This window comes from Vombatus ursinus, unplaced genomic scaffold, assembly GCF_900497805.2.
Source record: "Vombatus ursinus unplaced genomic scaffold, bare-nosed wombat genome assembly UNPS02009573.1, whole genome shotgun sequence".
NCBI lineage: Eukaryota > Metazoa > Chordata > Mammalia > Diprotodontia > Vombatidae > Vombatus > Vombatus ursinus.
In genome coordinates, this window is record NW_020949351.1 from 27,510,932 (window position 1) to 27,583,020 (window position 72,089).

At 37.2% G+C, this 72,089-nt stretch overlaps 1 protein-coding gene across 3 annotated transcripts; it reads left to right on the forward strand.

Annotated features, from left to right (window-relative positions):
- The first annotated feature begins 10,266 nt into the window (after positions 1-10,266).
- LOC114036045 (nuclear transport factor 2-like) lies at positions 10,267-45,312 on the forward strand. 3 transcript variants are annotated; one of them, XM_027852425.1, is made up of 5 exons: positions 10,267-10,348; positions 15,468-15,580; positions 25,007-25,078; positions 42,211-42,309; positions 44,485-45,312. In XM_027852425.1, the coding sequence occupies exons 2-5, from the start codon at positions 15,482-15,484 to the stop codon at positions 44,596-44,598; spliced, it is 384 nt and encodes a 127-aa protein (XP_027708226.1). In that variant the 5' UTR covers positions 10,267-10,348; positions 15,468-15,481; the 3' UTR covers positions 44,599-45,312. The 3 variants fall into 3 exon arrangements, with proteins under 3 accessions (XP_027708226.1, XP_027708225.1, XP_027708227.1); XM_027852424.1 differs by lacking the exon at positions 10,267-10,348 and adding an exon at positions 10,912-10,964; XM_027852426.1 differs by lacking the exon at positions 10,267-10,348 and adding an exon at positions 11,282-11,505.
- The last annotated feature ends 26,777 nt before the right edge of the window (positions 45,313-72,089 follow it).

Here is a 72,089-nt window from a genome sequence, read left to right on the forward strand (position 1 = left end):
AGTGACAAAGAAGGAAGAGTGAGAGATTGTATCACAAATATGGGGCACTTACTGAAAGAATGAAAGAATTGACTGTAATTAACAGTGCTATAAAGCACAGAATAAACCTCATTTTGGAGGTGTTAAAAAGAATGAATTCAGTCTCTTGGAGAGACTTTATAGATGTGTCTGTTTTAGTAGTCACTGGAAATAACTGTTGCCATTCCTCCATCTTTGAGGTCTCAGCATAACTCATAGAGGTAGCAGGAGATTCAAATATGGTAGTAGAATTTTTTGTCAACTAATGATACCTAATGAGTTTGGGGAAAATATAACAGACTTTTTTTCTCCTGACCAAACCATATATTTAAAAAATGTGCTGGGAAAAAATACAAACTGTTTGGAAAGATATAGAATTACCTTGAGTTAGTCACTACTGAGGGGCTTTGATGAATGTAGGGAACAATGACTAAGAATCAAAGAACATCTCTATGAAAAGAAAAACCAAACTCTGATGGAATAAGAAACTAAACTAGCATTGCCAGGGTCACCGGTGATTCAAATTTTTTGTTAACAGGACTATGGTATTTGTAGACCTTTTTTTTTTTTAAACCAAGTCAAAGCCCCACACATTTCAACATCTTTTGTTGCTTTAAGCATTAGCCCTAGTGCAGCCCTCATCACCTGTTGCCTGAACTTTTGTTCAACATCTTCTGCCTCCCTTAATCTACTCACCCTCTTAACACTCCCTCCTTTTTTTAATTCCTTTCTTCTCCTACTTCCCTATTACATAGGATAAATATCTGTACACAACTGTGTGTACACACACATATATATACATATACAACATATTTTTGTATGTGCATATATGTATACATATGTATGTGTATATGTTTGTGTGTGTGTATTCTTTCCTTAAACCAGTTCAGATGAGAATGAGAGCCAACCATTACCCACTCCCTTCCATTTTCCCCTCCATTATATAAACTCTTCCTTGAACGTCACTTTTGATAATTTTCCTATTCTTCATCTCCTTTCCTCCATCTCTCAGTATAGCCTTCTTTTTTCACTCTTTCATTCTTCTTTTGAGATCATCCCAACACAATAGACTTAAACCCATACCTTCTCTCTAAGTAGACTCCTTCTAACTGCCCTAAAGATGTTAAAGTTCTTTTGGGTTACATATATCATCTTCCAATATAGGAATCTAATTAGTCTAACCTTGTTAAGTCTTTTATGATTTCTCACTGATGTTTACCTATTTATGCTTCTCTTGAGTTTTATGTTTTAAAGTCAGATTTTTTATTTATCTCTGATCTTTTTATCAGGCATGCTTGAAAGTTCTCCATTTAATTAAATATCCATTTTTTTTCTTCTGTAGGATTATTCTCCCTTTGCTAGGTAGATTATTCTGGGTTGTAATACTAGTCAGGGGTGGGGATCCTGCAGCCTCGAGGCCACATGTGCTCTTCTAGGTCCTCAGGTGTGGCCTTTTGACTGAGTCCCAAGTTTTACAGAACAAATCCTTTTATTAAGGGGATTTGTTCTGTGAAGTTTGGATTCAGTCAAAGGGCTGCACTTGAAGACCTAGAGGGCCACATGTGGCCTCAAGGTCACAGGTTCCCCACCCCTGGCCTAGCTCCTTCACCTTCTGGAATATTATATTCCAAGCTCTTTGCTTCTTTATAGTGGGAAATGCTAAATCTTGTGTGATACTGACTATGGCTCCACAGTATTTCAATTATTTCTTTCTGGCTACTTGAAGTATTTTCTCCTTGACTTGGAAGCTCTGAATTTGGGCTATAATATTCTTAGGAGTTTTTGTTTGGAAATTTCTTTCAGGAGGTGACTGGGAGATTCTTTCAATTTCTACTTTGCCCTCTAGTTCTAAGATATCTGGAGAATTTTCCTCAATAATTTCTTAAAATATGATATCTAAACTCTTTTTTTATCATGGTTTTCAGTTAGTCCAATAATTCTTGAATTATCTCTCTTCAATCTATTTTCCAGGTCAGTTGTTTTTCCTATGAGGTAGTTTACATTTTCTCCTCCTCCTCCTCCTCCTCCTTCTTCCTTCTGTCCTTTCAACTTTGTTTTACTGTTCTTGATGTCTCATGGAGTCATTGGGTTGTTCTTGTCCAATTCTAATTTTTAAGGAACTCTTTCCTTCAGTGAGGTTTTGTATTGCTTTACTATTTGGCCAATTCAGATTTTTAAAGCATTTTTTTCTTCAGTGTTTTTTATGCCCCTTTTGCCAAGCTGTTAATTCTCTTTTCATAGTTTTCTTGCATAGCTCTCATTTCTTTTCCCAATTTTTCTTCTACCACTCTTATTTTATCTTTAAAATCAGTTTTTGCTCTTTAAAAAAAAAAACTCTTTAACTTTTCTAGGAACTCTTGTTGGGCTTGTGTCCATTCTGCATTTTTTCTTTGAGGCTTTTCTTGTAGATATTTTCAAGTCATTGTCTTATTTTGGATTTGTCTCTTGAGTTTCCCTGCCATCATAAAAGCTTTTTATGGTCAGTTTCTTTTTTTGTCGTTAGATCATTTTTCCAGTCTACTTCTTTACTTTGGACTTTATGTTAGAGTTGGGTTATGCTCACCTCTGGGGTAGGAAGGATGTCTGGCCTAAGCTTGTCTTTTATGTCCTTTTGCTGATTTCACAGCTCGGTGGGGTACTCTAAGTTTTCAGCACTTCCAATGTGATGTGTTCTAGGAAGAGGTCTCCTCCCTACCCACTTGATCTGCGCTCTGGTTCTTACCTAGGTAGGGTCTTTGCTCTCTCAGGATCACTCCTCTCTCTGACCTGGAACTGGTATTGGGCAACAGAGCTGCCAGATGGCTCCCAATCCCGTGCTCAGTGCTAGTAGAAGGGTTCCCTGGAATCTCTTTCTAATCAGGTATTCTGTCCCCTTACCATGCCTGGGTGTTGAGTTGCTCCCTGCTACTGCTACCATTGCCATAGCCAGGTGTTGCTACCACCACTAGTGCTGCTTCTGCTGTGCCATGCTTCTGATCAGTCCCCACTCCAGTACTGTTCTTCTGACCAGTGCACACTCCAATAGCGTCCTCAGACCCCTCTTTCTGATTTCCTAAGCTGCCCTGAGCTGGAAAAATGACTCACTGTGACTTTTAATTGCCATCCCTGCCCACAATCTCATTTTTAGGTTGTTTGGGGAGGGTGGGCTTGGAAAAATGCTGCTTTTATTCTGCCATCCTGACTCTTCTCTCTGTTACTATTCTATATCTTAAAGAACTTCTTGGACCTAATAGCTAATAGGCTAGGCATAAGACAAGGGGTTAAACAAGAATGGCAGCAGTGAGAAAAGAAAGGGAGAGGATTTAAGAAATGTTTTGAAGAACTGACAGGACCTAGCGACCAATTGAATATGAGAGGTGAGAAGCATGACAATAGGAGCCCATGAGCTATAGGAGTACAGAAATAGCCCCAACTCTTCAAGGCTAACCCTAGAGACCTGAAGAGATACAGTATCTGAGCCTCTGCCTTACAGAGATGTTGTGGGGAAAGGGTTTTGTAAGCCTTTTTTTGTAAACCTATAGTTTACAACTCTATATATGTGAGTTATTATTATTTGGAACTGTCTGCAAAGAGGCACTAATTGAAGTTCTGAGGAAAGATGGGATCACAGAGAAAGAAGAGAACAGATTTGAGGTCATCCACCTATCAAAAAGAAGTTTTTAGAGCTGGCAGGGTTGTGCAGTGGATAGAGCACCAGCCCTGGAGGTAGGAGGACCTGAGTTCAAATCCAGCCTCAGACACTTCACATTTACTAGCTGTGTGACCCTGGACAAATCACATAACCTCAACTGCCTTGCAAAAAAAAATTTTTATTGATGTCTTCTGCTTCTTATATCATCATTACAGTATCCTTTCGCCTCCACCTCTCAGACAGCCATCCCATATAACCCAAAATAGTTTTGCTAGGAAATAAATTAACCAAACTCTCAAGGCTCTTCCATGTTCAAGTTGAAAAAATGTCTAATCTAATTCATTCCTGATCTATAATAGTAAAAAATTTATCTAGTCTCAATATATTGTATGGAGCCATTCTCAACGTCCCAGTGAAAAGTCTGGTGCCCCTCTCATCGCAGAGCACAAAGAAAGATTACCAGATAGAACATAAAATTGGATATATAGATTCAGATACCATATCAGACTTTTTTTCCTTTTTTGTCACAAGATAGGATTTGGTCTGAAGGGGGCACAAAGTGATTGTGATATAAATATAAAACATGTCAATAAAATGTATTTAAAAAAAACAAAATATGGAACATAAGGAATTCAGAAAAATGTGGGAAAATTTATATGAATCGATGTAGAGGAAATAATCAGAACCAGAACAATATCGCTACTACAATATAAATTTAAAAAAAAACACTAAAAGGAAGCCAAAATCTGATCAATTGAAAAGCTATATTAATAGCCCCAGAAAAGTTATAATGAAACCTACTTCCCTTCTGTTCACAGACTAGAAGATGACTATAAGGGAAGTATTTTGTAAACATCATCAAAAATGGTCACTATAATGACAGTTTTTGCTTAACCACTTTTCTTTTTTATACGAGAGTTTAATTTTGGGGAAGGCAGATATAGTTACAAAGGATTATGAAATTTAAAAAAACAAAAGTCATCAATAAAACTAAAAAAAAAAACAAAAACCAGCCCTTAACAGAACAAAGAGTCTGGTGTGGGATAAGACAATAGGTCAGAACCATAGGTTTGGAAAGGATCTTGCAGGTATAGATACATATACACACATGTATACACATATACACATATAGACACATGTATTTATATATGCATACATATGTGTATAAGTGTATGTTTACTCATACATATATAACTACTAACAACCACCAACATGCAGATGAGCACAAGAGCCCTTAGTGTGGCAGCATTTCTGTTCTGCTTCCAGCCCAGCCTTCAGAGCCATCATCCCAGGAGGCCAATCATATGGAGACAGGGCCATCCATCCCCAACTGCTAACCAACTGGCACTCATTGGGCCTTTAAGGCAGTCTAACTAAAGCAGTGGAGCACCTTGAGGAAAAGACAGGAGGCAGCATGTGCCAGGTGGGTCAAACTACCAATACTACCTTGACCACCATTTCCCCTCAGATCCTGATGGAGACAATCTAGGACCCTGAATCTGAGCCTTTGGAACAACAGAGCTTCCTTCCCCATGTAGCTATCATTCCATGAAGCATCCTCTTTGGAAATGCAGCCTGCAATTGCTCCTGCAGGTACACAGTTACTGAAGATCCAGAAGAGAAAATTCTTCCCACCAAAGTCCTTGGCATCATCAAATGGTTCAACACCAGAAACTGATAGGATTTTGTTGGTGGAAATGACATTTAAAATAGACATGAGAACTGATCCAACCATTCTGGAGAGCTTGGACCTATGCCCAAAGGACTATAAAAATGTGCATACTCTTTGACCCAGCAATATCACTTTCAGAGCTGTATCCCAAAGAGATCATACAAATGGGAAAAGGACCCACATGTACAAAAATATTTATAGCAGCTCTTTTTGTGGTGGCAAAGAATTGGAAATTGAGGGGATGTCTATCAGTTGGGGAATGGCTGAACAAGTTGTGGTATATGAATATAATGGAATACCATTGTGCTATAAGAAATGATGAGCAGGCAGACTTCAGAAAAATATGGAAAGACTTATATGAACTGATGCTGAGTGAAGTGAGCAGAACCAGGAAAACACTGTACACGGTAACAGCCACATTGTCCAATGACTAACTTTGTTAGACTTATCTCTTCTTAGCAATACAAGGATTTAAGACAACTCTAAAAGATTCATGATGGAAAATGCTGTCCATATCCAGAAAAAGAACTGCAGAGTTGGAATGCCTATTGAAGCATATTATTTGCTCTTTTTTTCTTTTTTTTTTGTTTGTTTCTTCTTTTCTTGTGGTTTCTCTCATTGGTTCTAATTCTTCTTTACAACATGACTAATGTGAAAATAGGTTTAATATGAATGTATATGTAGAGCCTATATCAAATTGCATGCCATCTTGGGGTGGGGGGAGGAGAGAGATGAGGAGAAAATTTGGAACCCAAAATCCTATGGAAGTGAATGTTGAAAACTAAAAATAAACAAATATTTTTTAAAAAGAGGCATTATCATCTTTTTTGCCACTGCACCCTAAGAACCATGAGACCTTTCCAGGTGACTTGCAGCTGAAAACCTTGTATATACATTGCCTCTTCCACTAGAATGTGAGCTCCTTGAGAGTAGGGACTGTCTTACTCTTCTACAGTTATCCCTTCCACATCTTGGGGAGTAGAGGCAAGGCACCCCTTCCATCTGGAAAATCCACATAAATTTTTTTGGCCCCTCCCTTCATGCCAGAGAAGAAATCTGAATTTTTTTCTTTTCCTTTTATGGCGTATTTACAGCATTAAAAGATAAAATATGTTGATATTATACAACACTATACATATATTTTATGCATTTCTGAGTTTCTAAACTTTTTCTGTGTCATCTTTTGGCCTTCGTGAGTCATGTGCAGCTTCCACAGAACTCCCCCAAAATTCCCATTTAACTTCTTATGCTGACCTGTGATATATCAAAACCATGATGGGGAAAGGCATGATGTGGAAGGGATAACTGTACTTATATCCCCAGCACTTAACACAATGCTTTGCTCATAGCAAGCAGTTAAGATATGCTTCATCCATTCATTCATTTATACTGCTATGAGTTGCAGGATATGGAAGCACCATTATACCTACAATTAGATGATATAATTAGTGACACCTAGGAATCATACTAAATATTCAGTGGAAAAGCAACATGATCAACAAGAAAGATACCAGAAGAAAGAGAAATACTAGAGTCAAAAGATGCTTGCTTGGGCAAAACATTCTTGAAAACAGTTTTCTTAATCAGTGAGATAAAGTTGGGGTGGGGGGGAGTAAGAGGATAGGCTAAATATATGAAATGCAACATTTAGTTATTCTTCATATCAGCTTCAAAGGTTGCAAGCAGGCTATCCTTTGTTACCCAAATCAGTGTCCCAACCAGGTATCCCTGGGATTCAGCCATAAGAGGCGGAGTCACTCACATCCGATTACCTTGAAATAGAGTCATACAGACTTTGCCAATATAGACGTCTAGATCCCTCCTATAAATGCAACAAAAAACCTGGTGTAGTGGGCAGGGGACGTAATTTGTCTCTGAAAAACTGGGTTTGCATACCACTTCTACTACTTATTAAATAATATATTAATACATATATTTATATAACAAGTAGTACTATAAATGATCTAAATGATCTTGAACAAGTCACTTACAAGCTCCCTGTCCCTCAGTTTCTTTGTCTGTAAATTGAGAGGGTTGTATCACATGATCTCTAAAGTCACTTTCAGCTCTAAATCCTATGACTACTTAGCTTTACACTTAAGCATACTTACAACAGCAATAGAAACATATTAAACAATAAAGAATAATTTATTTGCCTAGGTGTGAGGTAAGTACCAGTTTAATTCAACAAACCTCTATTAAGCACCTATTATATACTAGGGATTCAAGGAAAAATAAAATAGTACCTGCCCTCGAGGAGCTTACATTCTATGGGGAATGCAACATGTTCATGGATAGTAAGAGTTGGAAAACCATGAAAACAAAGGAGATATTCAAAACTAGAACATTATGAGAAATGTTTGAGAAAGAATATTTTTGGCTGAGGCACACCTGAGCTGGATCTTGAAGGATCATGAAAAACAAAAATAAAGAGGGAGTGCAGACCAATCTCGGAGGATCACCGTGTTCATATGTACAGAAGGTGATGGTATGTCAATTCTGAGGAACATCTAGGCTCAACCTTAACTAGGGTTTACCTATTGGACTAGAATAGCTAGCCAGCATTTACATAGCTCCTTAAGGTTTGCAAGGTGCTTTACAAATATTAACTCAGTTTACCTTTACAAACAACCCTGGATGGTAGGCGCTATGATTATCCTTATTTTACAGATGAGGATATGCAACTGTGTGCTCTGGTCCTATCATGGATGCTTAGATCATCCTGAGTTGTTAAAGCACCTTAGTATCACAGGAATAACTTCGTCCAATTCTTTCATTTTGCAGAGGAGGAAACTGAGGCACTGGGGGGGGGGCTAAGTAATTTGCCCAAGGTCACACAAGTAGTAACTATCAGAGGCAGGATTTGAACTCACGTCTTTCACTTCAGAGTCGAAGCTTTTTCCAGGCTACCTTGCTAATCAGAATGTTTATAGGTCTTACGGGACTTTTTAAAGCTGAGGAGCCTGAAAAACCATAACCCCATTTAAAAATCTCTTGGGTAATCTTGGGGCTGCCAGTCTCAAAGCAGGTTTCGTTGCATAGATGCCGTAGTCTCCATATTTCTTGGGGATGAATATACACCACTTATCATCAAAGGATTTTTAGAGTGGGATGAGACCAAGTTCAAAGCACAGTTTGCTGGCAAGGAAACTGAAACTAACAAGGTGAAATGAGTCTCCTCCCCCCGTCCCCCTTGCGAAGGTCACACAGCTAGATAGAGTTCAGATTCGAAACCAGATGCTCGAAGCCCAAATGCGTGGTCTTTCCACTTATTTTGGCAAGAGTTGTCCACAGTTGCTTATTCTCTCTCTCTCTGTCTCTCTCTCTCTCTTTCTGTCTCTGTCTCTCTATGTCCCTCTGTCTGTCTGTCTCTCCCCCCGCCCCGGGAGATTTTTATTTCTTTCCGCACCCATCTATACCTAAGAAGAAACACTTTTCCCTTCAGATCAAAGTAACTGGCAGATATTGGCAAACAAATTAATTGGGGACGCTCATCCTCCACCACCCACTCTCTACCCTAAGCGGGCACCTCCAGTTCGCCGCTGCCCCCTCCCATCTCTCTCCTCCGCACGCCCCTGCAAATCTACTTCAAACGCTGCTCGGATTCCATTAATCATGCTCCTTAACCTCCAGTTCACGCGTGGGGGAGCACGGCCTAGTGAAGGAGTTTTTATGAGGATTCCTACGGGGGCAGGGAGAAAGCTCAGGGAATTTGCACCCCACCCCAGGCTCTTGTACACCTCACTGCATTCTGGAAATTTTTCGCGCCCCCGTCCAGAAACAAGGCACACGGTTCAGACAGCAACTGTCGAGGCTGCTTTCTCTGCTACCGCTCTTCGTCCGGCAGTCCCAAGACCACCAGGGCAGCGCCACCTACCGGCCACCCGGCGCCCAGGAGGGGGATACTTCCCAATAAGGTCTTGCCGCTACTCCTGCACAATTTTCTTTTTTAGCTTCCCCCGCTCCTCCGCTCCAGTGCGGCAGGTAAGAAGATGGGGTGCTGGGGGAAGCATCTTAGGGTGGGGGCTATGGGAGAGGATGTGGGTCTGGAAGTTTGCCCCGGAACGGCACAAGATGCAGCATCCACGAAAATCCCGGCGACGCAAGGGTGTGGGTTTGGGTTTTGTTTTGCTTTTCCTTTCCAGTCGTCCCAAAGTTGGACGAGAAGCTGCAAAGGAATCAACTTTGCGTTGAGAGTCGAATAGGTCATTGCGCGAGGAGGGAGTTCATTTCTTTATCTCTCATAAAAAAGTGGAATGCTAAGGGCTTGGAGGGGTTGGTCAGGCGACCTGGACTCTACAGAGTCAGCTCCCAGCCTCGGGTACCCCGCCTCGCTCGCGGGAAAGTAAAGCCTTTTGCGGCTGGGAAAGGCAGCCAGACCCGAGGCATTCATTTTCCTTCGAGCTGGAGGAGGCGGCGGCGGTGGAGCGGTATCTCTGCAGCGGCTGGAGAGGAGTTGCACCGCGTGCTGCAGAGAGCGGGGTGCGGAGGGCGTGGTTCGAGCGCTCTGCAGCCCCACCGCACATGTGTGCCTTGGGGGAAGGGGCTGAGAAGAAGGGGTCGGGGGTGGCCGGGGTGCAGAGAAGAAGGATGGAGCTCCGCTCTCGGGGCTCTGAAAGGCTGGGAAAGAGAAGAAAGAGTGAGGCACTTGAGTTAGTATGAGCATCTGGGGAGGGGGCCATTTCCAGATGTCAGAGAAAGGGGAATGTGTGTGCGTGTGTGTGTGTGTGTGTGTGTGTGTGTGTGTGTGCGCGCGCGCACGCGCGTCAGAGGAGGTGTGTTTGGGTGTGTGTTGTGTGTACAGAGAATTAGGATTTGGGCGTGGGGGCTTGTCACCAAAGCTAGAGAGATATGGGGAGCGGCTGAAGCTCTCCTTGATCCTAGCTGCTCTAGAAGTATTGCACATATGCTCCTGGGGGTAGGGGGAGGTTGGAGCAGAACTGTTCACCTCTTAGCAGGTCCCCCACCATGCTACAGTCTCTTCTACCTGAGAGCAGCACCGCGGGGACCAGGAAAATGCATATCGTGTATGTGCCCCTCTTGGTAGGAAGGAGACTTGTACCCAGGAGAGCCACTGCCTAGATCTCCCTCTGGAGGCAGGAGGGAAGAGAGGGGAGGAGGCGGAGGCGGTGAGGGGGGTGTTGGTGGCACCGCCACGGCTGCTCTAGGTGACATGCACGTGTGCGCGCGGCCAGAGGAGGTTTTGTTTCCGAACCCAGCTTCTGAGGGTATCCCAATTCTGGGAGCTGGAAAGTGTGTTCGGATTGGGAGGGCGCGGGGTTTTGGGAGGCGGCAGGCGGATGCTGATATTAGATTGCCTTTTGGAGTAGGGGATAAGAGAAAAGAAACAAAAACCCACCTTGTAATTTAAGGTACTTCGGGGGAGAAGGGGGAGTGGAGGAGATGGCGAAGAAGGACCGAATCTTTTTTAAATGCCCCGAAGTGATGGCTGCGGGGGCGGTTGTGCAAGCTTTTCCTGCGGCTATTTCTGACTGGGGCGTGGGGGCGGGTGCGGGGGGGTGGGGGAGGGCAGTAGGGAGGGGGGGAAACCCGCTGAGAATCGGTGCTGTAAAAAGTTTTAAGCTAGAAGCCGAGATCGGCCTCTCATCTTCATCTCTCATGGCAGCGGAAGACGATGTACAGGTACTCTCTGGCTCCACTTTTTTTTTTTTTTAATTCCGCGATCCGGGGCTGTGGCAGCTGCTGCTTAGGTAGAGGGGAGAAGAGGCGGTTTAGTTTTTCCTCTTGGGAAGGGAAGTGGCTTGAAGAGCTGGAGGTTAAGCTGGTTCATGGAGCTGCTATAAGAAGCTTGCCTTGCCCCAGTTCTCCCGAGTTTGATGGAGCCTTTTTGGCCTCTTGGAGGTATTTTGGGCATAACCTCAGAGGGCAGCGATTCAACCCTCCAAGTTGGGTTACTGGTACTAGGGTAAGCTTCTAACCCTACAGTGGACCTTATTTTGGTACGGCTGACGTGGTCTGGAGACTGAAGGCAGCTTTCTAAGGTGTAATTTGTAGACTACAGAGGAAGCAAGAAGCATTTAGAATGGGAGGATTCCTTGTCCTCACCTAACTGGCACCTCCAGCTTCAGAGGCCTTCCTTTTCTGGGGTTCAAAAGACCCCAAGATTAGGGTCAGAGACACTTATACAGCATCATGTGGCCCGAGTTTCTTCCTTTTTTTTAGAGTAAGTGTTCTTTACATTGTTGAGACCAAATCCTGTAAAAAACCCAAAAGAAAACTTGTACTCTAACCCAAAATTCAATAGGCTAAACTAGTTCTTTGATGAAGATGGATAAAGTTGTTTGTTAACCCACAGAGGTTCATTTTGCATGTGTGTGTTTTCAGAAGATGTTAAAATTGTGATTTTATCATTTCCTACTTCTGGACTTTATCATGGAAACAGATCACAAAGCTTGCAGTTGGCTTGGTTTTGGTCTTTCCTTCCAGATTGGATGATCCACCCTTTTCCCACCTTTATAGAAGAGAAATATTCATCATGAGAAATTGTTTAAAAGCTCCACATCAAGAACTCTGTAGTTTGGGATTTATAGTCTCTTTCTGTGTGGATGCTCAATGATGCAAAATGAGGAGAATAGTCTTTAGAGCCATGGAAATATAAAATGGTCATACTCTTGTTTGTGATGCCTGGTATCTAGAGAAGTTTTCTATCTTCCTGTATGTCTGCATTTAAGTGATCCATGGGTCAAAGTAGTTACTTCTACCAATGAAGAGCACAGACCTTCTACAGAGCATTGCATTCAGAATCTGCTGTGGCTAAAAAAAGCTATCATCCTGCTACCAACTTGGTGATGAGCCCCTCTGAATAGCTCTACTGGTCTTTGACCAATAGATGTACAAGTCATAACCAGAACTGTGCTCAGATCCCATACTACTTTGATAGGACCTGCTAGAATTTGTACTCTGCAGACATAGCCTTTGAGAATAATAATAATAATAATGATAATAAAACACTTTAATTTGTAACTTGGTCTGGACTTGTGATTTCATCAGTGTAAGAAATTCTTAAGGAAACTACTTCCACTAATGTAGATCAGCAACTGCTATCTTTCCTCTGGCTAATATGTAGGCTCTTTGAGAGCAAATTTGTTTTGTTTTATTTTTTATTTTTGCCATTCTTTTTCTCTCAGGTCCTTAGCACAATGCCTGACACATGATAAGCATTTAGTAAATGCTTGTTGATTGATTGAATTGTTCTTTCTATTCCCAGAATCAAATCCCAGGTATGATGAGACCTCATAATATGACTGCAGTGAAGGGGCCATGTGTTTAGCCATCTTTAAATAGGTCTTTATATGGGAGGAGGAGGAAGAAATAAAATTAAAAGAAACAGTATTTGCTTCCATTTCTGCTAATTGAACTAATTTGTGACAACTTAGAGATGTCTGGTAATACTGAAAGTACTATATTTAACATTGTAACAACTATAATTGAAACCTCCAAACCTCAAAGTTTAACTTCCTTACTGAAAACTAGTTACTTCTCATCTGATGAGTTATTAATAATAATTCTTATGTGTATATTGCTTCGACATGCAAAGTGTTTTCTTCACAACTAGTGAGGTAAATCAGTACAGGTGGCATTATTCCCATTTTAAATATTATAAAAAAAACTGAGGCTAGGATTAAGTGTCAGGTCTGGAATAAAAATTATGGTCTTCTGCGTTTAGAGCCCCCCCCCCAACAATGCCACTTTAATCATGTGACTCTAGTTTGAATGGAAAATGTTCTAAAGTCAATGGGGGGAAAAAACTAGTCAGGTCAAGAAACCCAGTGTCCCTACTGGATACTTCCCCTTTCTTTCTGTAGGCGAATATGAGTCAAGGGAAGATGACACATGAAGGAAGGTGCTGTTAGAGGGTGAATGGCAAGACATGGAATCCTTTGGATGACCCACAGGAGTGTCCCATTCCCACTGGAAAGGGAGGGAGAGGGGATAGACTCATGGGGTCTGAGTGGAGAGGGTATTCCGGGTTTCCTTTGGCAGGGGTGGAGACGTGGGAGGTGGTTAGTCTGGCCAGAAGGGGAAAATGAGAAGAGGCAACTGATAGGAAGATTGGTGAGGAAAGTGTGACTATGGAAGAGGAAAGATATTCCCACTGGAGAGCTCTGTCTGGGGCCCTCCAGGTACCCTTAAGGGGGTCTGGGGCCACTTGCCTCAGAGAGGGAGAAATTGGCTTATAACACTTATACAGGATTTGCATGGTATTTGGTAAATCACTTTCTAATCCTCACTAGACCCTGCACGTGGCCCTTGACACCAGGTGGTTTAAAAATGCCCAAAATTGCCAAAAGGATGAAAATCACTACTTTCGTCCTTTATTTTAAAAGCTTGTCTTTACCGGTTTACCATTTCATTTATATAATTTGTTCAGAAACCCCAAGGCAAAAAGGATTAATCGATCAACAAAAACATATATTTATTTAGGGCTACTATGTGCTAATCACTGTGTTAGATGCTGGGATATAAGGACAAAACAATGAAATAGTCCCAACTCTTAAGGAGCCTACATTCTAACTGAGGAGACAGTAAGTGCATATATACATGCTGTGTACACAGTAGATATATAAAGTGAATAAAAAAAAACATATATACAAAATCGTTAAATGCAAAGTAGTTTGGGAGGGAGGTCACTAGCAATTGTGGTTGGGGGGTAATTGGAAAAGACTTCGTGCAGAAAATGGTGCTTACATTATATCCTAAAGGAAGAAGGGAAGTCCATGGGGTAGGAGCTAGTGCATTCCAGGTGTGGGGGATGGCAAGTGTAAAGGCAAAGAGATCAGAAATGGATTGTGCTACTTGAGGAGCAGAGAGGAGGTTGATTTAGTTGGATCAGAGAGTGCAGGAGGGGAGGGTGAAAAGAAGTAATGTCCGATGAGATAAGAAAGGTAGTTTGGGGCTTGGTTGTACACAGCTTTAACAGATAAACAGAGGAACTTATATTTGTTCCTAGAGACTACAGGAAGCCACTGGAATTGACTGAGTAGGGGAGTAACACATGGTCAGATCTGCACATAAGACTTCTTCACTACTTTGGCAGCAGTGTGTAAGATGAACTAGAGTGGAAGGGAGACTGTTAAAATAATCTGAATGAAAGATGATGAGAGCCTGAACTGCTTGTTGCCTTCTTCCCAAACTACCTTATATTTAACTATTTTGGATGTACTTCTATTTATTCACTTTATATTTTTGCTATGTATGTGTATATGTTGTGTGTATTGTAGGTCTCCCCTATTAAAATGTAAACTTGAGAGTAGAGATTATTTCATTCTTTGGACTTGTATTGCTCAGTACCTGGCACCTAGTAGGTGCTTAATAAATGACAGTTGAGAAAATGCAGTCACATTATATCATTTGGGCCTTACAACAATCCTGGGAAGTAGGCAGTGCTGGTATTGTGTAGTCTTATTTTACAGAGGAGGGAAAAGGGTCTGAGAGGTTAAAAGGGACTTCCTCAAAGAGATGTAACTAGCAAATAGGACCTAGGATTTAAACTCAGGTCTTCCCATTCCTAGTCCAGTATGCTTTCCAATCATAACCTACTATCTTGGTTGCATTTAACAGGTTAAAATTGGCAGATATTCTCGTTCTACTTTGACTTTCTGATTTCCAGATTTCCTTTTTTAAAAGGTAGTCCCTGAAGATTAGTTGCTATCCCTGTGATTACCTCTAATTCTTTTAAAAGATTGTGGGTGTGCTGTGTTTCAGAACTTTTATTTTTATTCTCATGTTCAACTTGGTATCTGCTGTAAGTTTGGTGGTGGAAAAATTTCATTGAAATTTCTGTGCTCTGCTCTTTCCCTTTTTCTCCTCTACCTTTTTTTTAAAAAGCTCTTTTGTGAGTTTATATATAGGCTCTGCATGTGGCCTGTCACTTTATTTTTAATGAATTCCTGTGGTGGGTCCTGAATAGCATGGTAAGTAGGAAATGAATTGATATGTAACTGTTTTCATGGGAAATCATTCTCTCAGCATGCAGTGCCCTCACTGCGTACTGTGGAAGAAAGAACATTTCCCCTCTTCTTTTGTCTTAAAAATTTGTCTGCATTTTCCAGCAATCTTAACAATATGGTAGCATTTTGTGTTTTTGGCACAAGGTCTTTAAAGCACTCTTTGCTTCTTTGACAGGCATTGAATGAAAAATGGCTGAAAGTCCTATGTGGGAGCAAGTTGGAGCAAGTTTTGTGCATCTGTATTACCGCCACTTTGATGCTGACAGGGTACAACTAAGTGCTCTATATGTAGGTACCAATTTGAATGTGATTAAACTATTTTTTTTTCCCCTTCTTCATTGTTGATCTGCGTGAGTGACAAAATTTATTTTGGGGACTGGTGGGCTTGGTGCACTTTATAAACTAGTGGAAAATTCTTTATGAAAGGTGACATTTTTAAGATAAATGTATACATGAACAGAGAACTCTTCCTCCCAAACTATATGACCCTTAATTTTTTGGTCCAATGCTTGTGTTTGATGTCCTACAGCAGAGCTATTTACATGTATTTTACTTTTTCCATTTTCTAATTGAGATTGGGATGGGGGGGGAGTTTATAAAAAGTGGAAAGGAATCAGTTATTATAGATGTTCTCAGTGAATAAGTAATAAAGTCTGATATTATGCATTTGGTCTGGGGAACTGCAAAGCAAAGAAATGATTAGTTGGTTGTAAGTAGAGTAGGAGTTAACTTGATTTTTAATTTTCAAGTTTTTAGTGTCTCATATGAGCTTGCAGCTATTGGAAGCTATTTCTGGCAAATATCTGTACACAGGTACTGAAGTAAATGTAAAGAGGAAATACATGGGGTTTACTTTCCTCCACTCCCAGCAATCATAGGATTCTGATACTCTTGACTAGGGTTTTATATGACCAGATGCCATTTCTGTAAGGAAATATTTAATAATGACCTGCCAACCAACCCCTCTCCCCTGACTGTGTTCACCCCTAGCCAAACACTGATAATGAGGGACTTATCCACTAGCTAAATGAAAAGCTAAGAAGGGAAATAAAGTTCTTAGAACTTAAAATAATTAATGTCTTCTTAAATAATTAAGCCTTTTTCTTCTTTTTTTACCATTTAGATTAAATTTTATTTTCAGGTCCACATTCTCTCCTCCCCACCTCCCTTGTCCGTCTTACCCTATCAATTGAGAAAGCAAGAAAAAAATAAAACCCTTGTTACAAATATATATAATCAGACAAAACAAATTCTCTTGTTGGCCATGTCCAAATAGATAGACAGATATTGATAGACAGATATCTATCAATAGGTATAAATATATCTATCAATATCTGTTCATGTATTTGAACATGATAGATGCTGATGAATAGATATATAAATGTGCCTTAATCTTCTCTGAATCTATCATTTCTCTCTATCAGGAAGTGAGTAATGTTTCATCTTGAGTGCTCTAGAATTATGGTTGATAATTGTGTTGATTAGAGTTTCTAAGTCTTTCAAAATTGTTGTCTTTACAATATAGTAGTGTACATTGTTCTGCCAGCTTTGCTTACTTCACTCTGCATCAGTTCATGCAAGTTTTCTCTGATTTCATCTAATACAGATGGTTTTTCTGAAACCATCCCCTCCATTATTTCTTATAGCATAATGGCATTCCATCACATACATGTATTATAACGTGTTGATTCATTCCCCAATTAACAAGAGACACCTCAATATCCAATTCTTTACCACCACAAAAAAGAGCTAGTATAAATATTTTTATACATACGGGTCCTTTCCCTTTTTCTTTCATCTCTTTGAGATATAGACATATGAGGGATACTGCCATGTCAAAGGGTATAGACAGTTTAATCATTTGGCGGGCAGTTCCAAATTACTTTCCGGAATGGCAGGATCTGTTCATAGCTCAATCAATCATACACTAATGTACCTATTTTCCTACAGCTCCTCCAGCATGTGTCAATTTTCCTTTTTTGGTCAACTTTACCAATCTAATGAATGAGCTTCTCCTTTTGAATGTTTGGTTATAGCCTACTGATGAGAAGCAGGGTGGTTTTCCCCATTTCGTTATCTTTATGATTAAAAAAAACAAAATACTTGTTATGGTTTTGAAATCCAGTTTTTTCTTTCGGTCTTTCATGTTTTCTATTATTCTTGTCATCTCTCTTCCTGTCATTTAATAATTAACCTTAAGTTAATAAGGTTTTTTGAATAGCATTTTGAATAGACAACTTCTACATATCCACATATCCAGGACTGAGTAACAACTTCTTTGTAGTCTTTACCAATTATGAAAACTTTCACGTCTTATCTCAATTGCTACAACAGCCATGTGAAGTGGACAAGTCTACAATAGGGAAACAAAGACTCAAAAAGGTAAAGTGATTTGTCCAAATTCGTATAGCTTGAGAGTGGAAGAGCTGGGATCTGAACCCAGCCCTTTTGACCCAACCCAGGGTTCATTTCAATAATTCTGCAGATCTTCTAGAATTACAATATTCATAATTATTTTACACCTCAGAGAGGAGTAAGTGTGCACGATCATTAGCCTTATAAGAAGAAAGTTGCATCTTCTCTTCTCAACTAACATTTATTAAGCACTCACTATGTGCTAAGTGCTGGGGATATAAAGAAAAGCAAAAAAACCAGTCCTTTCTATTAATGTGTAGGGGCCAGGTTCTGAAGGACTTTAAAAGCCAAACAGAGGATTTTATATTTGATCTTAAAGATAAGAGCAAGTCACTGGAGTTTATTGAATAAGAGGGCAATATGGATTGTCCTCCATTTTAGGAAGATCACTTTGGCAGCTGTTGATTGGAGTGGAGAGATTCATGAAGCAAGAAGACCAACCAGCAAACTATTGTAATAGTCCAGGCATGAAGTGATAAGGACTTAGGCCAGGGAGGTTGCCTTGTCAGAGGATAGAATGAGGAATATTTGAGAAATATTATGAAGGTAATTGCAATTGATTATATATGGGGGATGAGAGAATGAGGAGTCAGTTATGAATGATATGTAGGTTGCTAGGCTAGGGCATTGAGTGAAAAAAGTTTAAAAAGCCCTGGCCTAGAGAACTGGGAGGATAGTGGTGCCCTCTCCAGTAATAAGGAAGTAATAAAGAGGAAAGGAAATAGGTTCAGTTTTGGACATGTTGTGGTTAATGTTGCATTATATCCAATCTGAGATGTCCGATAGGCAGTTGAAGATTCAAGTCTAGAGGTCGGCAGAGAGGATAGGACTGAACAAATAGATCTGAAAGTCATTTGCATAGAGATGATAATTGAAACTATGGAATCTAATAAGATCACTGAATGAAATAATACAGAGGGAGAAGAAAAGAGGGCCCTGGATAGAGCCTTGGAAGCCATCACTGATCAGCAGGCAAGACCTGGATGAAAATACAACAAAAGAGACTGAGAAAGAGAAGTCAGGCACATAGGAGAAGAAATGGAGGACAACAGTGTCACAAAAACCTGGAGAGAAGAGAGTATCAAGGAGAGGAGGGTGAACAACAGTGTCAGAGGCTACAGGAGGGGTCAAAAGGATGAGGACTGAGAAAAGGCGCTTGGATTTGGCAATTAAGAAACCAGTAGCAAATTTGGAAACAGTAGTTTTGGTTGAACGATGAGGTCAGAAGCCAAATTGCAAAGAGTCAAGAAGAGAATGAGATGAAAGAAGTGGAGTCGCCTATTATATACAGCCTTCCCAAGGAATTTAGCAAGGGAAGGAGGAGAGATCCAGGACAATAGCTAGTGGGGATGGAAAGATCAAGTAAGGATTTTTTGAAGATAGAAGCAACAGGGACATGTTTGTATGCCACAAGGAAGCAGCTAGTAATTGGAAAGGGAATGAGTGAAGATTTATGAGACTAGGGATGATAAAGTAGGCAATATGCTAGAGATTTGCCCAATGTCATACAGCTAAGGAAGTGTGTGGTGCCTGATTTGAACTGAGGGACAAAGAAGTTTTTGAAAATCTGCTCTGCAGGGTGCAATAGTGAATTGATTAGGCAGATTGGCAAAGATTGGTTTGCCAATGTGAGGGCCCAGTTGAGATTATATAACATAAATTCATAGAGGATCCAGTCAGTTACATTCAGTAGCTTTTGGATAAGGGCAAAGCTGTGAGTATTTGGGAGCCATTCAAGACTGGGGTTGGGAAGGGCAAGATCTTTGAAAAGATAAAGTACCAAGGGACTGAAGAGAAACGGGTAGTGTATAGTTTAAAGTGGTTCACCAAAAGGTCGAGAGAGGGAAGGGAAGAGAGTGTGACCAGTGTAAGGGTAAAGGCCTGGGAAAGAACTGAGGCATGCAGGGGTTGGAGATGGTGGTGAGAAAGATGAAGGAGGTTGGGACTTACAAAGCACAGTGAGAAGGAGAATGACAATAGATTATGATCAGATGAAGAGATTTTAGATATAGAGCAGTTAGGGGTGATGCCAAAATAAAGGATCTGACCATCTTTGTGTGTAGCTGTGGCAAAGTTGAGGAGTAAGTCATGAGAAATAAGGAAGTTGAGGAAGCTAAAGCATTTGAGCATTCTTGGTAAGTATATTGAAATCCCAGAGTGTGAGGGCAGGAGTAGAAAAGAAGACAAGACTGTGAGCCAGGCACTAAACTCATGGAGGAAGGAAAGAGAATTTCCTGGAGGTCTGTAGATGACAGCTTCAAGAATCTTTTTGTTTTGTTTTTGTTTTTGTTTTTTTTGCTTTATGGTGAGGCGATTGGGGTTAAGTGACTTGCCCAGGGTCACACAGCTAGTAAGCATTAAGTGTCTGAGGCTGGATTTGAACTCAGGTCCTCCTGACTCCAAGGCCAGAGCTCTATTCACTGTGCCACCTAGCTGCCACCAAGAATCTTGATTAGATGATAAATATGGATTGAATGAACCTCAAAGAAGGAGAGATTAACGAGTGACAGTGGTAGAGGGAGAGCACAGAAGTAAAAATGGGGAAGAGGGAGTAATCAAAAACTGAGAATGATGCTAAAGGAGACCCAAAAAAATACTGAAGAAAATAACACCTTAAAAAATAGCCTAACCCAAGTGGCAAAAAAGGTCCAAAAAGCAATGAGGAGAAGAATGCCCTAAAAAGCAAAACTGGCCAAATGGAAAAGGAAGTCCAAAAGCTTACTGAAGAAAATACTTCCTTAAAAAATTACAATAGAACAATTGGAAGCTAGTGACTTTATGAGAAATCAAGATGCTGTAAAACAAATCCAAAAGAATGAAAAATTAGAAAACAATGTGAAATATCTCGTTGGAAAAACACCTGACCTGGAAAAAAGGTCCAGGAGAGAGAATTTAAAAATTATCGATCAAATAATTTTTGAAATGCAAATTAAAAAAAAACAGTTAAAGGGTTAAAGAAAGTAGATTTTCAGGGGGGCACTGAGTAATTTTTTTTTTTGAAAAAGGGTTGGTAGGCCAAAAAAGTTTGGAAACCTCCATTATAGAAAGTAGAGGAGATAACTCCATTCCCACAGGCAAAGGGAATCCAGAAGCAGTGAAAATTATGACAACAGCTGCAATCTTTTGATGTCATAGACTCTCAACTATGAAACTTTATAGACACTTTACCACTTGGCTCTTCCTGTCAACACCATCTACATCAAAAAAAGAGCCTAGACATCATCTTTCAAGAAATTATCAAGGAAAACTGCCCAGATATTTTAGAACCAGAGGGCAAAATAGAAATTGAAAGAATCCATCAATCTCCTCCTGAAGGAGATCCCCAAAGGAAAACTCCTAGGAATATTGTAGTCAAATTCCAGAGTTCCCAGGTCAAGGAGAAAATATTGCAAGCAACCAGAAAGAAACAATTCAAGTAATATGGAAACACAATCAGGATAACACAAGATTTAGCTGCTTCTACATCAAGGGAATGAGTAATCCAACATTCTCACCATGACTAGTGAGTCAGGAGGTATAAGCACAAGCAGTGCTGGGAAAGGTAGCCAGGAAATCCTTGTCATCAGGAGGGAGTCAGGTCTCAGTAGGAAGATGGAGAGAGCAAAAAAGGAAAAAGATTTAAGATGAAATCCAGTTGTGCCTCTGTATAGGCATTCCAGAATGCAATGCAAGGGTTGGGTAGTCTTAGAGTGGAATATTAGGAGATTTAGGCAGAAGAGAATGAGAATAAAGGAGTGGTTATTTGGGAGCAAGGAGGAGAATAGGATTTGAACAATGGCCGCTGGGGTTCATAATCACTGGTATGGGATGAATAGAGCCAAACGGAAGTATAATAATTATTGAGGGACAAGTTCAGGTAGGTTATCATTGTCAACTGGAGTTCAATCTCTGATGGATCTGTCCGTAGACATTAGGCAGCTGATGCAGACATCAGGGCCTGGAAATTAGGGGATTGATAGGGCTGCAAAGAAAGGCAGAGGCAAGGCAGACTCTTTGGAGCTGCAGGTGGCTATCGAAGGTGTTGGCCTGAAGGGCATCTTGCCAGCTATCTTCTGTGGATATAAAATGAATCAAGATGTAGATGGTGTTGACAGGAAGAGCCAAGTGGTAAAGTATCTATAAAGTTTCATAGTTGCAAGTCTATGACATCAAAAGATTGCAGCTGTTGTCATATTTTCACTGCTTCTGGATTCCCTTTGCCTGTGGGAATGGAGTTATCTCCTCTACTTTCTATATTGGAGGTTTCCAAACTTTTTTGGCCTACCAACCCCTTTTCAAAAAAAAAAATTACTCAGTGCCCCCCGAAAATCTACTTTCTTTAACCTTTTAACTGTTTTTTTTAAAATTTGCATTTCAAAAAATATTTTAAAAAATTTTAAATGATGCATCTTAAATTTAATAATTTATTGTTAATTTGTGGGGGGGGTTTCCTGCATTGAAATTTTGATAATGCAATATTGCATTATGTAACTGTATATTATAGTACTGTAAACAAGTCATTACATGCACATATTCCTGCTGATGTGTGCTGGACTTCCTGACAAGCTCACCTGCCAACACTTGCTTGTTAAGACCTGTTGGTGGACGTGACCAGTGATTCAAGTTATAACTTGAATTTTTTTTGTTTATTTGGAAATTAATGTAATCACTACAATTCTAACTCTGTTACACAACAGATGAAACGTACAAATGGTTTTTAAAATTTTTATCTTCTCTTCTTTCCTTATGCTTCCACTGCTCCCTTATTTTTATTCAATGCCCCCCAATTGCACCTGAGACTACTACCGCCCCCGCCCATTGTTCCAGTACCCCCCCCAAGGGGTGATACCCACTTTGGGAACCTCTGAATCTAAATTGAGTGAAAAAAATTGCTCTTTTTTTTTTTTAAAGAACAAACCATGTCTTGTGCCGTTATTTGACATTCTGTAGCAAAGGGAAGTATCAAAGGTAACAGAATGTAGCTGGTGCAGAATGTGCCCGCTCACCGTCTGATTAGAGTATGCAATGGTGATTATATTGATCTGATCATCTGTTGCCAATATGCCTTTGGAGTATATGTTCTAAACCTTGCTTTTTTAAGGATCTATGAGGAATAGATTGGGGCTATACCTTAGAATACATGGGGGGGGGGGGAATTGGCATACAGGTACGTTAATAAACCTCCTACAGATAAAGTCATTAAGCAAATGAGCATTTGAATTTTGTACCACCTGGGTTTTCCAAATGTTTCCCTTCTTCCAACCCTGCCCCTCTCCCCCAACCTCCCATAGATCTAAATAGGCTGTAATGTAACAATTCAATACAAGAATCATAGTATCCATACTAATTTGAGATGAGAAAGGACCTATTGCTGCCACTTTAGATTCAGAAATATTCACAAATTACACAAGTCTTCACAGTTAAAAAATAAAGTTAACCCCACAACCTCAAAATACACTGCCATGTAATACATAACATCAGTTTTTTAAAAATGCATATAATTGTGGTGTTAAACAGAATCAAAATACCCAGAAATTCTCCCAGTCCTTGTTTCTTCTCCTCTGAATATCTTGTACTTTTATTTAGAAGAGTAAAAGTCCTTTCTTCCATGATTAGTCTTGTTAGGGTAGGTTAGGTTAGCATACACTAAAAATCCTACTGATTGATATGACTGAAGAATTCCTTCTCATTGTATTTCCTGTGGCCAAACAAATCATATTTGTTTCCTGTTGACTTGGATTGAGGTTATTATAATTATCTATTGTTAGTCCTTGTACAGAGCATATAGAATAAGGTTCAGCTCTGATGTTAGTGTACTGCATCGAATATTACCATTTATAAACTTTCAGGAAATATTGAGAGATACTGATTGTATTTCCAGTTCATTTCATTTAAATGTGGGTCTGGTAAATAACTGAAGACAAATAACTCCCTCCTGCTTATCCCAATCCAAAACAAAACCTTCCTGGCTTGCCTTTTTTTTTTTTTTTTAAAATAAATTATAGTTAAGGGCAGCTAGGTGGCACGGTGGATAGAGCACTGGCCCTGAAGTCAGGAGGACCTGAGTTCAAATCCAGTCTCAGACCAAACACTTGTCACTAACTAGCTGTGTGACCCTGGGGAAATCACTTAACCCCAATTGCCTAATTAATAAATAAATAAATCATAGTTAATTGTCATAAGAAATAAATACAATATTTTAGATATATGTATATCAATTGCTTCTTAGAATTATAGTTAGCCTTCATTTATATTTTTACAAGTAAATAGTCTCAAGATAATCTCGTTTTACAACTGGAAAACTTGAAGGTTTTGTTTTGTGTGTGTGTGTGTGGTTTGTTTTTTTTGTTTGTTTGTTTGTTTGTTTGTTTGTTTGCTTGTTTGTTTTCTAAAGGAGGGCTTAGGGTAGGCAGAGAGAGTGATTTTTACAAAGACCTAATCATAGAGATAGACTTAGGTCCTGTGTTTCTTAGCCCTAGAAAAGCATTCTCAGGAAATTTACACTGAAACTTGCTGTGGTTAACAAAGCTGGATTTGTTGTTCCATCTCTATGGAGATGTCCACATGACAGGGAGGGAGAGTGCTATAGTAAGACTGTCAGATAGTTAACCAGGACCTTTCTGATTTGTTTCTTCTGAGTTCCAGGATACTGTTCTCAGCCTGGCAGGTCCAGAAACTTGATGTCATCAATTTCCCCAGGGGGTGATCAGGCACCAAAGAATTGATTCCTCATGATCAAATTCATAAGAGACTTATCGCCAGTTTTATTCATTTGCATGAAGAGCTAAAACGTCCCCATATCAGCATAAAATGTACTCGGAAAAGAGAATTAGGACCAGAAAGTTGCTTGGAGAATAAGAAATCAGAACAAAGAGAGTTGGGTGCTCTTAAAGGATATATTCGTCAAGCTGTTAGCTGTCAATCCTCCATGTTTGAGAGCTGCTTATCAGGCTGCGTTTCCCTTGAATAGTGATGAATTTATACACTAATTTGATCTCCTGGCTGGACTATGGGATTACATTGATTTCCCTGAAAGAGCCAGTCTCTACTCTTGGCCTTTGCCCAATTCATTCTAAAAAATGAAATGACAATAAAGACAAAAACACCTCCCCCTTTTTTTAAATGTCTATCCTGCTGAATGCTAAATCATGGATTTCTCAAACCTGGCTAATTCAAGAATCCACATACTTCCTCTTCTTCTTTGATGCCTGTACTTTTGTTCATTTCTGCCTTTTATTTTTGACTGTGGTAGTGAGACCGTGTAAGAAACTAAACATTTTTTTCCCCCTTTCTTCCTTATTACATCCACTACACATGCAGACAGAAGCTTCTTGTTTGTCATGGGAAGGAGAACAGTTCCAAGGAAAATCAGCAATCATGGAGAAGATGCTGGTATGTGCTTTGTGTACAGAATGTAAGGGAAGTTGGGGAGGAAATTTTAATATACAGAGCATTGGACTTCAATGAGACAGGTGTTTTGAATCATGACTCTATTAACACAATACCCATGTGACTTTGAGAAAATATTAAATGTTACTATAAGAATGGTTTCTGAGCATTTGGGAAGGGAAGCCATGATCACTAAAATTCAGCTTAGATTCCCAAGAACAGATGGCCAATGTAATCAGTTTTTGATAGCTTTACTAGACTGGTAGATCAATTAAATGATCTAGCAATAGTATACCTAGATTTTAATAAATCATTATGAGAGAGTCTATATGTGAGTTTAGTTGATACAGCTATATGGATTCAAAACTGGTTAAATGAATGAATGGAGTAGCTATTAATGGGTTAATTAATATCTGCTTGAAATGTGGTACTCTAGGGGCAGCTAGGTGGCATAGTGCATACAGCTCTGGCCTTGGAGTCAGGAGGACCTGAGTTCAAATGTGGCCTCAGACACTTGACACTTACTAGCTGTGTGACCCTGGGCAAGTCACTTAACCCCGATTGCCTCACCAAAAAACAAAAAAAAAATTTGCCCTTGATCCTATCAACATTTTTATTGATGATATGAATAAAGACCTAGGTGGGATGCTTGTCAAATTTTTATATGACATAAAGTTAGAAGGGTAGTGTGACATTTATAAAGTTACAAAAGACATAGTTTCTGGATAATTTAATCACTTTATTAATGTCTAACATGTTTATTAATAAAAAGAGGTCAGCGATATTCTCAAATGCCAAAGACCCTCATAGTGGTGGGCTTACAGTTTATATATCCTTGGAAGGGTGGGTGTTTCTGAGGGGACGATCAACTGGTTAATAATTAATGAGGAAATTAATATTATATTGGGAGGTGGGCTATATTATAATGAGGGTGTAGGGGGTATGTGATTTGGATCATCCAAGTCTTGGTCAAAGAGACTTATCAATTTCAATATCACCTGTCTCACAAAAGGGAGAATCCACATTTTCCTAGACCTGTCTGAGTAAATGCAATGAGCAGGTCCTCCCATGAGCCCAAACTTAGAATTTCTTTTACTGTCTGATTAGATCGTGGTTTAGGTAAGCCTTTGCCTAAGATTTCCCACACCAGTTGATTTCTGGATGATGAAGTAGAAAAGGGAAAAAACCTTGGTTTCAAAACAATAATTAGTTAATATGAGAGAAAAATAATAATTACTCTCAGTAGTTAGCACATTAGATGATAGAATCAAGATTTTTAAAAATCTCAGCAACCTAAAATGATGATCTGCTTCTAATAAGATGAAATTTATGTATGGATAGATGAACTTGTAAGTCTCCTACTTGAATTTTTTAAAAATCAACTTCATCCATAAAGCATAATAGCTAAACAGTAGTGTCTGAAAAAGGTTTGTGAGCTTTAAGTGAACTACAAATTCAATATGATTCAACAGGGTGACATAGCAGCCAAAAAAATTATTATGATTTTACTCTGTATTGAGAATCATAGAGTCCAAGACCATGGAAGTGACCATATTTGGAAGATTTTGTTCAGTTGTGTGTTCCATGTTTTTGGAAAAACATTGGTCAACTGGAATATATACAGAAGAATGAAGCCAGAGACCATGTCATATAAGAATTGGCTGAAGGAACTGGGAATGTTTAGCTTGAAGAGAAGACTTAAAGTTGGGGGAATCAATAGGTCTTTAAATACTTAAAGATTTGTTGTCGTTCAGTACTTTTAGTCATGCCCAACTCTTTGTGATCCCATTTGGGATTTTCTTGGCAAAGATATTGGAGTAGTTTACTATTTCCTTCTCCATACTCAAAGATAGCTATCATATAGAAGAAAGATTACGCTTGATAAGCTTGACCCCAGGAAAGAGAGCTAGAAATAATGAGTGAAAGTTAACAGAGATGCAGACTTGGTCTTGGTGTAAGGAAAACCCTTTCTAACCATTAGAGATATACAAAAGCAGAACAGTCTTATCTCCAGAAGGTAGCAGGGTCTCCCTCTGTAGAGTACTTCAAACTATATTAGGAGTGTTGTTGTGTCCCTATTCAGGTATGGGTTAAATGACTTCAGAGTTCCTGCCTACTCTGGTTCTGTGTTGTTACTTGTACTTACTGGATTTCAGTCTTCTTATCTGTAAAACTAGGATTTTCGATTAGATAATCTCCCTTCCAACTCTGAATGCTATGATGGTGTAAGTAGAACAGTCTAAATTAAATCTTTTCCCCCCCAAGTGCTAAACTCTTATATTAGTTAAAGACAATGGAAGTAATTTTCATGTAATCAGAAAAGAACCAGTATATTTTTAAAGCATTCCAATGTGTGAACTGCTGCATTTTGTTCGTGGCCAAGATAGATATATCTAATAAGTGATACTTTTAAAAATTATCCAAAGAAAGCCTCAATGAAATGTTTAAAATTAGTGTTTTATTTATAGAGAATATTATTGGAAGAAAACAAAAAACATGTTCCTGATAGACTGATATATCACTTCATCAACATCTTCTTGATCAGACAGAAAGAATTTTTAGATAGAGTGCCCATACCCAGTTCAATCAGAATACTCCCCCCACCTGCCACATATATATTATATTTAGGTAGTCTTGATTCCTATATATTTACATTATCAATATATTTAGTTGAGATGAGAGTGTAATTTTCTGAAGGAGAGGAATTGATCATACCCATGGTATATGCTAGTCATTACAGGATGGGGGTCCATATGTACTATAGGTAATGGATAATTGTTGTTTGGTCATTTTTCAGTCATGTCTGGCTCTTCATGGCCCCATTGGGGATTTTCTTGGCAAAGGTGCTAGAATAGTTTGCCATTTCCTTCTTCAACTCATTTTACAGATGAGGAAACTGAGGAACAGGGTTAGGTGACTTTCCCAGGGTCACCCATCTAGTAAGTGTCTAAGGCCAGATTTGAACTCAAGAAGATGAGTCTTCCTGACTTCAGGCGCAGCACTCTATCCGCTGTACCATCTACCTGCCATTGGGTAATGGGTAAACTATGATTTATTTATTCTGGGAATCTGTGAAAATATCTCCCCTGTACAGAGATGACAATTTTGTCTCCTATTATTTCCATCTCAGTTAAGAGTGGTGTACAATAATTGCTTTCCTTTTTTTTTTTAAATAATTGCTTTCTTAAGAGGGTTGATCAATATTCAGGGTAACATAGTATGAGTCACTATCCTGCAAAGGCTTCCTGGTCATTTCCAGCCCACATTCCCTTCTCCAAACTCCTAGACCACTTGTTAGTAGCACTCATTTGTTTAATTCCCACACTGTTGTTTTACCTTGCTATCCTTCACAAAGTCTTACTTGGATGCTTGGTGAAGGAGAGGAGGTGGCCCTGAGTCTTTGAAGGCTGTGCGGTAGAGCATGAACTCTAATCATTTCTACCATGTTGGAAGGGTTTTAAGTAAGGTCCCAGCAAGATTGTAATTGTGTCAGGTGAGAAGCCTAGCTAAGCACACAGTGGCACATTACCAGGAGGCTGGCCACACAGTGCTAATTTCTTTGGCTACAGTAATCCATGAAACAAAGAAAAATACAAAATGGCCCCAAGTCTAGTGCAATAGTCTTCTACTTCTGCAGTAATGGGACCATAAGATATTGAGAATCATTTTTTTTTTAATAGACTCTAAGCAGAAACTTAGCTCTTGATACTCTACAAGTGAGATCTTTGTCTAATGACTAAGTGGACATGCTATGAGAGTAACTTTATCATACCAATCTTGGCATTCTTGCTGTATCTAAACAAATCTAGAAGACAGAAGGAAATAGCAGCTAAATTGAAGAATGGACCAAAAATTCTCCTTGGATAGACAAAAGTAGGAGCTGATGTGATCATCCAAAAGCAATAAGAAAGTGTTTCTTTGTCATTACATTGGTCACTCTTAATTTCAGTGCTTGTGATCATTATTTACAAAGTGAGCAACATGAAAATAATCACTTCTTATATGCCTACATTTGTTGCAGAGGATGAAGAGGTGGAAAAATACTACAAAAAATGTAATAAGATCTTCCAAATTAAGCCAACATTTACTGTATTATTCGATGACTATAGTGTAAAGGTGGGAATGTGGGAACTTATGGTGGACAATGTGGTTTAGGAGTAAGGACTGAGAAAAGACAAAGATGTATAGACCATTCAGGAGTTTAACACCTATATATTATGAATACTTTTTCAAGACAATAATTAGATGACTCATGGGTCATGTGATTAACAAGATGGAGTATTAGATAGAATTTATGTGCCAAAATTAAAACAAATTCTGCTTTCTCCATAGTCTAGGACACCAGGAATCTAAAAGAAGGTTAAAAATTCCATGAATTAATGCCTTATTTGACCTCACTTAGAACCCTCTTGACTACCACTACTAGCAGCAAGTCTTCACTAGCCACTCAACCCACAAGCTTACAATAAAATGTAACCTCATACTCTGGTCCCTCCTCTCCCTTTTCAGTGCTCTGGAGGTCCAAGCTCCAAATTGTAGAAATTTGCTGAGGCTTCAATAGCCAGCACACATGACAGCATTGTCCTGTAAAAGATCTTTGTAGGGGAGTAGAGGAACAAAGGGAAGGAGGCCGAACACATCTGGGCTTGAAATAGAACTCATCCCCATACCCTGACACAAGTACTCCAGTGTCAGGAGATCTAAACTCTAAATGACAGAAATCAGTACAGTCTGCAATAGTACCAGCCTGCAGTGCTCTATATTGCTGGGCCAGAGAACTGTGGAACAGAGTAAATAGGATAGGATACTGTAGGGAAGAGAAGAAGGGAGAAGTACTGATAGGGGGTTAAGTAGTCCTCTACTAAGCCTGATATTCAGAGATCAGGGGCCAATTCTTTCCCCCTCAAAAGTCACTTGGGACAAAGACTTGAATTGAAGTGGGAATTGTTTAGTGTAAAAGGAGGCTGAGAAGCTTTGAGATCTATCCCCCAGGGGAAACCACCATCAGAGGGGAGTCCAAAAGTGAGCAATAGAAGAAAATAAAGGGAAAAAATGGAAAATGCCAAAGGTCTCAGGAAGAAATCCTTTATAGAACAAAATACAATAAAAATAGTCATTCATTCGAGAAACACAAACAAAAGGCACAGATCCAAATGGAAAAAACAATAAAATCTTAAATAATGAGTGAGACAAAGAACAAATCATAGAAACAATAATTATGTGAAAGTAAATGATAATGTGAAATTACCTACTAAAATTTCTGGGGTGCAGGTAAAGCCATCCTTGGGGTGGAGGGACTCGTATCTCTACAATATGTTAACAAAATAGAAGAGAAAAAAAGGATTAACGAACTGAACATGCATTTAAAAAAATTAGAAAACTGACAAGTAAAAACCAAAAATAAGCACAAAAGAAGAAATATCAAAAATCAGAGAAGTAGACAAAATGGAAACAAAAAAAAACCTCATAGAAATGTAAACTAAAACTAAAAGTTGGTTATTTGAAAAGACTAATAAAACTGATATAAGCTATTTGCTAATCTGATTAAAAAGGACAGAAAATCAAATAAAAAAATAGAAAAAGAGCAAGTGAAATCATAGAAGACCTGAGGAAATAAAAAGAATAATCAGAACATATTATGCACATTTCTATACTAACAAAAATGAGAACAAAAAATAAAGAGAATACTTTCAAAAATATAAAATATCCAGACTATCAGAATATCATAGAGATAGCTTAAATGACCCAATCTCAGAAAAAAAACTGAAACTAGCTTTAAAGGAACTATCAAAGGGAAAAAAACTTCTTAGTCCTGATGGATTCACAGGAGAATCCTATCAAACTTTAAAAGAACAATTAATACCCATACTTTGACACATTATTATCAAAAATTGAGAAAGGAAGCACCTTATCAGAATCTTTCTTATGAGACAAATATATTATCCGAATACCCAAACCAGAGGATAAAACACAGAAGAAAAACTATAACCCTATATCAGGAATAGGGAACCTGCAGCCTCAAGGCCACATGTGGCCCTTTAGATCCTCAAGTGTGGCCCTTTGACTGAATCCAAACTTCACAGAACAAATCCCTTTAATATAAGGATTTGTTCTGTAAAATTTGGACTCAGTCAAAAGACTGCACCCAAAGACCTAGAAAGCCACTTGAAACACACTTGAAAGAGAAAGATTTACAGAGTTAAAATAAGGGGATGGTGCAGAAGGTATTATGCTTCAGCTGAAGTAAAAAAGGCAGGGGTGGCAGTCATGCTCTCATACAAAGCAAAAGCAAAACTAGACCTAATTAAAAGAGAAAAACAGGTAAATTACATTTTTCTAAGAGGTACCATAGATAATGAATTAATATCAATATTAAAAATATACATATAAGGCATAGCATCCAAATTCTTAAAGGAAAAGTTGAATGAGTTATAGGAGGAAATAGTAAAATTATAGTAGTAGGGGACCTCAATTACCCCCTCTAAGACCTAGATCAATCTAACCATAAAATAAACAAGAAAGAAGTTAAAGACATAGTAGAATTTTAGAAAACTTCAATATCCTAGTCCTCTGGAGAATATTGAATGAAAATAGAAAGGAATATAACCATTTCTAAGCTTTGCATGGCACCTTCATAATAATTGGTTATGTTTAAGGCATAAAAATTTCATAAACAAATGCAAACAAGCAGAAATATTAAATACATCTTTTTTTCTTACTGCAATGCAATAAAAATAATATTCAATAAAAGACCTTTGAGACATAGATCATATGACTTAATCCTGAAAAATGGTGGTGGAGGTCAAAGAACAACTTATAGAAACAATCAATAATTTCATTAAAGGTAATGACAACAGTGAGGCAACATATCAAAGTCTTGGGGATGCAGACAAAGCAGTACCTAGGGGAAATTTTATATCTCTAAATGTTTTCATCAATAAAAGAGAGAAAGAGTAAATCAATGAATCAGGGATAAAACTTAAAAAATTCCTAGAAAAACAACAAATTAAATAAAATAGAAATCCTAAAAAAGAAGCAATTAACAAAATTGAAATAAAAAATTGAACTAATAAAAACACTTAAAAAACAATAAAATAAATTAAACATTAGCTAATTTAGTTTTTTAAAAGAAAATTAAATTACTGGTATCAAAAGTGAAAAAGGTGAATTCACAACCAATGAAGATGAAATAGAAGCAATTATTAGGAGCCATTTTGCTGAACAATATGCTAATAAAATTGACAATCTAAATGAAATGGATGAGTATTTACAAAAATATAAATTACCCAACTAAAATACTTAATGATGTGTTAGAAGGGAAAAAATGAACAAACCATAAATGAGCTCCCTCAGGAAAAAAAAAAAAACCCAAGGACCGAATGGATTTACAAGTGAACTACCAAACACTTAAAAAACAATTAATTTAAATATTACATAAACTGTTTGGGAAAAAAATAGGTAAAGGAGTGCTACCAATTTCTTTTTATTACATAAATATGATTTGGATACTTAAGCCATGAAGATTCAAAACTGAGGAAGAAAACTAGTGAACAATTTCCCTAATGAATATTGATGCAAAATATTTTTGTAAAATACAAATATTTTTGCACAAAGTCAATACAGCTAAAATTAGAAGAAAAGCAGGAAACTGGGAAAACCTTTTGTAACAGTTTCTTGGATAAAGATCTCATTTCCAAAATATGTGGGGACCTGAGTCAAATTTTCAAGAAGAGCCATTCTCCAATTATAAATCATTAAGGGATATAAACAGATAGTTTTCAGAGGCAGATATCAAAGCTCTCAATAGTAATATGAAAAATGTCTGAATTACAATAATTAGAGAAATGCATTTTAAAATAACTCTGAGGTAGGTACCACCTCACACTCATCAAATTGGCTAAAATGACAAAAAAAAAAAAAGGAAAATGACAAATGTGGAGAGGATGTGGGAAAATACGTCCAGTATTGCATTGTTGGTGAAACTGTGAATTAATGTGATCATTCTCTAAATCAATTTTGAACTATTTCCAAAGGACTATTAAACTCTGTATATCCTTGATCCAGCATTACCACTACTGTACTCCCAAGAGATAAAAGAAAGGGGAGAAGGATCCCTATGTATAAAAATATTTATAGCAGCTCTTTCTGTGGTGTCCAAGAATTCTGGAGACTGAGGAAATGCTCATCAGTTGAGGAATGGCTGAACAAGTTATGGTATATGAATATAATGGAATATTATTTTGCTTTAAGAAATGTTGAAAAAATGAAAAAAAAAAGAAATGTTGAGGAGAATGGTTTCAAAAAAAAACCTGGGAAGAATTGTATGAACTGATGCAAAATGAACCAGGAAACAGTTTCCATAGTAACAGCAATATTATAAAAAGAATCAACTTTGAAAGACTTTGTAACTCTATCAAACAATGATCTACTACAATTTCAAAAGACTCATGAGGAAAGAAACTATCCACTTCAACACAGAAAACCAATGGATTCAGAATACAAACTGAAGCTCAGACACTTGACTTACTAGCTGTGTAACCTTGGGCAAGTCACTTAACCCCAATTGCCTTGCCAAAAAGCCAAAAAAAAAAATGCATAAAGTATCTGGATCCTACTCTATTAAAGCACACAAAATATATGTATAGATTTAATTACGAAGAGTTCCTTGAAGAAATAAAGAAAAGGGGCAACTAGGTGGTGTAGTAGATAGAGCTCCGGCCTTGGAGTCAGGAGGACCTGAGTTCAAATCCAGACTCAGAGACCTGACACTTAGTAGCTGTGTAACCCTGGGCAAGTCATTTAACCCCAATTGCCTCACCAAAAAAAAAAAAAAAAAAAAAAAGGAAATAAAGAAAAACTTAAATAGCTGGAAGAATATTATATTCGGGGCTTACAGCCATGCCAAAATAATTGAAATGGCAATACAACCACTATTAATTTACATGTTTAATGTTATACCAATCAAATTACCAAAGGGATATTTTGTAGAACTTGAAAATATAATAACAAAATTCATTTGGAAAAACAAAAGATATAGAACAGCAAGAGAAATGGTGAAAAGAGGTAGGGATAAATGAAGAATGGCACTTTGAGACCTCAAACAATAAAGCAGTGGTCCTCAAAACCATCTTGTATTGATTTTAAAATAGACCAATGGAACAGACTAGACAAGGGAGAATCAGAAACAATGAAACACAATAACCCCATTGTTTGATAAAATGGAAAACAAATTACTTAGGAAAAAACTACTTTTTTGATTTAAAATAAAAACTGTCGGGAAAACTGGAAAGTGATCTGGTCAAAACTAGGCTCAGACTAATATTTTACAGAATATTCTACAAAACAATCTAAATGGATATGTGACCTTAATATTACAGACAAGTGATTTTTAAAGATTAGAAGAGAAGCAGATGATATACTTCTCACAGCTATGGGTAGACAATATATTATTTTTTTCCTAAGACAAATATTCTTTTATTTCTGATAAACTGAATATACAATTATTTTGTTCCCTATGCAACCAACCATTGCTTGTAACTACAATTTAATTTCACATTAACAAAAAAAAAGGCACATTAGATGGTAAAAAGACAAACCCTAATTGTGAAAATGTAATTACAATAATAAACAAAATAATTTATGCAGAGGTTTTTTGTTGTTGTTTTTGTTTTTTTACTCTTCTATAGGAATCATATTCATCAAAGCCTTATCAGTCACTCTTGTCTTGGCTAAAGTACTTCTAATATAGCAATGACTTCTTGATTTGTTTCCTTCTTCCATTCCACAAGCCAATTTAAAAACAACCCCCTGAGCAGGAAAGGTGCTATACTCTACCTCCACTTGACCACCTGTCTCCCATATACCATCAGTGGTTCTGAGTTGCCTTTAGTGTAACAAATCAGCTAAGCAGTAACTGCCTGGTATCCTGGGAAGGCAACATTATTACCGTGTCTTAGAGGTTGAATGGGCCACCTTTATTTTATGAGCCACCTTTATTTTATGGGCCACCTTTATTTTAGTCAGGGCAGTGGGTTCTGAATGGTTGGAGTGTGAAAGACTACTTTCATCCAGGTTTTTCCCTTTTTAAAAACAATTGTACTTTAGCTGAGTTTTCCTCAGTATCTATTAATGCTTTTATAACCAAACCCAACTCTCATCACTAGTAATGGGCCAGCCAGAAGCAGCCTTCATGAGAGGATGCAATCATCTTGTAGACAATATATTCTTAACCAAACAAGGGATATAACTACAAAATATGAAACAGATAAACTTTGATTACATGAAACTGAAAAACTTACGTACAGACAAAATTTATGTACCTAAGATAAGAAGGGAAGTAGTTCATTGGGGAAAAAAAATCTTTGTTTCAAATTTCTCTAATAATGGTTTGGTGTCCAAGATGTACAAATAATTTATATCCATCTATCTGTATCTAATAGGCATTCAACAATAGCTAAGTGCCCAAAGGATATGAACAGTTGTTGAAAGAATTACAAAGTATTCCCAACCACATCAAAGAATGCTCCAAATCACTAATAATAGGGGTAACTAGGTGGTACAGGGGTAGCGCACCAGCCCTAGAGTCAGAAGGACCTGAGTTCAAATCTGGTCTCAGACACTTACTAGTTGGGTGACCCTGGGCAAGTCACTTAACTCCAATTGTCTCCAAAAACAAACAAATCACTAATCATAAGAGAAATGCAAAAGAAAAACAACCCTGAGATTTTACCTCACACCTTGCAAATTGGCAAAGTTAACTAAAAATGACAGTAAATGTTGGAGGGGTTGTGGCTTAAAAAGCACACTGATACATTGTTGGTGAAGCTGTGAAATGGCACAACCATTTTGGAAAGCAATTTGATACTATGCAAATGAAGTGACAAAAACATCCATACCCTTTGAGCCAGAGATACCATTACTTGGCTTATACCCCAAGGAAGTCATTGATAAGAAGGAAGTCTCCATATACACCAAAATATTTGTAGCAGCACTTTTGAGGATAGCAATGAATTGGAGATAAACTAGATGTCCATCAACTGGGGAATGGCTAAATAAATTGTGAATGTAGTGGAATGAATGAATGCAGTGAAATTTTACTGGGCTGTAGTAGCTGATGAATGTGACAGATACAGAGAGACCTTGAAAAATCTACATAAACTACATGAGAATGTAAGCAGAGCCAAGAAAACAATATACACAAGAACTTCAACAATGTAAATGGAAATAACAACTACATATATAAAATCAAAAGTGAATTAACAAAATTATAAAGATCAAGTATGACTCAAAAGAAGAAAAATGAACAAATCCTACGCCTTACCCACCCACTGTTTTGAGGAGATAGGAGGTCCGCTGATGTTGCACGTTGCACAGGCTTTCAGACTTTTTCAGTGCATTGATAGGTCATGCTGAATTTATCCTCTTCATTTTCTTTTTTTTTTTTTTTGTCTTTTAAAAATACTTTGTTATTTGGATAGTTCTCTGAGAAGGGGAGAAAGTAAGACTTCATTATTGATGTGGAAGTCATTCCACAGTTAGCTCCCTCTGAAGTTAGACCACCAGCTTGATAGAACAAAGACTAAAATTAATACAAAACTAGAATAAAAGTGAAAATATGGCCTCTTTCCTTCTGTCTTATGGCACCTAATCCTGTTCTTCATATTCACCATGACCTGAAGTTCTATCCCTCAGTTCTTGCCCAGGTCATATCCCCTACACTTATTAAGTTTTTTCCCTTTACTTCTTCAGCCCTTCAGCAAATCAGTCCAACTCTGTACCACCCTCTACTCTTGAATCTATTTTCTTCTTGTTCTATCACTGGTCATGTTTTAGATTACTCCCACCATCAATCTCCTCCTTTCCTGTTTACATGCTGCTGAATGAAACTGGGAAAAATCATGAAACTGTACTGATTGGGTCCACACCACTATAAATTTATGGTATATGATTTCAACTGGACCTTCACTGTAGCATGGTAGTTCTTTTATATCTCTTTAATTGATTTGCTCTTCTACTTGCCATAATGGCTAAAACTTTTCATCCTTCTGCAATTCTCCCATGGCAATTCTCCCATGGCACTCCTCCCCCATCCTCTCAGCTGAGGACCTCACTTTACATTTCACTGAAAAAATAGAGGCCATGTACCGAGAAATCCTCCTTCTTCCCCATCTCACATAACTCTCCTTCCATGATGTCCTCCTCCTCTGGTCTCCAGGAAAGAGGTAGGAGTCTTTCTCCTTTCCAAGGCAAACTCTTCTATGTTTCTCCTTGATCACATTTTGCCATGATTTCTCAATCAAATTAACCTTGCTATCATCCCCACCCCACATTCTCCCTTATTTTCAGTTTCTTCTGGTTCCTTCTCTGCTATTAAAAAAAATACAAAAACAAATTCCTGGGTCTCAACCACCCTTTAAAAAAAACCCTCTTTCTTGATCTAATCACCCTTAGTACCTGTCATACTATATCTCTCTTTCTATTTTCAGCTAAATTCCATGAGAAAGAAGTCTATAGTTAGTGCCTCTTTTTCCTTTCTTTTCACACCTGAACTTTTTGCATTCTGGCTTCCAACCTCAACATCCAATTGAAACTTTTCTTCAAAGTTACCAATGATCTCTTAAAATATGCTTATATGTTTAAAATTTTTTCTCTTATCAATCATTTGTTTTCTCTTCTTTTCACCTTTCTTCTCCATTCGGAAAAAGAAAAGAAAAGCACAACTTTCTTAGCAAATGCTCATATTCAAGCAAAATAAATTCTCAAATTATTCTTGGCCAAAAATATGTCTCATTCTGTATCTTGAGTCTCTACCAGGAAGTCAGTGGCATATATCTTCTGGAATCCCGGTTGGTCATTGCATCAATCAGAATTCTTAAATCTTTCAAAATTGTTTGTCTTTATGAGGTTGTTGTTACTACATAAATTATTCTCTTGGTTCTATTCATTTAACTTTGTTTCAAGTTCATACAAGTCTCCCCAAGTTTCTTTGAAACCATTCTTTTTGTCATTTCTCAGGCTATAATAGCATTCCATTACATTCACACAAAATATTTTCTTTAGTCATTTTCTGATTTAAGGAGAGAAACAATTGTCTCCAGATTTAATGGTCTGTCTCAGTCCTCATCCTTGACTTCTCTATAGCTTTTTACACTGTTAATCATCTCCTGGATACTTTTACCTCTCTAGGTTTTCATGACACTGCACTTTCCTGGTTCTCCTACTATCTGTCAGACCACTCCTTCTCAATCTACTTTGCTAGCTCTTCATCCAGGTCATATAACTGCTAAATTTAATTGTCCCCCCAAGGCTTTGTCCTGGGTCCTTCTTTACATGCTCTCAGTTGGTGATCTCATCAGCCCCTATGGTTTCAGTGATCATCTCTACACAGATAATTGCCAGATCTATGTGTCCAGCCCTAGTCTGTCTTCAGAGCTCTAGTCCTGCATCATCAACTGCCTTTTGGACATTTCAAACTTAATGTCTCATAGGCATGTGAAACTCAATGTATCTAAAACCGAGCTCATTATATTTCCCTTCTCCCCAAACTCTACCCTCTTCCCAATTTCCTTGTTATGCTCAAGAGCATCACCATCTTTCCTGTCACCCAAGCTCAAAATCCATTATAATCCTTAACTTCTCATTTGCTCTCACCTCATATATCCAAACATATACATCCCTTTCTCTCTATTCACATATAATCAGCCTAGTACAAGCCTTCATCCCCTATTGCCTATACTATTACAATAGCTTTCTAATTGGTCTTCCTGCTTCAAGTCTCTCCATCCACCACTCAGCTGCCAAAGAGATTTTCCTAAAGCACAAGTCTGACCATTATCACTTCCCCTCACTATTCGGCAAACTCCAGTGGTTTTGTATAAATTCCAGGATAAGTACAAAGACCTCTGTTTGGCATATGAAACCCTTTTCATATTGGCTTTTTTCTGCCTTTCCAGATTTCTTATTCTGCATTCCTTTATTCAACTACACTGGCCTAATTGCTATTCTTGACACATTACACCATTTTTCTCAAGTCCATGTATAGATCCTGAATGTTCCCCATGCCTGGAAGCCTCCTAGAGTCCCTGGCTTCCTTCAAGACACAGCTCAAATCTTGCTTTCTGTAGGAGAACTTTTCCAGTCCCTTTAATTGCTAATATCTTTTCTCTGAAATTGCCTTGCATAATTATTGGAATGGCTTCTGGTCCATTAGAATGTGAACCTCTTGAGGACAGGGACTGTTTTTGCCTGTCTTTGTATTCCCAGCCTTAGCATAGTGCTTGACACATAGTAAGTGCTTAATAAATGCTTAAAAGTCTGACTGCCTAATTTTAGATAATCCTTGAGTTGCTGTGGCCAAAAAAAAAAAAGTCATCCCATAGACGCAAACCTTTTGGTGATGAGCTTCACCAAACTTACCTGGAGAGGTAGTCATCATACAATCATAGATTTAGGGATGAAAGTGACCTTAAAAGCCATCGAGCCTTCTTTTTATAGATGAGGAGCCTGAGGTCTGTAGAGAAGCAGTGACTTGCTCAAAGTTCATTCACATAGTTATTAAGTGGCAGAGCTGGGATTTGAACTAAGGTCCTCTGACCCCAATTTTTATGTCCTTTCCACTGTACCATGCTGCCTCCTTGGACTATAGTCTTTTTCATTTAAGTGTGCAACAGTGGCCTGAAGACCAAGTCTGTTATATTTTCACCAAATAGTCCAAAGCTTTCTGTACATACCCTTAAGGGTTTGGGGGAATGTCTCATCTATGCTATTGGCTGAAGCCCCCACCTGTTGTGTTGCCCTAATTTTAAGGGACCATGTGCCCTAGGTCCATTAAACCATTTAACAATCAGGTTAGCTTTTTAAGGAAATATTTACTTCACCAGCCTTAGACACTTGACACTTACAAGCTGTGTGACCCTGGGCAAGTCACTTAACCCCATTGCCTAACCAAAAAAGAAAAAAGAAAAGAAAAAATATTTGCTTCAAAGGTACAATGAGAACATAGAAACATTTACCCAGCTGGGGGGCATAATACTTCCTAGATGCCCTTGTTGTCTGGGGAAAGGAGGAATATTAGATCCACAATTTAGCTCAATTCTCAGATAGCATTAGTCCCAACAGGTTCCAAGTCCAAATCACCCCCTTATGCTATTATCCCAAATCATTCCCTGACTTCTCAGGTCTTCCTTACTAAGCTGGTGGCAATATCAACCTGGGCTCCATGGTCACTGTAGCTTGAACTTCTGTGTCTAGAATTCCATTTCCCTCCCTTGGAACTAAAAAGGATAAATGAAGGAAGCCCCAAACCCCAAGTCTGTTTCTTAGGCCCACAAGGCCTAAGGGGAAGGAAAAGATATTTCATTGCCCACCCATCTTACAGCATAATTCCACTGCCTTCATTCTGTTTTATTTCCTAGTTTTCTTGTATATATAGTTTGCTTTGTATATATTTGTTTGCATGTGGTCTTTCTTCTATTAGATTGTAAGTCCCTTGAGGACAGGGACTATCTTTTGCCTCTTTTTGTGTCTCTAGCACTTAGCACAGTGCCTAGAACAAAACAGGTGCTTTTTTGATTGATTGGTGGTGCCCCTGCTTTGGGTAAACAAGCCCTTAAGAGAGACTGTGCCTCAGTCAAGTAGATTTTTAAACACAGGCAGTTCTGGCTATATAGCCCATGGAAAGAAGCTGTTCCCAATAATGTGGTAGGCCAAAGCAGAATGGTGTTCTCTCAGAAGCAAGTCTCTGGCATCTCCCTTGTGGGGGCCTCCATCTTGGCTGATCTGGGTATGTGCCAAAAGCTTATTGATGCTTTTGTTTTATGCCATGGTTTCTTCCCAGTAATCTTCTTCTCTTTCTGTTGCCAAAAAAAAAAAGTTAAGTAAAACCAATTGACACAATACCCAGGTCTATATTTTTGCATTTGTAATCAACTCAATTCAATAAACATTTATTAAGTACCTACTATGTGTCAGGCACTGTTCAAAGTGCTGGTAATAGAAATGAGAAAGAGAAAGAGAAAGATAGTCCGTGGCATCAAGGAGCTTAACAATCTAATGGGGGCAAGCAACCCACAAAAGGAAGCTGAAAACGGAGAGTATTAGGGTGGAACCCAGCATGGAGGCATGATGCTCTGTGGAGCTGAAACCAAGCAGAGCTGCTGATGGGAAATGGAAAGTTACTGCAAAGTTCTGAGGCCTCTGTAAAGGAAGGCTTTGGGAGAAGCTCATTGCTCCACCCTCTAGTTGACTCATCAGAGGGGAGAGGTACTTGACAGAGTTGAGTTGGTGTTTTTGTTGTTGTTCAGTTGCTTCAGTCATGTTCAAATCTTCATGACCCCATTTGGGGTTTTCTTGGTAGAGATACTAGAGTGGCTTGCCATTTCCTTCTCTAACTCGTTTTACACCTGAAGAAACTGAGGCAAACAAGGTTAAGAGACTTGCCCAGGGTCACACAGCCAATAAATGTCTAAGGCCAGATTTGAACTCAGGAAGATGAGTCTTCCTGATTCCAGGTCTGGCACTCTATGGGTGTTGAGAAGATGTTGTAAATCAAAAACTGAGTCCATCTGCATAGTGATGAGATTTCAGGTGATCAGCTTATCCTGGAGAAGGCATGATGCTGACGGAAAACGGTCTTCTGGAATCAATATTGAAGACCATAGTCTGTTACTGATCCAGTACTTGAAGTCTTTTCACTAAGGACTGGCTAGAATTGGTGCTCAATCAGCAAAACCTAAAAGAACCAGGATCATTTCCCTACCATAGTGAGGTCATCTGAATAGGACTTTTGAGTATATAATTTTAGAACATGAAATGATCCCTATACATTTATTTTCATCTTGTCTCTTAGGACTTCTTTCTTCTGTCTTTGCAGTAGTCCAGCTTTGAGAATAGAGTGCTGAGTTTAGATTTTTCAGAGTTCAATAACAATAGCAGAAATAGAATAGTTTATTAGCCTTTTGAACAAATAAGATGCAATAATGCATTTCCACCTAAAAATCATCCAGGAATTTAATGGTGTTAATTCCTAAGTAAATGTACCATCTGTTGTTTTTGTTAATGTAAAATTTAATAAATGTTTACCTTATTTGAAGTTCAAATATTTTATGCCTATGTTTCCCCCTCCCCCTTCTTATCAGAATCTTCCATTCCAAAAAATCCAGCACAGTATCACATCTCAAGATCACCAGCCAGCTCCAGATAACTGTATCCTTAGTATGGTTGTGGGTCAGTTAAAGGTAAGGATTTGAAAAATCAGTGCTACTTAATGCATATAAGAAGAGTATTTGGTAAGTATAAAATTTTATTACTGTTTCTCATTTCCTTATTATATTGTTGGCAATCCCTCTACACTTCCCTGAACCATTCCTTGATCTGAAAACTGACCATCTTTTCATTAGCCCCTTTGAGTTCTTTCCTTGCCCGTTAACTTTGGGGTTTTTTTTTATTTCTACTTGAATGATCAGATTACCCATGGTAGGTTACTGAAACTTTGGTCTAAACACCTTAGCCTTTGGGTGACATAATCTGCTATCTGTCACCATAGGATTTATCATTCCTAGAATGACCTATCCTAGCTCCTTTGATACATCGAACCTTTTAGCTTTACCTATGTACATCAAATGATGCCTAGGATGGGGTAGAAGGGAAATTTACTGGACTTGGGCTTAATTATTGAGTAGAAACTGGACTGGGAATTGATAAGTAAATTCAACCATGGCAGGAGAAAGAAAACTAAGACATCAGAGGTTATTCAATTTTATGAAAGGAAAGAAAAAATACAAATATTTGGAGAAAAGACTGAGAGGTAGAATTAAAGAAGTCAATAATCTATAAGAAACCTGGAGGCTATTTAAGCACTGTAGTAAAGTCTCAGGAAAAATGTGTGCGGTGGATTTATGGCCAACTAGCAAGAGTCAAGAGGCTGTCTTAGGAAAAGGAAAAGGATTTCTTTCCCTTAAAAAATTAAAATGTCATGTGAGAACAGGAAAGTCCCAGGGAAGTAAGCTAGATGTAAACTAGATATTAGGAAGGTCAAAGAATACTTTGAAAAACAGTGTGTAATACTTTGACAATCCTTGGGACAAATGTGTTTAAGGATAGAAATATGATGGTTGATTTGGAAGAGTGAAATCTCCAAATTTTTGAATGACACTCAGCTTTTCTGGGTAGGGAAGGTGCCAAATAGATGAGGATTAGAATACCAAAAGATGTTATGAGTCTATGCATTTATAAATAAATAAGCTAAATTATAGGTAAAGAGGAAAGGTTCTGAGCCAACAACTATAACACAGGCCAGGAATCTTGTAGTTGTTATAGATAATTTTCTGAGAACATTGACCATTATACTGTCAATAAGGGACATCAAAATAAGTATAAAAAATGATCTTGCCCTTATTTAATAAATCCACATCTGATATATTGTATTCTGCAATACTGCAGTCTTTATTATCACACTTCAGAAAAGCTAATGAAACTAAGGAATAGATAGAGCACCGGCCCTGAAGTCAGGAGGACCTGAGTTCAAATCCAGCCTCAGACCAAACACTTGACCCGTACTAGCTGTGTGACCTTAGGCAAGTCACTTAACCCCGATTGCCTTACCAAAAAAAAAAGAAAGAAAGAAAGAAAGAAACTAAGGAATATATAGAATAGGGCAAATGAAGTCAATATGGAGATGGGGTAGGGGGAGGAGGGCAGGAAATTGATACTCTTCATTCAACAAAGGTGTGAAACATATCTTTTCAAAGGTTGTGGAAAGGAAAAACATCACAATGAAATACACTTCTGATGTATAGGCCCCCTCTATTGTAAAATTCACAGCAAAATTATAGAAGCTTTCTGTCTTGATAAGTAAGAAGTATTTTATTAAGAAGAGATATATGAGTAATATGTTCCTCTATTATAGTCAGATAGTGATGAGCATTTAATTCCTACTGATGGTGATTGAATACCACTTAAAATATTATACAAGCAGAGCCGAGAAAACAATATATACAATGACTCCAATCATGTAATAAATAGGACAACCATGAAATAAAACCAAAAGTCAATGTTTCAAAATTAGAAAAACACACATAGTTCACAGAAAGAGATAAGAGAAGATATCCTCACCCTATCCCTTATGGCTCTCTGGAAGATCCATAAATGTACATTGCACATATTTTCAGATTTTTTTCAATATATTGATTGGTTATACAGATTTTCCCCCTTTATCTATGTATTTTTGTCTTAAAATACTGTTTGTTTTATGGGTTGGCTTTCTGGGAAGATGAAAGGGAGGGGAAGGATACTTGGGAAATTATGATGATGTAAAAAGAAGACAGTAAAAACTTATTAAAAAACAAATACTAAAAAAAAAGAAAACCCAACACCAAATACTGTAGAATAACTTCCCCCCTTCTTTTTAAAAGGTGGATGAAGAGCCTGTGATGGGATTCCACCAGCTGTTTATTCTGAAGAACATGAATGACAAATGGATTTGCACTAACGATATTTTTAGACTGGCTTTGTACAACTTTGCTTGAGTATTTTGTATTCTTTCTACTCTCACACTTTCCCTACTCTGTTGTTCTTGGCTTGGTTCAACTTACGATAAAGAGGCAACATTTGATTTTTCTTTTAGTTTTGCTCTGCTACGCGTTGAAAAATAAAAGAACGTGGATGGCTGTGTAAAGTAATCAAAGGGCAACTTCAGGGAAAGGATGGAGAGTCCTGCATCCAAATTTCAGGATACTGGGAAATTGACTCAAATAGGAGAAGCACCAAGGTACTGTCTTGGGAGAACAGATGCAAGCAAAATATACCTTTTAGAAAAAGGGCCCTATTTAGGGGACCACGTTTTTACTTGTTGGAACTGAGGGAAAAAGTTCTTTTGTACGCATGATTTAATAATAATACTAATGATAATGATAGATAATTCTCATTTTAAAGAAACTCTGGATTGGAAAACCCAATTCACTTCCTTGATGCTCCTGCTTTGTGTTCAGCCAAAAATTAGTTAGCAATGCAGTTAATTCTAGGCAAGTTATTTTTGTAGCTGTACTCAGAACATCTGTGGGATGGTGGCTGACACAAAGTAGACTTTTGCGTGTCAGATATTAGAATATGGGAAATTGCTTTTTCACACAGATTTATAATGTTTGTGTTACTGTTCCATCAGGCTGAATCCTGTTATCCTTATGTTCTTAAATGTGTGAAGCTACCAATTTCAATATATAATTTCAATGAACCAAAAAGCTCTGGATGTTAAGAATGATGAAATGCTAATTTTTTAAACATCATAAACAAAAATAAAAAAATTTTTGCCTAAAGTCTACTATACTAAATGGGTAAAAAATTAGTGGCCTAGACACCTGGGTTTATTTTTAACTTTAGAGGGATGGCAACCTCTTTGAACTTGGTTATGTCATATTGGTTAGCATAATTACCAAGTTTTCAATAAATTAGGAGCACACCATGCTCCTGTACACCAACAGAAGGCATGAAGAGCCAGACTCTTTTGCTTTTTTCATTCTGGTTTATGAATTTTCTATTATGTTTAACACACTTTAAAAGAAAGTTCTACACATCAATTTTGATATGTGAAAATTAACACAAGATAATTGATTCACACTGAGAAAGGAATAAAGGAGCACATTCTATGTTTGATTCCAATAGATAGATCATGGTGTCAGAATTGGAAGAGAATTTAAAGTCTAGCATACCCTATTCCTTCATTTTATAGATGTCACAGGCTCAGAAAATTTGTGAGGTGCCTAATTATTGGCAGAGCTAGAATGGGTGCACATATCTCCTGAACCTGTAACCTTTCCATTCTCACCCTCTTCGTCCCTACCCCACTGCCAGCTGTCTTTCATTGTTCACAGATGCCTGTGGTATCTTTCCAGTTGCACCTTTACCTGAAGAAGGATCCCCTCCACAGATCTCTGTCAAATGATCATCCAGGCACTACTTGAAAACCCTTGAAGGGAACTTTCTACAGATGCTCATTCTGCTGTTGAATCTCTCTGATTTTGAGGAACTTTTTCCTTACATCAAATCTAAATCTGTCCTTTACCATTTCCATCTGTTGCTCTTAGTTTTGTCCCCTGGAGCTCAGCAGAAGTTGAATCATTCCTACGTGTGATGACCATTCAAATAGTTAAAGACAAATATGGTGTTCTCCCCTCTCACCATTCTCTTTGACCTCTCTGATTGTCCAGATTGTCTATCCTTCTAAAATACAGGGTCCAGAACAATATGCTACTCTAAATGTAATTTGACTAAAGCAAAATTTTAAGAGCTTGATATCTCCCTTGTTCTGGGTACTGTGCTTCTTCTCAAAGCATCCTATGGATAGCATTCATTTTTTTTTTTGCCTGCCATATTCACACTGTTGACTTGAATTGAGTTTGCAGTCCACTAAAACCCCTACATCTCTTTCACATGGGTTGTTTTCTAGCCATGCCTCCCCTATTTTATATCTATGAAGCTGATTTTTTAACCCATTTAAAGCTAGATTTATCTCAATTTTATCTTAGTATATTTGCCACTCTCTCCCTACCCCCTTGCCATTGAAACCCCTGAAATATTTCTGGTCCTTTATTCTCATTTGACATGCCAGTTATACTTCATAGATTTAAGTCATTTCCAAATTTCATAAGCATGACATCTGTGCCTGTATGCAATTCCTCGAGGAAAATGTTTAGTGGAATTGGGCTAAGGACAAATTCTTGAGGCATTCCGTTATATACCTACCTCTAGTTGACACTAAGCTGTTAATGAGTATTCTCTGAGTATGGCCATTCATCAAGTTCCAGATCCATCTAACTGTGTTGTTATAGTCTGATGTCTTTTCATCTGGAAGAAAGTGACCTGCTTGAGGATAGGAATTTTTTGTGGTGGTTGTTCTTTGTATTGCCAGTATCTAGCACAATGCTTTATGTCTAGTAGGTACTTACTACATGATTATTGAATTAAATCTTGTGTATATCTTCAAAGATCTTTATCTGTTGACAAACTGTGTATACAACATTCCTCTGGCCTATCAATAGAATGACCCAGTTGCAAAGAAAAGGTTAGCTTGGTATAATTTCGTCTTCATAAAGTCATGACGACGCTTAGTGATCATCACTTCCCTTTCTGGATATTCACATCCTTTTCATAAAAGGTTCTATAAATTTGTTGGGAATTACAGTCAAGTTCCTTGTCTTATATATTGCTTTCATTTTCTTCTGTCTTTTGAAAATCAGGATATTTGTTATAGGGTCATCTATGTAAAGCCTGGATTGGAACTTATGTCTTCCAGACTCTGAGTTCAGTGCACTATCCGTTAGACCACACTGTTCATTCTCCAGTCTAATGGCCCACCAATCAAATCTACCAGTTCTTTCAGTATCCCAGGATGTGTTGATTAGGACTTGCTGATAACTTCGTCAAGGGCAGCTAGTATATTCTTACTGTCTACCTATTTTGGAATTCAGTTCCCTTTAGACAATATTATGCCTTGTTCAGTCCAAATATTATCCTCCTGGTAGAGGAAACAAAAGATAAATAAGAACTGAGCAGTCCATCTTTTTGCCATTATCCATTATCATCATCCATCTACCCCAAATAGTGGTTTTCCTCCCAACCTCCAACATAGGCAGCTAGGTAATACAGTAGATAGAATGCTGGGCCTAGAACAAAAAGAATTAAGTTAGATTACAGCCTCAGATCACTGCCTAAGTTGTATGACCCTAAGTAAGTCACTTAACCTCTGTCTGCCTCAGTTTATTTAATTCTAAAATGATAATAATAGCACCTACCTTACAGGTTGTCAGGATCAAATGAGGTAATATTTGTAAAGCACTTAGCACAATGCTGGGTACTTTGTACATGCTTATTAAATAGGTATTCCCTTCACTTTTCCTTCTCAGGGCTTTAAAAGCTCTTTATCTTTCCTTAACCTTCTTGATTAGTTTCAGATCATTTTAGGCATTGGGTACCTGATTTCTTATAGACTAATATTCTTTTGCACTGAACTTGGATTACCTGCCCATCTTTCCTTGTTGTTAATCCAAAGTCCATCAGTGAGTTCCTTGTGTGTCTACAATGATCCTTTTTGGAAAGTTCCCCTTAGGGGCTGTCATATTTGACAAGATTTGGGAGGCTTTCCATCTTGCCCCAGATACATGCCCTAGGAAGATGGCAGACCTTTCTATTTTTTATGTCTCACTGTCAAACAGCCCCCTCACTATTCCTCAATAGATTGCCTCTTATTCCTTTGACCATTATCAGGTGACCTTGCAGGATGTAAGGATCCACATAATTTTTCCAAGCATAGGAAACTACTTCCTTTTGAGATGGACCAGCTCTCTTAGAAGGAAAAATATCTCAAACTATTACTTAACTCAAGAGTATTGAAAGATTTTCCCTTCTACCTTTAATTGATAGTTAGTGCATTTCTGGGATGTCCTGATGCAAACAGAACCTGTTCCATAGTCACAAATCCAATTTAGATCTGATTATCTACCTTCTTTCTCTTTCCTTGCTACTTAGTGAATGGGAAGAAATTTCAAAACTTAACCATACCAAATCAGCCTGTGGAGATACTTACTGGTTTTTGCACACATTCATTGTGATTGTAATATGCTTTTTATGCAGTAAGTAAAAAAGAATCTTACTACTTTATACGCGTTATAATAATCATCATATACATTTATCTCGTAAAGATATTCAAAGTCATAATTTTAGAGCTGGAATGCACTGTATGAAACTGACTGCATATTTCTAATGTGTGCTGAATTTAACAAACTGGAGCCTTGTGAACTAATTCAATGGAAATATGTTCTCTATATCTGTCTTCTGATTGTCTGGTTGGATAAGAATTAGCCGAGTCTTCAGCAAGCGCCTGCTCTTTTTGCTTGATTGTCAAAATCTGCATGTGTTAAGTTAAATTGATAACCTGCATCTTGGAGAAACCTTTCTTACATCTGCTGATACAACCCTTTATGATTAAGGGAATTGAGACAATGAGATGAGCTATTCTACAGAACGAGAAAAGGCCATACATAGGTGGTATACATGGCTTCCTGTCTTCTCCACCCCTCTACCTCTAAGAGTGGAAGTTAAAATTAACTTGGATCCTTATTTGCAAAGTCGACCTGTTAACTGTTGTCACCTTTGTAAGCTCCAGAGGGACAGGGACCAGATCTTATCTAAACTTTGTTTCTTTCCTAGCACTTGACACAGTGCTGCGCACTATAATAAGGGCTCAACATTTGTTGAACGAATCACTGAAAAAAAAAAGCGAATATTTGGGGGAATATGTTCTCTAATAGTTTGTAGAAATGTCTGTTTCTAGGGTGAGGGGGAGAGGGTTGAAGATTTTCCTGACCGTTATCAAGGATTGTGCATCAAAGACTTGGAAATGACAATTTGTTTATTAAAACAATTCATTCTGATAAACCCACAAAATCATCTGCATTTTTGTATATGTTTAATACTAAGAGAAATACCCCTTTGTGGTAATAAAAATATGAATGGCATTGACTTGTCATGGCATATAGAAGACCTGTTTAAAGACAATATCAAACTGATTTTGACAGAAGAAAGGGAAGAATTGAACAAATAAAGGAATATCCCCTGTTTGGTGTTGGGTTGAGCAAAGTTAAAATGTTAACACTACCAAACTAGCTTACAAATTTATGGCAATACTATTCAAAATACCAATGGGTTGTGCCACAAAATTAATAATTCAAAAATTCATATGGAATTAGGTAAGAATATTGTAAAATACATGGGAAAGAAAACTGATGAAAATGAAATATTTATTGCTTAGATCATGAAATGTTCTAAAAACAATAATTATAAAAACTTTGGCACTGGAAAAAAGAGTGGACAAATAGTGAATGGAACAGAACAGAGAACTCAGGAATAGAACCCAATGTATATGAACGATTATTATTTGATAAGCTCCTACTTGAAGAAGCATTAAGGAATGGAATAACTATTTAATAAAAAAACTACTGGGAAAACTGAGTAGCAGGAGGGCAAAAAATGGGTTTGGAACTAAACCTCAAAGCATATTTGGCAATAAACTCAAGATGAGTTATCTTGATGGTTAGACTGGGTCCCTTTTTCCTTCAATGAGGAGATGGGGCATAGAAATATAATGATAACAATAATAATAAAATTTATATAGGACTTACTATGTGCCAGGCACTGTGCTAAGTGCTTTACCATTATTATCTCATTTTGTCCTTACAATAATTTTCTAAGAAAGAAAATTTAGCAAGACCTGTGTTGTTCTCACCTAACCTATTCATGGTTGGCATATTCAAGGTGCCTGGGGTCTGCTTATCTTAGAATGGTGCATTTTTAAGAAGTTCCATCTCTTTGTACTCTAAAGCACTAAAAATACTTATTCAACCAATTACCCTGAATCAGCCTGCAGTCCTGTACTAGGTTGGTTTCCTGGAACTCAAATGTGTCACTTTTAACTTTCAGGACTAGAATTTTTTTTGAGGTCCCAGGTAACAGTGAGGCACACTGGGTCCATATCTTTTTTTATATTTATAACAGGTAAGTTTATCCATCATCAATAAAACCCTTAGTTAAATCAACTGTGTGGGGCTCTATTCTTTAAAATCCTGGTCTAAACTGACAGAGATCTAATTTTTTTTTAATCATAAAAACTAAGAAAATTGAATAGCATAGTTATCTCAACTACAAAGAGATAGGACCTTTTTATCAATCAGAAGAAATTATTAGAAAGAACATTTGTGGATTTAATTGCATAGAGGTAGGATTTTCCACAGCAAAAAGAATTTCTCTAATAGACCAACAGACAAAGAACATGAATAAGCATTTTTCTTTTTTTACTGGTGACATTTTTACATTACATTCATTTCCAAATATGTCTCTTCCCCCCTACTTGGTGAGCCTTCCTTTGCAATGATGATTTAAAAAGCAAATGGAAAAAAAAATAGGTCATCAAAACCAGCACATTACCCATATCAGCCAGTGTAGTCAATATTTCATACTCACAATCCACCATCTCTGCACCACACTTGTACCTCTGCAAACCTGCTCAGGGCCCCAGCTTGGTCATAATTATACAGTGTTCAGTTCTGATGAGCAGACAGTTTTTGAAAGAGAAAATTAAAACTCTTAATAATCACATGACAAGGTGCTTTGGGGCTAGACCTGTAGTTTTATTAGTTTAGGAAACTGTAGGTGATAAAATTCCCACTACAAACGCAGATCAACAACTGTTCTGTAACACAGTTTGTGTTGCTTGAGAGGTCAGATGGTTTGCCCAGGGTCACATATTTACTCTGGGTTAGAGACCTTTGGTCTTCCTGACTCCAAAGCTGGCTCTCTAGCTACTATATCCTGCTGCCTCTCAAGATACTGAGATTCCCTAATATATATCCAACATTGGGATATTACCAGATATCCATTAGAATAGCAAAAATACTACCCAGAAGATGGAATTTGTTGTTGGCAGGAGTTCAGGAAATCAAGAACTATTTTATATTAATGTTTGAACTATAGAATGGCATAGGCATTTTGGAGAGTAAGATTGCATTATATAATAAGAGTTACAAAGCTAATACATTTAAATCCAGTGCTTACATGGTTAAGAGATTATAGTACAATATGTCCAAAGGAAATAAAAATCTTTTTATACAAAAAATATTCATATATACTTGATTTATAATAGCAAAAAAAGAAAGCGAGCTATATTCAACAACTAGGGAATGGCTGAATAAATTATAGAATATTAATGTAATGAATAGAATGGTACCACAGGAACCATAAATATGAAACCTATGTAGAATGTGGAAAGGCCTATATAAAATGAAATACAAGTAAAATCATCACTAGAATTATGTATGTGTATGTGTGTGTGTGTGTGTGTGTGTGTGTGTGTGCGCGTGCACGCCCATACATTTGTGTGTATTCTACAACTACATTTAAAAAAAAAGAAGAAAAGCAAGAGATAGTGGAAGTTTAGGCAAAATGATTGGAGACATGGAACAGAAACTTTTTTTTTTGCTCATTTTTTTCATTTGGTTCTACCTTTTTAAGGACTGATGGTTTTATATAACATTTTATTCATTATTTTATGTTTGTTTATTTTGTATTTGTGGTTATTAATTTTATAATAAATGTTTTTAAGTTCCATGTAATAAGACTGAATAAGTTATACATAAGTCATATGTTAAGTAAGTTTGGCTTTGTAGAGTGTATGTATGCCTTAGTCAACATTCTTCCCTTTAATATTAGACTCAGGAATATTAATAGATACCTATGTTATCAGAATAGCATGTCTTGGGGCAGCTAGGTGGCGCAGTGGATAGAGCACTGGCCCTGAAGTCAGGAGGACCTGAATTCAAATCCGAACTCAGACACATAACACTAGCTGTGTGACCCTGGGCAAGTCACTTAGCCCCATTGCCTAGACAAAAAAAAAAATAGCATGTCTTGCCCTTCTTTATGTGAATTACTGTTTTTTCCTTTTAGTTATTCTTCAACTCAACGAAATAAGATGAAGCATTTCACATCTATGATTCTAGACACAGTGAACGTGTTGCAATGTATATTCAAACAGCTAGAATGGGACCGCAATTTTTCATTTGCTTTTTTTCTGACATATGTTTTCATGTATATAGCTTCTGGCTTCCACTATCAAATTTCATGTACCACTTTCCATATGAAACCTTTCTTGATCCCTTCAACTGCTAGTGCCTTCTCTCTCAAAAATTACCTTGTATTTATTCTCTTTCTCTTTAATCTGTATATACTTCTAGATGTCCTCATTGTCTCCTCCATTAGAATATAAGCTCCTTGTGAGTAAGGATTGGATCATTCATTGTATTTATATCTCCAATGCCTCTCACAGTTCCTGGTACATGGTATGCACCTAATAAATCCTTTTGACACAATATACAACATAATGCATTTATACATCCTTCATGTATATTAGATCTTCATAAGAGAGATATAGACACCAAGTAGAACTTTGTTATGCCATTCAATTTTAACTTGAATTCATCCACTGCAAAGTAAGCTTCAGTTCTAGTTCTTGTATAGAGGCAATACCACAAAGATATTATAATTGTGATTTCATTGGTATATTGAACTTCCGGTTGAGTAAAATCTCTTTACCAACCCAAGTTGGCACTTTCCCTCAAATTGAAATATTATTGAATTGCCGTCACGTTGAGGAATTAAGTGATTTGGCCAGGGTTGCTGTCAGTATTTGTCAGAGGCAGAATTTGTACCTGTTTCTCCCTGGCTTTAAAGCCAGTTTATAAGAATAGGACTTTTTTCTTTTAAGTACTCCAAGGATGGTTCACACATCCTGAATATATCTGACCATCTGTGTTTTATTGTCTTCAGAACTGATTTAGACGTAGCACAATATTTTTGGAACATCATCATAGCCCTTCAAAAAATAGTAGAACATTAACACTTCTTGTTTCATGTATTATGCAACAATTCTTGCATCTTTATATTTGGTATTACGTGAACTTATGCCTCCTCCATTTAAATCTTTCTGAGTTTATTCTTCTTGAGAATGAATTTTAGTCCTACAAGCCCAGTGACTTTTCAATCATGCTCTTTCAAATCAAATTTTCAAATTGTTTTAAGTCAAACATGCTTTTACACTAGATATCGACTAATTCAACTGTAGTTCTAACCTGTTTTTGTCATTCAAGTCTTCACTGGGTTTCTCATCTATCCTAACTTTGATGTCTTCTCTCCTTCCTTCTTGCCAAGAGGAAGAAGGTTGGTGAGGAAGTAGCCTTGAATAACCCTTTTGCAGACTTGCATCCAAAGTATTATGCATCCTGGGGCCATTTCTTTACATAAGGAGGAAAGAGCTGTCTGATGAGACTAGAATGAAATTGAGTGCAAAGTAATAACCTTCCTTTTAGACTTCAGGAAAGTTTCAGGCTAGCCCTGAGAAGTTGATTTCTTAGTAGTAATAAGGCAAGTCTCAGGGTAGGGAGAAGCAAAGAGTAAGAGATTTAAGATGAATGCAAATGGATCAGTGTGGATATGTGGATAAAAGGAATAAATAGAGGAAAATGAAAATGTAAAAAGAAAAAGATAATGTTCTTTTCCTCCCTAAGGTGTCTTTGAATGAATTTGAGGGCTGCAGGTAAATAGAACTAAAGCCAGAAACAAAATCCGTGTCTCTTGTTTGCGTTACCCTACTTAACACTGGTTTAGCCACTTTAAATGAGTAGGAGAGGAGCAGACAGAGGGAGAGAATTTGGAATTTACAATTGTGCTTTTTCAAATTGTTTTAAATCAAGCATGCTTTTAAACTAGATATCAGGTAACTCAACTCTATTTCTAACCTGTTTTTGTCACTCAAATCTTCACTGGGTTTCTCATCTATCCTAACTTTGATATCTTGTCTCCTTCCTTCTTGCCAAGAGGAAGGAGGTTGGTGAGGAAGTAGCCTTGAATAACCCTTTTGCAGACTTACATCAAAGTGTTATGTATCCTGGGGCTTTAAAATGAAGTGGTTAAAATGTGATTTTTAAAAAAAAATTAATGAGCATTCATTTTCTGTCCTTTCCCATTTAAATAATAATAACAAAAAATAAAACTAAAATCTTCACAACAAATATGCATAGCCAAATGAAGCACATTCCCCCATTGGCCATGTCCAGAAATGTTTATCTCATTTTGAATTTTAAGTCCATCCACATTCTGTCATGAAGTGTGCATTTTGATTTCTCTTTGGTCTTAGGAAATCATGGTTTGTCATTGCATTGATAAGAGTTCTGGTCTTTCAAAGTTGGTTTCCTTTGAATGTTATTGTATAAATTGTTCTGTTTCTGCTCACTTCACTCTACATAGAGTTCTTCCCTCTAGTTCCCTCTGAAACTTTCTATATCATCATTTATTATGACACAACAATATTCCATTTGATTGACATACCATAATATGTTTAGCCATTTCCTAATAAATGGACAACCCTTTAATTTCCAGCTTCTTATTACTACAATAGCTGCTATAAATATTTTTGTACATATAGGTCTTTTCCCTCTTTCTTTGATCTTCTGGATGTATAGGCCTAGGAATGACATCACTGGGTCAAAGAATATGAATAACATAATGACTTTTGGGGTATGATTCCAAATTGTATTCCAGAATGGCTGGACCCAATTCACAGCTCTATCAATGGTGGTTGTTTTGCATAGTCTCTTCAACATTTGTCATTTTCTTCTTTTTTTCATCTTTGTCAATCTGAGGAGGTGTTAAGTATTGCTTGAATTTGCATTTCTCTAATTACTAGTGATTTGGAGCATTTTTCATATGGCTATTGATAGCTGAGATTTCTTCCTTTGAAAATTGCCTATTCAAATCCTTTGATGACTTATCTATTGGGGAATGACTCATTCTTATAAATTTGAATCAGTTCCTTATATATCTTGGAAATGAGAACTTTATCAAAGAAATTTGCTACAACAAAATTTTCCCCAATAACCTATCTTCCTTCTAATTTTAACTACATTTGTTTTGTTTGTGCATATACTTTTAAATTTTAGGTAATCAAAATTATTCATTTTATCTTCTGTGATAATCTGTATCATGAACTCTTCCCCTGTCCATAGGATAATTTTTTCCTTGCTGCTCTAATTTGCTTATGTTTATGTTTAAATCTTATATCCCTTTAGAATTTATCTTAGTATATGGGGTGAAATTTTGGTATATATATATATCTCATTTCTGCCACACTGTTTTCCAGTTTTTTTATTTCCTTTTTTAAATTTTTATTTTTAATTCCAAATTCTCTCCCTCTCTCCACTCCTCCCCCACTCATTGAGAAGGTAATACCATATGAAGTCATGCAAAACATTTCTGCATTAGCTATGTTTTGATAAGAAAAGAAAAGAAAGGGAAACAGAAACAGGAAAAAAAAAATCTTCAATCCGTACTCTGAAGCCGTCAGTTTTTCATCACAAATTCTTGGAACTGTGATGGATCATTATTGTTACTGTATAAATTGTTTTCCTGGTTCTTCTCACTTCACTTTGCATCAGTTCATATGTTTTTCCAAGTTTTTCTGAAACCATCTTCTTCGTCATCTCTTATTATTATTTCATCACAATATTATTCCATCACATTTATATATCATCACTTGTTCAGCCATTCCCCATTTATTGAGCATCCCCTCAATTCCTAATTCCTTAGATCTCAAAAAAGAGCTACTATAAATATTTTGTACATATGGGCCATTTTCCTTTATCTTTGATCTCTTTGGATTATAGATCTAATAGTGGTATTGCTGGATCAAAGAGTATGCATGGTTTTATAGCTTTGGGGGTACAGTTCCAAATTGTTCTCCAGATAGTTCACAGTTCCACCAACAGCCTTAGTATATTCGTGTATATTAGTGTACCTATTTTCCATGTCTCATCCAGCATTTGTCATTTTCCTTCTGTCATCTTAGCCAATCTGATTGGTGCAGGGTGGTATCTCAGAGTTATCTTAATTTGCATTTCTGTAATTATTGTGATTTGGAACATTTTTTTCATCTGACTATAGATAGCTTTGATTTATTCTTCTGAAATCTGTCTATATCCTTTAATCATTTTCAGTTGCAGAATGGCTTATTCTTATAAATTTGGCTCATTTCCCTATATAGTTGAGAAATGAGACTTTTTCCAAGAAACTTGCTGCAAAGATTCTCCTCTCCCCCAGTTTCCTGCTCTTCTAATTTTGGCTGCATTGGTTTTGTTTGCACAAAAAATGTTTTAATTTTATGTATTCAAAACTGTCCCTTTTACTTCCCATGAACTTCTTCTGTCTCTTGTTTGGTAATGAACTCTTCCCCTATCCATAAATCTTAAAGGAAATTTCTTCCATGCTCCCCTAATTTGCTTATGATATCACCCTTTATGTCTAAATCAACTGCCCATTTTGAGCTTATCTTGGTATATAGTTTGAGATGTTGGTCAGTGTCTAGTTTCTGACAGAAATTATTTATTTATTTATTCAGCAATTTTGGTCAAATAGTGAGTTCTTTTCCCAATAACCTGGTATCTTTAAGTTATCAAACAAATCTGATTGTTGTTTTAAAGACAATAAGCAGGATCAATCTTTGTTATTTCCCACGATAAACATGGGGCAGCTAAGTGGCACAGCGGAGAGAGGGCGAGAACTGGACTCGCAAGACTCATCTTGCTAAATTCAAATCTGGCCTCAGACACTTGCTAGCTGTGTGACCCTGGCCAAGTCACTTAACCCTGTTTGCCTCAGTTTCCCCATCTGTAAAATGAGTTGGAGAAGGAAATGGCAAACCATTTTAGTATCTTTGCCAAGAAAACCCCAAATGGGGTCACAAAGAGTCAGACATGACTGAAATGACTGAATGACAACAAGACAAAATACTTTATCTTATATTTAGGAAAAAGAAAAACCTTAAGCTCTTTCCAAGAATTCCATGATATTGGTTTGTGTATTTCCATTGAAACATATTAGCAATGCATTGTACACCATCTACTTTATGGGTAAATGTAAAATTATATAATATAATCCAATAATAACTAAGTTTTATATGGGATTTTAAAGTTTGTAAGGCATTTTACATAAATGACTTCTTGAGTCTTACAACAATCCTGTGATGAAGGTATATCAGGTATTATTAGCCACATTTTACAGAAGAGAAAACCTAGGCTCATAGAGTTGACATTGTCTGTAGTCACATAGCTAGTGTCAAAGATAGGATTTGAGCCTAGGTCTTCCTAACTTCAGGTCCAGCACTCATTTTATAATACCACTGTGAATCTCAATCCAATATAGTATTGTATAATACTGGCATTACATAATAGATAAATTCCTAGATCCTAATGGATAGAGGACCTAGTTCAAATTTTGCTTCTACCAGGTGTTTGACATTTGACAAGGCTTTTAGCTTCTATTCATGGGTATTGTGTATGGGTATTCAAGGAGGACTAGCACTTCCTTTGTGAAGGCTTGCTGAACACTTTTCAGGGCTGCTCATCCACCATTGGTATCCACCATTGGTGTCCACCTGGCACTAAACTCTCACCTATGGCTCCAAAAAGCTACAACATGTGCAGCAGTCACACCCTGGTAAACCATTTTGACAGATGGGCTAAGCCAGGTTAAGGGTAACTGATGTGCCACAAACCCATAGAGGAGTTAGGGGGGATGTCTATCCCAAACATGTAAGGACCTCCCCTGGTGGAATGGGCAGATGAAAACAATTTGTTTCAACAGCCATGAAAGTAGCTGTGGAATGCTCAGAGCTTGGTCAGACATTGAAGATACCAAGGTCATCCACTGCATCCCAGGTCATCTGCAGTCATCCTGACTTTGTCTTGCCACTAGACTTAGATGACACTGGAAGAGAGAGTGAGGCTGATGACTTTGTGCCACTCTGCCTCACATTAATCCAATTCACCTACAAGTCAAGACATCATCCTGTGATGTCATTGATCTTCTTTGAAATCTAAGGACAAACAACAACAACAAAAAGCTCCTATTCACCTCAGATAACTCCCTAGGACTTCCCTACCAAGTTGTAGACAGACTATGATCTGTCATGGTGGAGCTCTCCAATCTGACAAAATCATAGGTATTTCTGCATTCATCATAGTACAGTAGGATTTAATGATTGCTTCTCAACAACAATGGGGTATTTTGTTCACTTCTCACTACTTTACACAGGAGCATTCTACAAGGAGGAAATGCAGTTACAACCAGACGTTTGTATGATTATAGCCTTCTGTAACTTAATCATGTAACACCAAGCAATAAAGTCAATCAACAAGAATTTATTAAATATCTACTATGTGCTAGACATTGGGGATAAAAAAAATAAATCAAGTAACCCTTATTCTCAAAAAGCTTATGTTTATGCTATCAGGAGAGACTCAACCCAAACTATAATAGAAAAATGGTTATTGGTATTTATCAATGTTTCCACAGACAGAAATTTCATCTATTCATTGTATCATCAAAATTAGTAGATTGACTAAGCAGTTTCAATTGAAAGGTAAGAGTAAAACAAATTCTTATAATTATATAAGGGAGGAAGAAAGAACAAGAAATGGATTTATGAGCTTAATTGGTCTATTACCAAAAAGTGCAAAAAAAAATCATCCAGAGATCCTAGAGAGATAGCTGGAGGAACTGTTCTGTTAGAAAAGGTAAAAGAATTATATGAAAGGTAACTCCAAATCACCAAAAAGAGAAGTGCAAATAAAAACGTCTTTGAGGTTTCACTTCATATGCAATTGATGAAAAAAGATGAAAATTTTCGATGTTGAAGGGACAGAGGGAAGAAAGGCACACTAATGCACTGTCAATGAAGCTGTAAATTGGTCCCAACTATTCTGAAAGGCTTTTCTAAATTAAGGGAAAAAAAAAAGTCGGGACAACTAGGTGGTGCAGTGGATAGAGCACTGGCCCTGAAATCAGGAGGACCCAAGTTCAAATCCAACCTCAGACCAAACACTTACCTGTGTGACCCTGGGCAAGTCACTTAACCCCAATTGCCTAAAAAGAAAAAAAAGTGGCTAAAATGTCTACATCCTTTTGTTGTCTCACTCCATTGGAATATGAACTACTTGAAGGCAAAGACTGGGTTTGGAGGTTTGTTTGTTTTTTGCCTTTCTTTTTATCACTATCATTTAGCACAGTGACTGACAAACTGTTGTTGCTGCTATTTCTTTTTTCAATCATATCAGATTCTCCATGAGCCCATTTGGGGTTTTCTTGGCAGAGATACTAGAGTGGTTTTCCATTTCCTTCTCTATTTCATTGTATAGATGAGAAAATGGGGAGATCGGGGTTAAATGGCTTGCCCAGAATCAAACAGCTAGTAAATGTCTGAGGCTGGATTTAAACTCAGGAAGATGAGTTCCTGACTTGAGGCCCAGCACTCTATCCACTGTACCACCTAGCTGCCCAACTGACACATAGTAAGCATTTAATAATAATAATAAATTATTAATTATAATTAATTAAATAATAATGTTAAATTAATAATTATAATTATAATTATAAATGTTTTTGGCTGGCTAACTGGTCTAGAGATCCCTCTGATAAGCAGACCCCCAAGGAGGTCAGTGATAGAAAGAAAGGCCCCATATAAAAAAATATTTATAACAGCACTTTTTTTGTAGTAGTAGTGAAATAACTGGTAACAAAGTAATTGCCCAATCAACTACAGAATGACTAAACCAATGAACATAAATATAATGGAATATTACTAGTATAAGAAGCAATGCATATGAAGACTTCAGAAAAACATGGGAAGACTATATGACTGATGCAAGTCAGGAAAACCATAACCAGGAAAACAAAATAACCAATGACAGCAACAATGAAAACCAAAAAACAAAAGACACTAAATGTTGCCAAAGTATAATGAACAGATTAGCTATGGAGAAGAATTTCTTTGCAGAGGTGGAGGACTACTGCAGACAGTAAATTTCATTTGCTGTCAGAATCAGTTAATGTACTCATTAGTATTTCTGAACGACTCTTTTTTCTTACCCATTTATTATACTTTTTTGATTTGTTAATTAGTTTTGCTAAACTGTTTATCCCTTTTGCTTTTAAAAAATTCTTTGTAATAAGAGATGGCTCTCTCAGGTGCGAGATATATTGGAAAATGTAGGTGATGAAAAAAATTATATCAATAAAATTTTAATGAAAAATCTTATAAAAGCATGACAGGTATTAAAGATCCATGATGAGTTTTGCATTTTGAAAATTAGCTATTATAGCATAATTTACCTTGCTCTTACTGGAAAGCATGTAGTTCAAAATTGTATAAATCCAATCATGGAATTGAAGGGTGTTTTGCAATCTCATCCAGCTGCCACATTTAACAGCTTAGTTAGGTAAAATGCAGAGAAGGAAGCTATTGGACCAAGGTCACACAGCAAACTGATGGCATATCAGTGAGTAAAAACCAGGTCGTTTGTCTCCCAGTATAGCCCTACCCCATGCTGCTCTTATTTGTTTGCATTAAAAATTTCAGAGTAACTATTTTGATTTCAGACTTATCTTCACTTGACAATGGCTCCTTTCATTTTCCATTTTTCCAATTTCATTCCTCTTTTTGAAGTAGTTAATCAAGTTTTTTTTTTAAGTTATGCATACTATATATATTCATATGAAACCAGGTGATCTAAAATTGTTTCAGCATCTCTGGGCTCAGAACCAGATATTCTCCTACAGGTTTTAGAAAAATCCAGGTTGAGTCTGAACTGATTAAGAGTCTTGTACAAAGTTAACTAAAAATGTAAGTGCTTTATCTATTTTTCTGAGTCAGTACTTTCTGAAAAAAGGAGAGGATAGTGAGAAAGAGAAAGAGGAAACGTGGAGAGCCCTGGAAGTTAAAAGCTATTTTAATCTCAGAGGGTAATTTGGGAAGATGGCACAGAGCCCAAAAAGTGGCAGAAGGAAGAAGAGAGTATGTAAAAAGAGATGGGCTAAGAAGAAGGAAAGTTGCAGGATGATGTGTCAATGTCAATATATTAGTAAAGGCTGAAAAATGTTGATTAATTAGAGAAGGAAGAAGTAGGCCAGAGAAGGGAGTTAGAAGAATTGAACATCTTACTGAATTCTGAGTTTCAGTTACTTAATTTCTGCCTCAAAACAACTTTCCTAGTTGAAATTCATAGTCAATTGTCAAAATTAGTTCAGAGCTGTGCTCATTTCCTTTCTGACACTTTCTAGTTTGCTGCTGAACTTAGTAAATGTTTTTTTGTTTCCCTAGTTCCCAGAATCCTTCCTTGAATGTAGTAGGTGCTTAATAAATGTGTGTTGAATTCCTCTGCATGTAGACTCTGACAAGCCTTGCATTGCATGTTTGCTGTTGTACCCCTAGAATCACTTGCTGATATTGACAGGGAATTCAAATGGCTAGATTTTATGTATCTGTCTGCATAAAAACTAATTACATTAAGGATTAATATGAGTGACCCAATCTCAGAAGGATGGTGTTTCCAAATGTTTAACACTGTGCCCTCTTTATAAAGTATAATTAACCTGACTCAAACACCTCAGGAAACTTTAATATGCAGAACTACTAAGAAGAAAAAAAGAACAGAAAGAATTGTTTGCAGAAATAACAATACAAAGGTAGAAAAGAGAGGGAAATAAATGTAGCAAGGACCAGATATCTTACTACTTATTTGCAAAAACTGAAAGGCCTAGCCCCTAGTTAAAATGACCAAAAAACAAAATTTCAACTTATATGGCAAATAGAGTCCAAATAATTAAACAAAACCTTATCTCCAAAAGGGTCTTAATTTCACTGTTGGAGGGACTGCTTCCCACAAAAGAGATCTTAAACACTCTGAAATTTAACAGAAGCGAAAAACGGGGTTGAGAATTGCCATGGCTGAAAATCTTGCTCACCTGATGTCCCCTTGCAGTGAGACTGGTCTCCTGATGACCTATCTGTAGGCCCATATCTAAGGCTTTCTGTACTCAAAAGTCTTTCCAACTTGGTAGAAACTGCCAGAACTTGGGGTCTATTTGGAAAAACCTCGAGAACCCAGAAACACTTTTATACCATCTGAGGATGACCTGTAGTAGTGGAATGAATTTCTAATGTGGCTATTAAAAAGGTTTGAGAGACATGATTTCTGGGTAATTTAATCATTTTATCAATGAGACCAGCACGTTATTAATAAAAAGATGGTCATTTGGTCATCTCTCTTAAACTAAAGACAGTCATGGCAGTGGGCTCAGGACTTATTTGTTCTTTTGAAAGAGAAGTGGCAATCAGCTTAGATTGATTAACCCAGTGGGAGGTGGGCTATATTAAAATGAGAGGCTGAGAGTGACATCATGTCATCCTTGGAAAAAGAAACTATCTCCATACCCAGACTACCCAGCAGTCTTGGGCCATCTATTCAAAGAATGTATGCTCCACTCAAACCTGAGGAGAACACAATGGCTGCCCAACCAGGGTGGGGTCCTAGACCAATCTCATTATCAGCAGTGTTCTTCAAGATACTGAATTTTAAAAATCAGGACTTTAGAAAAATGGTGGGGGTGTGGGGACTCTGAATCTCCCCAAATCATTGATTATTCATAATCATTTCTCTCACTAGCTTCGGCCCTTTGTAAAGGGTTGCCAATTATTGAAAAGAACAAATTAATAGAAGAGTGAGCAGGAGCATGCCATAGTGGATAGAAAACCAACTCCAGGGCCAGAAGATCTGGTTCCAATCTCACATCTGACACATACTAGATGTGTGATTCTGAGCAAGTTACTTACCTCTCACTGCTCTTAAGGCACTGTCTAGGGGTATAAATTGCAGAGATTGTAAATTTATAAAGGAATATCCCCATTAGAAGCTCCCTATACCAGTGAAATCACTGTTGTAGCCAAGTAATAAAAATTAATTTATCTGTTTGTGCTCCAAATGGGATATCTTTGTACATTGAACAACAGATCAACTCACTACTGGAGAAACTGAATTATAAAAAATTGGCATTATTGCGATAAATACCATCAGAAGAATATAGGAAACTACATTTAAATAAAATGGATGGCTCATAGATCCTCCTTGGAGAGGCAAAGAAGGGAGCAAGCAGTATGTTTTTGCATATGTCTAAATGCAGCAAGAAACATCATTTCATTGTCTACTTATTTAATTCATATTAGTTAATACTCATGATGAGCATTTGCAACAAGACGACCAGGAAGGAAATTGTTTCACATATGACAATATCTGTTGCAAAATATAAGGAGATAGAGAAATCCTGTGAAGATCTGGATAATGCTACCAAATTAGAAGAAATTATATTTTAATACTTGGTGAGTTGCAAAGGTGAGTATAAAAGAAAATGGTGAAAATATGTAGGACAATATGGTTCAGGATCAAGAAATGAAAGACACTAAAGACTTGAAAACTGCATAGAAATCTCCTGCCTATAGACTATGAATACAGTCTTCAAAAAGAGAAGTAGGAGGTGCTGGATTTAGCAAGCCCTGAAAAATACCATAAAAATTCAAATGGACTATATCTTTTCAAAGAGGAAATAACTACAGACCAATGTGGGAGTCATTTTTTAATCAGTTATCCATATATAGTCAGACCAACTTGCTAGGACAAGGATAAAAATCAATACCATATTAGAAGAAAAAAATAAAAATGAGGAGATATAGCATGCAATTAACTAGGATAGCTCCAATCTTACCTATTTAAACAGCTTTGTAATAGGGGGAAATAGGAGACCTGTCTCCTATGCAGGACACCAAGCCACTTCTGAAGCGTAACAATATCCCAGAATTGCTGGCAGAGAGGGTTTGGGGTGCTTCTCCTCTTCAACTAAGGGGCTCTGGATTCATGTAGAGACTGGGTTTATTCCTGGGAAAAGCTAGCTCCATGGGGGACAATCAGGTTCCTTCTCCTACTCTCTGGTTCTTTGCCCTGCCCCCTTCCCCCCCCATCCTAGAACCCAGGAAATATCACTTAAGGTTTGTTTAGGGGGGGCAGCTAGGTGGCGCAGTGGATAGAGCAGCGGTCCTGAATTCAGGAGGACCTGAGTTCAAATCCTCCCTCAGACCAAACACTTGACACTAGCTGTGTGACCCTGGGCAAGTCACTTAACCCCAATTGCCTTAAAAAAAACCAAAAACAAACACAAACAAACAAAAAAAACAAGGTTTGTTTAGGGTCAAAATGTAGGATGTAATCCAGAGAATCTGGATTTGAATTTGAAATTAAGGGGTCCTCTTGAAATCATAGGGTTTTTTTTTCAATCACTTTAAATCTGTATATATTTGAAGTGAGCCAGAACGGTCAATTTTTTTCCCTAAAATCTTTTAGCTTTATCTTTAGTATGTGAAATTTCAAGTATTCTTTTGCTCAAGTTCAAAAAGAAGATGCAGAATTTAAAAACTTTTTCCTTGATTTTAGAGTAACTCTGCAAAGTTTTTTTGGATGGCTCCCAAATGTATTATTTTGGGCCTGGATTATTTGGGTTAGCTGTCTATATTCATCCAGACAACTGGCTAGCTGCCAAGTGAATCTCCACTTGATGCTGTTTAGGCAAAGACAGTCTTCTTACAGCAGTTGTATATTATAGACAGCAAAACGATGGATATGTTTATGAATAAAACATGTTCACACACAAAACATTTGTTCAGAATTTAAAGAAATAATTTAGGCTGGAGACATTCATAACTATTCTTGCGCATCAAAATTTCCTTAGGAACTCCAGGAAAATGGGTCAGGAAGGGAAAGAGTATTTTCTCCTGCTGCTCTTCAGTTGCTCCAAATGATATATTGAAACATAGAATTTTTAGTATCTCATCACTGAAGTGCGTTATTTTCAGGTTTCATATATTTATTTTTCAGGTAGTGAATCATTTGTCTCAGTCAAGAGCACATTATCAGTGGCCTACTTTTTACTCCAACAGGATAACCAAAAATACTGTATTTTTTTCATTTATAGTAAAAACAAGAATAGTAACTAACTTCAATGTACCTTACATATCATCCAATCAAATTGTTATAGATCACTGAAGCAAGTAAGAGCAGAATAGAATTAAGACAAAAGAATAATTCAAAATCTCACCCCAAAATTGCCACTGACTCACCTTAGGAAAATCATTTTTAAAAAATCAACTATTTTATTTTTCTTGCTTTGCTTGCCTTCTCTATGGGTAAGGGAGAAGCACAAAGGAGAGAGAGAATTTAGAACTAAAAAACTTTTTTAAATGAATGTTAAAAATATATGAGTGATTCAGCAAAAAAAAAGTATATAATAAATTAGACATCTTTGGATCTCAATAGGCTAAAAGAACATATGAAATCACAGAATTCTATATTTGAAGTTTAGTATCTTAGCGCTATCAACAAACGCAATGGAGTCAACCTGTAAAAAGCTTATTTGTTCTCTTATGTCCAGTGGTTAGTAAAATTAAGCTAATCGTTTAAGATTTTTGAATTGAGTTTTTAAGAAATAAACATGGTATTTGACTACATTTCTTGAACAAAAGTCCATAAACCATTCAAAATATTTGAAAAGAATTTTCTTCAAAACAACAATTTTGCAAGATGAACTTTTGATATTAACAAAGTCATTACAAAGGAACAAAAACTTAATCTCTTCGAGATTGCTATGATATTTGTTGAGTATAACTTTTCCCATCTCCTTTAATAAAGGAAGCCTTTCCCAATCCTTCTTAATTCTAAGGCCTTCCCTCTGTTGATTTATTTCTGATTTATTCTACATAGATCTTGTTTGTATATAATTGTTTGCATGTTGTCTCTTCCATTAGAAAGCTTCTTGAAAGCAGGAGCTGTCTTTTACCTATTTTTGTATCTCTGGCACTTAGCACAGTGCCTGGCACATAATATTTAATGAATGCTTATTGACTGACTGTAGCTTAGTACATCTATAGCAATGTGCACATCAATATGTAATAGTCATCAACAAAGCATGATACTTATGGTTTAGTGAAAAAAAAATTATTGATGTCAACTAAAGGTAAAGTACCATTCCTTTGAAACAAGAACTGAAAAACTGCTCATTCCCAATTGCAGGATTCAAATGAAATTGACTAATTCTTAAAATTATGTTTACTATTATATTTATGTTACCTATAATTGTATAGTTATTCTTATTTACAAGGTTTCCATTTTAAGTAGCCTTTTATTTTTGTTGTTATTTTTTGGAAGCATTCTCATCTATTTGGGGAAGTCGGCATGCAAGTCGACAGCTCATCATTCTCTTACAGTCTGACTTTGACACATAACTAGGTGTGTAATTCTGAACAAATCAAATTAGTATATTGTATATATAACCCCAGTCTCAAAGCTCAAAGAGACTGAAGAGATTTTAGTTTTCCTGCTCTTTCCAACTCTACCCTAATCCTAACTCTGGAGTAGGAGATTGAACTCCACCAATGAAGAGAGAGTCCCATACCAATGGGCTTTGGGACTAGAGTTATACATATTTTATTAATAGTGGCAAATAGTTTTCTATTAGACATACCCTTGTTGATGGGGATAAAGAGATTCTGAATTTAGGATGTTGGGAGGACAAATTATTCACAGAATCTCAGCACTAGAAGGTAACTCACAGACTTCCACTACAACTTATATCCAAACAGGAATCCCCTCTACATCCAATAAGTGATCACCCAGGTTTTACTTGCAAACTTCTAGTGAGGGAAAATCCACTACCTCCAGAGGCAGCCCATTTAACATTTGGACAGCTCTAATTGTTAGGCAGTTTTTTCCTGATATTGAGCCTAAATTTCCTCTTTGCAACTTCTATACATTACTCCTACTAGGGACAAACAGAATATGTCTATTCCACTTATACATGATAGCTCTTCAAATACTTGAAGACATTTGTCATGTTCTCTCCACCCCTGGTAAGTCTTCTCTTCTCTAAAATAAAAATTCTCAATTCTTTTAACTGATCCTCAGATGGTATGAGCTGAATGCCCTTCATTGCCCTAATCACCCTCTTCTGTCCAGAAGACAGTGTCTGCACACCAACTTATTGGCATCCTTCCGAACTGTGACTTCTAGAACTAAATACAGTACTTGATATGTGTTTGGACCACAGCAGAATACAGTGGTACAATGGTCTCCCTAATATTAGACACTATGCCTTAAACTAGACATGTACTTATTTGTGTATGATTTGTTTTAATATTATTTAGATTGTAATGCTAGTCACAGGACCAGACCTATTTCATTTATTCTATAATGAGTTCATAGATCCAGTAAATATAACAAATTAAGTGGACCATCTGCCTCCACAAAATGTTTCACATTCTTAGGGGAGAGGATGTATGGACAAGATTTAATAAGACAACAGTGGCATGTGCAAAAAGCCTCTTTGCCCTCCACCTACTCTTCACAACTCTACAGCATGACTGATGTGAAGGACTAGAAGAATTAATAGGCAGAAAACAAATTGACAAGATAGGGGTGTTTTTTTTTGTTGTTGTTGCTTTTGTTTATTTGCCAAAAAAACAAAAACAAATCTTCTTCAAGAAGGAGAAAATACTGAATGCAAATCGAAGCATACTATTTGCTATTTTTTTCTTCTGTTCTGTTTTGTTTCTTCTTTCTGATGGTTCCTCCTATTGGTTCTAATTCTTCCTTACAATATCACTGATATGAAAATATGTTTAATAGGAATGTATATGTGTAGCCTATATCTGATTGCACACCATCTTGCGAAGGGAGGTGGGGAAGAAGGGGGAGGAAAATTTAAAACTCAGAAGCTTATGGAAGTGATTGTTGGTAAATCAAAATAAATTAATAAAAATTTTTAAAAAGGAGAAAACACAGTCAAGACATATTCAGTTCAATTTCACAGATGTTTATTACATGCCTACTAGGTGCAAGATGACTGTATGCTAGGTTAAAAAATAAAATGGGTCCTATCGTCAAGGAGCTTACACACTAACGGAGAGATAGGACGTTTACATAAATAAGTAACACATGCTTTGAAGTGCTTGTCTCAACTCCCAGTCTTACCGATGAGTTGGGTTCCCAGAATTTGACCACTACATCCCCTCAGAGTTCTAGGGGTAACCTTAAAAGGTTGAAGGGTATTTACTAAGGTGGTATAGTAAGAACAGTTGGTATACGACCATTCTCCCCAAAAGTCTATGACATACTCTCTCACCTGTACCTAGAGAGTCCAATGGAAAATGGGCTCAAAAAATAAAAATTTTAAAATTAAAATAAAAAAAAAGAAAATGGGCTCAAGTTTAAAGAGCACATGTGGAAAAGGAGTAACTTATAGCTCCTGCCTTCTGTAAGTTCTTTTCTACTCTGCATGGGTTGCTCATGAAGTTCCCCAGAGGTATGTAGCAGTTTTTTTTTTTGCTGGATTCCTTGTGGAGCCATGAATCTACATGGGCAGGGCTATGCTGGTAAATGTTTAACAACCAGCCCTGGGCAAGGGAGCAAAAATATATGTATAACACACTTTTAAATTTAATCAGTGTTAAAACTTTCTCCATCACTTTTTTAGTCTGGACAATCAACAAAACTATAAATAAAGTCTTTATTTATAGCATTAACCAACTATAAATGCTCACAATAAAATTTTAACCATCAGCTCTGCTCGTGGTGAGCCAGTTTGAGCTGGCTTGAGCAAACCCCTGGACATAGGTTACAGGGAGTTACTCCAGTTTTCAACTCCCTTGATATTTTATAGAGGACCTCTAATCATCAGACAATTGTTCTCATCCTATAAAAATATGATTCCTGTCAAAATCCCTCCAGTTCCAAAGACTTTTTTCCCCCACAAGTAATGTAAAACCTTTGATTGACTGACTAATAAAAACTTAAGTCTATGGTTAGGATTGATTAATTGAATGTTTTCATCTATTTAAAGTCTTAGGTTATCTGATCACTTAACTTTAACTGAAGTAGGATGATTTGATTGATATTTTTAACCAACACCCAATCCTCATGTAATTATAATACAAGGTAATTTGAAAAGAGAACATGAGCAACAAGAAATACAGACAAAGGTGTCAGAAATGAGACATAGCACACATTCCAGCAATGAGGAACAATCTGTGTTAATTCTCAGAGGAAGGAAATGGATTATTGAGTTTGGGGAAGAGATAGGAATAGTTTAATGTTTTTTTGTTTTTGTTTTTTTTGTAAGTTGGCTGCATGAAGGGAGACTGGAAAGGTAGATAATGAGATTGATTGTGGAGGGTTTTGAATGACAGGCTAAAGGAATTTTATAGATATGATAGGGAATGACATGGTTAGACCTGTGTCTTAGGAAGATAATTTTGATGGCTGTGTGGAGGATGAATAAGAGAGGGGAAATACTGCAAACAAGTATACCAATTAGGAGGTTTAACAGATGAATGATGATGAAATTTTAACTATGGTTGTGGTCTGTGAATGTGGAGAAGGGAACAAAGAGGAGAATTATTGTGGAGCTAGAATTAACTGATTGGGTATGTGGATGAAGGAGATGGAACACTTAATGAATGGATATGAGGGTGAAGGAGCCAAAGATAACTGAAGTTATCAACCTGGATCATTGACTAGGTCCTAGTCACTAGGAGGATGGGTGAGTCTTTAGCCCAATTAGGAAAGATTGGAGGAGGTAAGACTAGGGGTGAAGTTCCCTTTTAGGCATGCTGATTTTGTGACATTAGCAATATATTCCTGAAATAACATTCAGGAGAGATACAGGTTATAGATACAGATTTGGGAATCATCTGCATAAAAAATGATCATTGAATTCATTAGAATGGATGTGATCACTGAGAGAAAACATAAAGAGAAAAGAGAAGGGTCCAGGACAGAGCTTAGGAAGTAGAACATTTATGGTGGCAGAGCTCCCATGCTTAGGAGATAGCAAATTTGTAAGAAACCATCAGAATAAATGGAGAAGGAATGGCCAAACAAATAAGAAGAGAATCAGCAGAAAATAGTGTCATAGAAATCTAAGAAAGGAAGAGTTACAAGAAGAGGGTAATTAACAGTAGCAAAAGCTGTAGGGAAGTCAAGAAAACTGAAAAGGATTATTTAACAGTTAAAAGATCATCAAGAATCATTGAGAAAGCAACTTTAGTCCAGTAGTGGTGTTGGAACATAATTTGAAGCAAGTGTAAACAAGTTTTTTTCTAGAAGTTTAGCAGTGAAAGGGAAGGATGTAAATGTTAGGTCTTAAGAATTTAAAAATTCATGAGAGATTAAAGCAAGTAGAACACCAATGAATGTAAATATGTAACTGTAGAGGATGCAGGTATCCAGTCCTTTCCTCTATAGCCCTCTTTGTCTATTTAACCAGTCATAATCTATTATAATAATTAGCTTATTTTAAATATAGGGGAAATATTATAGCCCCTCAAGTCCAGGTGGTTCTTTCCTCTGCTTCTTTAGGGAGCTTATATCAATAGAAAGTTAGAAGTATGATCACAATTGTTCTGAGCCCAAATTAGGAAAATTCCTAATATTTAGGAAGAGGTTTGGATTTCTGCCTTAATTTAAATTTTTATTTCTCTCTAGATTACCTTTGGCTTCTTTGTGGTACAGGCAAAATTCAGGTTACCAGAAACATTTGGGTTAAGAAAGAATTTATTTCAGTGTCTCTTAATAGACAGGCACTGGGAAGGAAAGTTTGGGAAAGAATAGACCTTTTCCTGAAACTTTCTTCAGTCCTTAAGGAGGATGGCACATCTGATGGCTTTAACCTACAGGGCCAATGATCCTCCTTGCATTTCTCCCTTTCCTGACATAGTTCAGTGCTATTTTTTCTTGCTCCTTTCATCTGTTGGCACTGTGCTACTGATTCTTTATATGTCCTGTTCTTAATGTCCTTATTCCTTCATCTCCTAAACCAGACCTAATCAATATCTCTTCTCCCTCATTATAAAACTTTGATCTATTGGTTGTTTCAATAGATGTGTATGCATTGTTCTCTCCTAGTTCATACCTCATTCACTGATTTAACCAAGGAATCTGGGCTCCCTGCAATTATTAAAGTAGGAGTATGGGATACTATTCTTAGATAGGTGCAAAATTTCCACCTCAATAAGACCTGAAGTTTCAGGGAGAGAGTCCTACACAAGCTTGCATCTTAGTCCTTTCTAGCCATTATGGCTGCCACTAGGAAAATGGTGATACCCGATTAAGGTAATAGGCACAGTAGCTAAATTTATTTTCAAGCAGGTTCCCTTTCCTATTGCCTGTGGACTGCTGGCTGAATTTTTATCCAGTTCTGGATAAAAAAAGACTAACTATAGACATTAAGACAATAACTATAGTTTCTCATTGTATTTCTTGATCATTGTTTGGTTTGGTTCAAATTTCGGGGTTTTTTTTTGTTTGTTTTTGTTTGTTTGGTTTTTTTTAGGCAATTGGGGTTAAGTGACTTGCCCAGGGTCACACAGCTAGTAAGTGTCAAGTGTTTGGTCTGAGGCTAGACTTGAACTCAGGTCCTCCTGACTTCAGGGCCGGTGCTCTATCCACTACGCCACCTAGCTGCCCCAAATTTCGGGTTTTTAATAGAGTAA

Excerpts from the sequence above, each read along its gene's own strand:
- LOC114036045 (XM_027852425.1), top strand. The coding sequence starts at position 15,482 with ATGGCTGAAAGTCCTATGTGGGAGCAAGTTGGAGCAAGTTTTGTGCAT. Across the intron at positions 15,581-25,006 it reads TACAACTAAGTGCTCTATAT|ACAGAAGCTTCTTGTTTGTC; the intron begins GTAGGTACCAAT and ends CTACACATGCAG. Across the intron at positions 25,079-42,210 it reads CAATCATGGAGAAGATGCTG|AATCTTCCATTCCAAAAAAT; the intron begins GTATGTGCTTTG and ends CCTTCTTATCAG.